Source organism: Spinacia oleracea, chromosome 5 (genome assembly GCF_020520425.1).
Source record: "Spinacia oleracea cultivar Varoflay chromosome 5, BTI_SOV_V1, whole genome shotgun sequence".
NCBI lineage: Eukaryota > Viridiplantae > Streptophyta > Magnoliopsida > Caryophyllales > Amaranthaceae > Spinacia > Spinacia oleracea.
The window spans coordinates 20,169,991-20,242,079 of record NC_079491.1 but is presented as its reverse complement, the minus strand read 5'-3'; the positions used below and the strand labels follow the sequence as shown (position 1 = coordinate 20,242,079).

At 35.5% G+C, this 72,089-nt stretch overlaps 4 protein-coding genes and 2 long non-coding RNA genes across 8 annotated transcripts; 3 read left to right on the top strand and 3 right to left on the bottom strand.

Moving 5' to 3' along the window:
• Nucleotides 1–27,064: 27,064 nt before the first annotated feature.
• LOC110804506 (uncharacterized) lies at nucleotides 27,065–31,459 on the bottom strand. The gene is made up of 5 exons (XR_002537745.2): nucleotides 31,100–31,459; nucleotides 30,582–30,619; nucleotides 29,619–29,696; nucleotides 29,163–29,406; nucleotides 27,065–27,300 (listed from the first exon to the last, which is right to left on the bottom strand). It is a non-coding gene; the product is annotated as an uncharacterized lncRNA (long non-coding RNA).
• A 1,717-nt stretch (nucleotides 31,460–33,176) lies between these two features.
• Nucleotides 33,177–38,741, top strand: LOC110804508 (cysteine-rich receptor-like protein kinase 43). Of its 2 annotated transcripts, none has more exons than XM_022010102.2 (5): nucleotides 33,177–33,586; nucleotides 37,211–37,421; nucleotides 37,524–37,761; nucleotides 37,916–38,066; nucleotides 38,172–38,741. In XM_022010102.2, exons 1-5 carry the CDS (start codon nucleotides 33,401–33,403, stop codon nucleotides 38,535–38,537), a joined length of 1,152 nt encoding a protein of 383 aa, XP_021865794.1. In that variant the 5' UTR covers nucleotides 33,177–33,400; the 3' UTR covers nucleotides 38,538–38,741. The 2 variants fall into 2 exon arrangements, with proteins under 2 accessions (XP_021865794.1, XP_056685104.1); XM_056829126.1 differs by having other exon boundaries at nucleotides 33,469–33,586; nucleotides 37,173–37,421.
• Nucleotides 38,742–39,162: 421 nt separating this feature from the next.
• LOC110804504 (uncharacterized) lies at nucleotides 39,163–42,395 on the top strand. 2 transcript variants are annotated; one of them, XM_056829285.1, is made up of 10 exons: nucleotides 39,163–39,666; nucleotides 40,474–40,569; nucleotides 40,700–40,784; nucleotides 40,955–41,076; nucleotides 41,428–41,452; nucleotides 41,542–41,625; nucleotides 41,724–41,753; nucleotides 41,883–41,988; nucleotides 42,095–42,159; nucleotides 42,258–42,395. In XM_056829285.1, exons 1-10 carry the CDS (start codon nucleotides 39,577–39,579, stop codon nucleotides 42,260–42,262), a joined length of 708 nt encoding a protein of 235 aa, XP_056685263.1. In that variant the 5' UTR covers nucleotides 39,163–39,576; the 3' UTR covers nucleotides 42,263–42,395. The 2 variants fall into 2 exon arrangements, with proteins under 2 accessions (XP_056685263.1, XP_056685264.1); XM_056829286.1 differs by lacking the exon at nucleotides 39,163–39,666 and adding an exon at nucleotides 40,089–40,250.
• On the bottom strand, nucleotides 42,332–44,103 carry LOC110779114 (uncharacterized). The gene is made up of 2 exons (XM_021983645.2): nucleotides 43,945–44,103; nucleotides 42,332–42,885 (listed from the first exon to the last, which is right to left on the bottom strand). The coding sequence occupies exons 1-2, from the start codon at nucleotides 43,997–43,999 to the stop codon at nucleotides 42,560–42,562; spliced, it is 381 nt and encodes a 126-aa protein (XP_021839337.1). The 5' UTR covers nucleotides 44,000–44,103; the 3' UTR covers nucleotides 42,332–42,559.
• Nucleotides 44,104–45,955: 1,852 nt separating this feature from the next.
• LOC130461345 (uncharacterized) lies at nucleotides 45,956–49,398 on the bottom strand. The gene is made up of 2 exons (XM_056829414.1): nucleotides 46,546–49,398; nucleotides 45,956–46,429 (listed from the first exon to the last, which is right to left on the bottom strand). The coding sequence occupies exons 1-2, from the start codon at nucleotides 49,396–49,398 to the stop codon at nucleotides 45,956–45,958; spliced, it is 3,327 nt and encodes a 1,108-aa protein (XP_056685392.1).
• A 14,923-nt stretch (nucleotides 49,399–64,321) lies between these two features.
• LOC130460920 (uncharacterized) lies at nucleotides 64,322–66,813 on the top strand. The gene is made up of 3 exons (XR_008921146.1): nucleotides 64,322–65,019; nucleotides 65,535–65,599; nucleotides 66,555–66,813. It is a non-coding gene; the product is annotated as an uncharacterized lncRNA (long non-coding RNA).
• Nucleotides 66,814–72,089: the final 5,276 nt, after the last annotated feature.

Here is a 72,089-nt window from a genome sequence, read left to right as displayed (position 1 = left end):
TAATTAATTAATAGTAGAAAGAACGCCTGTCTCCCTGTGGATTCGATCCTGACTTCCCTTTCTACCTAGCTAGTGGACCTTAGGTTATTTTTTATTAGGTGATACGACTTTAGCCTATCAGCCGTCAACCACGGCTCTGCTCCTCCTCGATCCGACGGTCGGTACTTCCCCTTCGTTCTCCTTCTCTTGTTATTTCGTTCTCTTTTTGTTTTATGCCTCCTCACTCGTGGTTTTGTTTTCTGCGACAACCACCACCACCACCTGGTCGCCGCTACTGCGCCACCACCTTGCCGCGCCGCTGAGACGCCTCCATGCTTGCTGCGCCGGTAATCTCTTATTCCTCCTCCCTCTCTTGCTTCATTCTTTCTCTTGTTCGTTTTCTACAACCGTACTCGGTTGTTTATGTGTTCGCAGCCACCAGCGCACCTCCGTGTGCAACCCTGCCGCCCAGCCGCGCCTCCAGCCGTGCCTTCGTCCTTCCTCTCTCCTCACTTTTGGTTATTTCCTTAAACCCTAAACTAATTAATGAATTTAATTACGTTTTAATAATTTAATTATGTTTCTTGAATTTAAATTATAACTTTTATGATTTGATTATGAATTTCAAGAATTATATGTTTGCATAATTAAATTATTAATTTTTAGATTATATAAATGCATTGAAATATTGATTTTTAATTATTTAAAGTATGAATTTTAAGGTTCTTAATGATTTTAAATCATGGTAGGATGTTTAGGAATTATTAAAGTTATTGTTTTTATGATTTCAAACATGTTAATTATGTTTTGGAGTAGTTTGAAATTAGTTATATTGCTGGAAATTTAAAGTATGATGCTTTGAAGAGTTTTCAACGAATTTCAATAATTAATATAATAATTATGATGCTAGGAAACCAAATATTCAAGTTTCGATGTTGGGAAATGTTCTAATTATGTTTAGGAGGGGTTTGAAGCTCCCTAATGTTGCTGAAAATTCTATATGAATTGATATGAGTCTATATTGGTTGTTGTTAGGTAGAGAATTCTCCGTAGGGGCGAATTTTGAATTATTAAGTGGTCTCGCATTTTGTTTACACAAGGTACGTACATACCTGTGTGCTTGGAATGTGTGTGTTATTTGTTGAATCCATGTTGAAATTTGTTGATGAACTTGGTTATGTTGGATCTACATGTTTAATATTGTTGGATGGACGTGTTGAACATATATATTTCGTTATGAGAAGTATAACATGTTAGTATGGATGACTGATGCAAGCATGTTGGTGGGGAACACTAGATTATTTATATATATATTGGTTTTGACCGATTGATCGTTGTCCCTTTTAGCTTTTCACTACTTTATGAGGGCCGAGGACCTTGTTTAGTAAGTTGAAACCTTATACCCATATAGAGGGGTTGATCAGTATTAAAGGAAAGGTTGGATTTAATTGGAATGAGTCTTGTTTGATACCTTTGTGATCACTTACTTAATTCCAAGATAAAAACAGTGGAGAATAATTGTTGATTGTATGACTTATGTGATGGTTGAGTCATAACAGAGTTTAATTTGTAAATCATGTAAAGTGAATCTGAGTAGCAATACCTTTAGACTCTGCACGTCTAAAGTGACGGAAAATCAGTAGTTGGGGTCATGGGTCGCCTATGGCTTTCTCTGGGCCGGATTGATCACCGGTTCTATTTTATTCAAAAGTCCCTCGATATCGCAGGTCATTGGGGTTTACGGAGTCGCGCCCGTACCTCGTCTTCCTTAGTGAAGAAGAAGTTTCTAGTAGACAGCTCAGTCCATTGACTATTTCAATTAAAATAATATTAATGTTACAAAAGTCTAGTCCAGTCTAGTTTAGTCTAGTTAAGTGTGGTTTCAAATTATTATGTTTTGGTTGCCCTTATGTACGTTATTATAATCATGTTAGGATTGTACGTTCGTTTAATAGAATCATGTTAGGATTATTATTGATTTAGTATGTAGTACTCAGCTTTGCTGATTACGTGTTTTTGCTTGTGCATGTTGATCATGGCTATGCCTTATTGATCCTATGATGACCCAATCTTCGGTGAGCAGTCTCTAATGATCAATAAGCATTATCCATCTGCAGGTTTGAAGATGTTGCATCATTGGGATCGGGAATAGAGAACTTGTATTTAGTTTTGATTTGCTAAGTTGACTTGGGTTTGTTTAATTGGACTTTAAACTTGTTTAATTGATCTTATTTTCCTTTATTGGTTTTGGGATTAACTATGTAGTTGATTATTTATAAACCTAAAGTTATTTTTAATTTTCCGCTGCAAAATTCTGAATAAGCCGATACGTTTTCACACGGGCGATAATGCTTTGATAATTCTCTACGTTTTATGTTAAAAGAGTATTTTAGAAAAGGGAGAATTGTCGGGGTGTTACATTTAACCCCTCCCTTTTTGCACAACATCTCATCATCACATACCTTCTGATCCATTCCATCAAAGAAAGGATTGATTTAGCCATTGCATCCTTCAAGACATTGTTGAAGCTTTCACAACAGTTATTCAACAACATCCTTGACTTGGCCCTAGGACTTAAACCATGCCTAGACCAACGACTAAAATAAATTGTAGTCAGGTAATTGAAAGCTTCAACACTTAGCTTCTTAATCTCAGCAATACTACCTTGGAATTCATGCTATAAAAATAGGAAACCAATTACATTAGCCAGACCCTTGTTCATTACATTAAGAAAACTCATGTTCAAGTGTAAAAAAACAGTTTACCTTGGTTGATGACCTTGATGTCTTCTAAAGTACTCCCTGTAAATTGATAGGCTAAAGTCGTATCACCTAATCAAAAATAACCTAAGGTCCACAAGCTAGGTAGCAAGGGAAGTCAGGATCGAATCCACAGGGAGACAGGCGTTCTTTCTACTATTAATTAATTAAACTAAACTATTGGGAACAAGATTTGGTTGATTGTTTGTAAACTAATACTACGGACGATAATTAAATAAGTATGAATTAAAATATTAAGGGAATCTAGGGCATAGGTTCACCAACAATTAACAATCCAGGATAATGAACAATCACGATAATCGGCAAGGTAATTAATTAGACTAGCATGCTCTCTCGAATCGATACTAGTCATAGACTTAGAATTAACGGGCTCTCGCTACTTATTAATCCCAATTCTACCTATTGACACAAGCCTAAACATCAAATTGCATCTCTTGAATTTTAACTTGATATTGCATAACTACACAATTAAACCTGCGCAAATCTAATTGAATAGTGGAATAAACCAATCAATAGGAATTAATCACAATGCCAAAAATCACAATTAGTCAATATCCCATCATATTAATTCATGGATCCCCAAACCCTAGAAATTAAACTACTCAAGCATGTTGATATTAAACAAAGCAATTAGCATAATTGAAAACATAATTAAAGCAAAAGAAATGAATGAAATAAGGAATAGTACCTAATTGAAGAACAATGGAATAATAAAGGTTGAACTTTTGATTGGAAATAAAACTAAGTGTTTAGAACAAATTAGAGAGAAAACTAAGCTTCGGAAAATAAACTAAGTGTTTGATACTAGAAAATAATATGTCTCTAAAAATATAAGGGGCTAGTATTTATAGTTTGCCCAAAATACAAGCCAAAAACCGGACAGAAAACACGCGCATAAGTGCAGGGGGTTAGCGTCGCCCGATCGGGCGTCGCTTCGCCCGATCGGGCGATGCACTCGATAGTCGGCCCGATCGGGCCAAAATCCGCCCGATCGGGCGGATTGCGAACTCTTCACAATAGCTTCCGGATGACCGCCCGATTCGGATCGGGCGCGCGTTGATGAGTTTAATTTGCTCCTAAACCGCCCGATGGTTGCATTTCGCCCTCAGCTTCCAGGGCGATTTGCAATCTTCAATATAACTCGCCCATATCACCGAGTCTAACTCCCGGGGATCAACTATAAGCATCCAAGGCTCCCGAAAGTCGACGATGAAGGTCCTGAACTTCCTCGGGTTCATATAGTGGCCTAGATCAACATGAAACGGGTCTAAAAAGACCAATTTCTCATAATAGAACCTGAAACTCAAGGCACACTCAATAACACACATTAGTACTAGGAACGGCTCCTAAGAGAACGTTTGACACATAAAAGTACTAAGGGACGGGGGTAAAAATACTATATAAAACATGCATATCATAAATCTCCCCTGGGAATTTAGTTTGAAGTTGGCCCGTATATGCCTAAAACAGAACCTTGTCTCGGCATTAGGGATAACTACTCTGAAGGCATCAAGCAACCCATACACATTCACATCAATGCATTAGAAGCTTGTTAACTTGTAAAGAATAATGACAAAATTTGACTTTTAGAGAAGATGTCTACCAAAGTTGACTTTTATAGAATATTTAAACCAAAGTTGGCTTTCAAATAATTAAGTAAGTGAAGCAATATATGAAGGAAATAATGCCCTTGGTCCAAGTATGCATTCTATGATAAGTCTAATAAATGCGGTTCAGTATTAATTAACAAGTTAATAATTCAGTGAGATCAAGTGAGCTGAATGCCTAGCTAGAGGCCGCTTCAGTTCAAGTGGAATTAATGATATTAATCCACAGCTTACTCTTGACTGAACCCGTAGGGTCACACAAATAGTACGTAAACGGATCAAGTATCTAATGGCTTTAGATACTCCATCTATGAATATTCGGAATCGACGGATCTTGGTTTCAGTGGGAGCTGAGATCGTCACAGGCAAGAAATGAATACTCCGGAAACGATGATATTACCGGAAACGGAAATATGGATCGTATCGGAAATATAAATATTATCCAAGTCGTAGATGTTGCCGGAAACGGAAACATGGTACGTATCGGAAAATATTATCGGAAATGGAAATATTACCAGAATCGGAAATATTGCCGGAAACGGAAATATTGTCAGAATCGGAAATATTACCGGAATCGGAAAATAATTCCGGAAACGGAAATATTAAATATTTGTTCGAAACGGAAATTAATTCCGGAATCGGAAATGTTAAATATTGTTCGTATCGGAAATGAATTCCGGAATCGGAAATTTAATCGGAAGCGTATCGTACGAATAAGCATCGGACGAGGCCTGCCGGACGAGGGCCCAGCACGAAGCCAGGCCATCGCCCAGCAAGCCAAGCGCGCCACACAAACAGCCACGCCAGGCCCAGCGCAAGGCCAGGCCCAGCAGGCCGTGGCAGCGCGCACAGCGCGCGCAACGCGCGCGGGTGCTTGCGTGGGCTTGTGGCTCGCGCAGGCCTCGCTGCGTGGGCTGCTGCTCGCACGCACGCATGGGCGGCCCATCGAGGCTGCCGTGTGTGTGTGCGTAAGTGTTTGTGTTCGTGCACGTTTCCTAAAACGTGCAGAGTTCGGTTAATGATTAAATTCCTACTTCTATTTGATAAAATTAATTAAATTAGAGTTCTTGTAGGATTCTAGGTTTAATTAATTTGTATCTGAATAGGATTCCAATTCCCTTTCCATACCCCTATAAATATGTGGCCTGGGTTCACAATTTATAACGAGTTTCAAAGTATTCAAAGTGAGTTTTTGAGAGAAAAATTCAGCCACACATCTTGCTCAAAAGTGCCGAAAATTCTAGTACCTTAAGGGCGATTCTAGTTGGTCAATCTTAAGGCGGATCCGGACGTGCTGTGGACTATCTACGGAGGGACGACACTTGGAGTCCTAAAGACTTGTTCTTGTTCGGTTCGGGCGCAGCTAGGGAGAGCACGCAACAAAGAGTATGCATCTAAATTATGCTATATGATTATGTGTAAATAATATGTATTCCTGGGTTAATGGTTGTTTCCGCATTATTTATGTAATATCATATGTATCATAACCTAACAATATATAGTTAGGCTAACTAAGTTATTAGGAACATGTCCAAGTGTAAGACTCGGGAATGTGTCTAAGTATTAGACTAATTAAACTCAAATCAATTCAAACCAATAAAATTCAACCAATTATATTCAAACCAATGAAATTGAAGCAACCTAAACCAATTAACAAAATATATTCAAATCAAACAAGTAGAAAATCTCAAAACAGAAGAGGTGTTTCGCCTTCTGCCTGTCAGGTATGAAGGCTACATTATCATCTACTTCTTCCACAATTGCATCCTCTTTTTTATGCACCCAAGCCACTGCATCTGCCACAGAACCAAGATCCTTCACCAGAAGCTCGAGAAACCAGGTGCATGTATTTAAATTTTTTGTGTCAACCATAGCCCAAGCAACAGGAAAAATGTTGTTGTTCCCATCTTTCCCAAATCCAGTCAGTAGTATTCTTGGCTACGAACCTCTAAGGTGACACCAATCAACCCCCAAAATTGGCCTACAACCATTCCTGTAACAATCTTTGCAAGGTTGTAAGCAAATGTACATCATTTGAAACAAGGGAGGGGGGTTTTCAATGCTTTCAAGTGTAATCCCCCGTAAATTTATAAATTTTATTAATATATTTTAACGTATATTATTTATATTTAAATAGAATTTATGAATTTTAGTAATAAATATATAGTTAACGTATATTTATTTTATTTTAAGTACGTTCTAAATATTTAACGATTTTTGAACCTTATTATATTTATATATTTAATGTATATTTAATTTTATTTAAATATATTCTAAATATTTTAACGTTGGTGCAATCAAGAATAATTTTAGAATTTTATGTTGAAAAGTATTTGAATTAGGAAAACTCGTTGAATTCGGAAAAACAATCCTATTCGGTTTGACTCAAACACTAAAACCCAAATCCTAATTCTAGGCCCAATTGGGTAAAGCCCAAATCAATAAACCCAAAATAATCCTCCTTCCTCTTTTCTTTGTCACGTGAAACCAAGAAACCCTCCTTCTTGCTTTAGACTTCACGTGAAAACACAACTCAAAACCTTGCAATCTCCTTGCTTCAGGCCGCCGTCAACCACCTTGCCTGACCGCCGCCTGCTTCTCCGTCGTCCCTCTCCTCGCTCTCCTCGCCGCCGGTAAATCATCCTCTCTCTCGTCTCTAATTTCTTTCTTTCTCCCTTCTTTTTCTTCCCTTAATTAATCATGAGTTCTGTTTTTCTCAACCACCACCAGCGCACGCACCACCAGCCGCGGAAACCACCACATCGCCCTGACCGTCGCTGGACCGCCGACCGCACGGTAGTCCTCCTCTCCTCCTTCCTCTTCTTTTCGTTCCTTTTTTTGTTCGGTTTCGGTTCCCTCCTCATTCTCTTGCTTTGATTGTCGCACAACAACCACTGCACAACCGCCTCCCTCGCCGCCCCGTCGCGTCGCCACCAGCCGCGCCTCCCTCGTCGCTGTGCCTGCACCAGCCGCCGGCAGTCTCTCTCTCTCCTCCCTATTTGGTTGACTTTCTTAAACCCCGAGTTATTGAAATGTTTTAATTAAGTTTATTGTTTTGAAATTATGTTTATTGAAATTAAATTATTAATCTTTATAGTTAAATTATAATTTTCAGATTTGGTGTTGATGTTATTAATTAATTATTTTCAGTTTTGGTTGATTAATATATAAGTTAGGGTTTTAATTAGTTTAGTGATTTAATTCATGTTTATTGAATGTAAATTATGAGTTATTATGATTAAATTATATTTTCAGATTATACATTATGTTTAAATAATAAATTTAATTTTCAGATTATCTAATTGAATTGAAATAAGGAATTTAATTATTAAAGCATGGATTTTTAAGGTTTTAATATTCTAAAATCATAATAGAATGATTATATTTTATTAAAGCTATTATTTTTATGATTTTAAGAACGTTGATTATGTTTTGTGGACGTTTAAAATTATTTTATATTGCTGGAAATTTTAAAAGGGATGTTTTATTGGAGTTTAGAAAGTTTTGGGATCATTAGTTTAATAGTTATTATGATGGGAGGTTATTTAGTTAAGTTTCGATATTTGGGATGGTTTAAAATATGTTTAGGGTGTATTTAGAGTACTTTAGTATTGCTGTAAATTGTTGGATATTGATTGGGGAATTTTATTGGTTGTTTTAGGCGGAGAATTCTTTTTAGGCGACTTTTGAAAGTGTTAAAGTGGCCTATCAGTTTGTTTACACAAGGTACGTACATACCTGTGTGCTTGGAATGTATGTGATTTGTTGAAACTATGTTGAAATTGTTGATGAACTTGGTTATGTTGAATTGTTGATGAATTTGGTTATGTTGAAAGTGCATGTTTAATATTGTTGGATGGACATGTTAAGCATATATATTTCGTTATGAGAATTATAACATGTTAGTATGGATGATTGATGCAAACATGTTGGTTGGGAACACTAGATTATTTTGTATATATTGATTCAGGTCGATTGATCGTTGTTCCCTTTTAGCTTTTCACTACTTTATGAGGGCCGTGGACCTTGTTTAGTAAGTTGAAACCTTATACCCTTATAGAGGGGTGGATCAGTATTAAAGGAAATGTTGGATTTAATTGGAATGAGTCATGTTTGATGCCTTTGTGATCACATACTTAATTCCAAGATAAAAACAATGGAGAATAATTGTTGATTGTAAGACTTATGTGATTGATGAGTCATAACAGAGTTTAATTTGTAAATCATGTAAAGTGAAACTGAATAGCAATAGCTTTAGACTGTGCACGTCTGAAGTGACGGACAAACAGGAGTTGGGGTTCATGGTGGTAGCCCATGGCCTTTTCTGGGACCGGATTGATCACCGTGTTCTATTTCTATTTAAAAGTCCCTCGATATCGCAGGTCATTGGGGTTTACGGAGTCGCGCCCGTACCTCGTCTTCCTTAGTGAAGAAGTTTCTGGTTGGACAACTCGGTCCATTGTCTATTTCAATTAAAATAATGTTAATGTTATAAAAGTCTAGTCCAGTCTAGCCTAGTCTAGTCAAGTGTGGTTGTCAAATTAACATGTTTTGTCTACCCTTACTCGTGTTTTATTAGTATCATGTTAGGGTTGTTCGTTCAATAGTATCATGTTAGGATTATTATTGTTTTAGTATGTAGTACTCAGCTTTGCTGATTACGTGCTTTGTTTGTGTGTGTTGATCATGGCTATGCCTTATTGATCCTGTGATGACCCATCTTTGGTGAGCAGTCTCTAAGGATCAATAAGCGTTGCCCATCTACAGGTTTAAAGATGATGCATCATTGGGATCGGGATTAGGGAGCTTGTATTTAGTTTTGTCTTGCTAAGTGACTTGGTTTGTTAATTTGGATTTTAATCTTGTCGTACTATTTATATTTCCTTATTTTTGTTGGTTGGTTTTTGGGATTAAACCTGTAATCGATTATTTATAAACCTAAAGTTGGTTTTATGTTTTCCGCTGCAAAATTTTGAATAAGCCGTTACGTTTTCACACGGGCTACCCAAAATTCTCTTTCGACGAATTCTATCCTCAAAATTCCTATTTCATTAAAACTACTAACTTTAGACTTTTCACAACAGATGGCGAAACAAAAGAACAAGTCACCACGAATTAAATAATGCTTAACTTGCGCGGAGTTAATAAAAAAGTACCAGAATCTTTATCGGCAGATCGTTCATCCTCATTTTGATTCATCATGTACAACTTTCATGGAGCCTTATTCGGGTTGTTGTTATCATTTGCAGGCTTATTATAGTTCTCTTGATTGTTTTGTGCCCCTCCAGGCTTTGAATTTTGACCTCCAGACTGGTTAAACCTCACTTGGTTTCCACCTCCATTACTATTTTGTTCCTTTCTGTGCTTAGTGAAGCACTCATACTCCCTATGCCCCCTTTTCTGACAATAGTTGTAGGTCACTAATTATCCTTTGCAGTTCTTACCAGGGTGATTGCTACTGCACATCTTGCAATGATGCACTCTCTTAGATTGGTTCGAGTTGTTGTGGTGCCCCTGATTGTTTCCTCCTTGGAAATTTCCATCTCCATTTCCGTTCCTATTCCTTTTAAAGTTCTCTTGGTTTCCCCCAGTATTAAAATATTTCCTCTTTTCCCCAATTACCACAGTTTTCTTGTCCCTTCTAGACTGTAGCCCATAAATATGAGCAGCTCGCCCATACACTATGTCTAAGGATGTAAAATTTTCTCCACCTAATCCCAGTTGAATTTCATCAGTCAGCCCTTGCTCAAACCTTTGAGCCTTTAGCTCCTCAGTAGCTACCACCTCAGGTGCAAACCTCGACAAAGCTATAAACTTGCTATAAGCGATAGTCATATTCCCCATCCTAAGGTTGATAAACTCCTGCGCTTTATGCTTTCTCATAAAAGGAGGATAAAACTTCCCCCTCAAGGCAACAATAAATGAATCCCAATTGAATCCCTCAGCAGCACTTAGTATATTTCCATTTTCTTTCCACCACAGATCGGCTTCATCTTTTAGATATAGGACAACTTGACTTACTCTCATACTCCCAGGGCAACTCACAGCCTCAAATAGTTTCTCAAATTCCCTAATCCAGTTTTCCAGGGAGGTTGGGTCTGCTTGCCCCTTGAAGTACGGTGGCTTAACCTTAGAAAGTCTTTCAAACATTTCCCCTGCAGAATCGGGGCGCTCAGTTCTCTCCTGGGTTAGCTTTTCCGCCAAGAGGCGAATCGCAGCAGCTAGATCATTGTTGTTGGCCATTCTAGAACGCGACCTGCAATTAGTATACTCTACTTTAGGTTTGAAACATCACCTATACGTACTCCCATACAATTTAATATTTGAAGTGACCATAAAGATCGCCTCAACCAACAATGTTCACATTAATACACATTATTTACGAAGGCACCACCATCGTTTACGAAGGTGCAACGATCGTTTACAAGATGCAATAATCATTGAAAAGTAATCATCCTCAATAATTCACGAAAGACATTCACACGCTGCACATAAGGCATAACATTTTGAATCATATTGGTCATGAGGATCTAGATTGGCCCTCACTTCCTTTATGTACTCAAATCATTTAATATTATTGTGGCAATTAAATTGACCCGCAATTCACATTGAGTATGCAAACAAATAATCCATGACGTACTACCTAGAGGTTGGGGTATTATGGAATCCTCAAAATAGAATAAAGAACAATTCCTTGAAAACTTTAACTTTTATTGCTAACTCCATAAAGGTTTATTACATCCTTGAAAATAATAAAGAACACTTCAAACTTCAATAAAATTTTAACCTTAAACTTTTGTAGCTTTGCTACTTATTCTTTAAAACATAAAAGAGCTAATTAACTATTTATGACTTCAAAATATTTGTGGCCTCTTGCCTATCCATTGCTCCTGAAACTTGCGGAGTGAAATTTAGATCTCAAGATCATCAAACTCTTCCTCAGGGTCTTCATCTTCTTCCATATCTTCATCTTGATTAGGCTCATTTGCCACCTCCTGTTCACTTTCGAGCTCTGCATCTGAATCACTAGAAATTTCAATGGTTGGCTCATGGCCCACTAGGTTAGGATTCTCTTCCTCAACACCTACATTCTCATTCTCCACAGCTACATAATTTTCCTCTAGGTCATTATTTACACTTATTCCCATAGGTTCTTCTGTAACTGCATCCCCAACATGACTCCCTACGATTTTATCGTCTCTAAACCCACTTTCTGCAGCCTCAATAATGGTGGTCAGAATTTCTGAGTCATATTTCCATCTACCATCCCAAGTCCCATACTTAGCCAAGTTTGGAGTTCCATTATCAGAATGCATGTCTTTAAACTTTTCCTTGAGTTCTAGGTATGGAAATTTGTTAGGTAAGCAATTAATAATAATGGCTGCTATCGTATCCTTTCTCATTAAGATAGGTTGCCCTTGAACTTTAGCATGATATTCACATCCAAACACGATTTTCTTCACGTAAATATCAGGGGTTTCTATATCAAGTTTCTCGAAGGATCTTATATTGGTGTACTTGTAAAGAAACATTCTATTCCTGAAATAAACAATCCCGGGTCTCACTGACGATTTTCCAACCAAATCATAAACAAAGTTCAATAATGCAATAAGTTTGGTGGAAGCAAACAATTCTTTATGCACATTTAAATGTAACACTTAAACAATTAGCATACGCACGTACATAACAATCAATTTCTTATGCTAGCATTGACTAGCTACTAATGCACATATAATTCTATCTTATATGCCCTTCTTATACTACCCATCTCTCATAAACTAAAGCATTGGAATAATTTAAATAACAGAGTAAAAGGACGATAATATAATAAAATTATAACATAGAAAAATAAATAAAGTAAAATATAAAATAAATAAAGTAAAATAAATTAAGGAAATGCGTAGCGAATAAATTCGAAAATAAAGTTATTAATTCGAAAAAAATGTATATTTTCTAATAACGAATTCTAACTCTTGAATCAACTAAAAAAAAAAAATTTGAACTTCTTTAAACAAAATGTACTCATTTTTTTTTGAATAATAAATAATAAGAAAAATAAAAATGTCGAAAATATCACTTTAACTTGAAAAAAAAAAATTTGATTTCGGACTTAAATAAGAAATATCATATACTTTCAAACAAGATAAAAGGAAATCGGCCCCCCAAAAAAAAGTACCAATTTTTGAACACTAGAAGCTCGATTTTTAAGGAATTTATTTTAAATAACTAGATAGTTAGGCGCCTAAAAATTTATTAAAATAGAACCTTAGCTTCATAACTACTGCGCTACTTGGATATTCTAATGGCCTGAACATAACTATAGACCCTCTTATACTCATCTGCAACATCACCATAAATCACCTGCATTGCATAGTAACACTTATAATATCCAACTTCTGACATGACTTCTCTTCTCACTCTTTTCATAAAGTACTCTATGTTCATTGTAGGTTCATCCATAAATTCTTCTAAGTATCTCTATGCCAAAATACCAAAAGAGACCTTATCATTGTCATGTTGATTCCCACACACATGCTCTAGGTTACAACTTTTGATTTGAAAAGTTTCCGCACCCTTCAATTTCCTATAATGAACCTTAAAATGACATTTTCCCTCTTCTATTTGCAAGTGCATTTTAGTATCCTACCAGTCTTGCTAGGATAACCACACCTATATATATAATATTGATGTTGAGTAATGAGAAACAACGAGGGAGAGAGAAAATGAGATTTTTTTTATCTTTTCGAAGGGGGAAAAGTTGGAGGAAAAGAATTAAAAAAAAGGAATTATTCGTTTTATTAGGTAACATGTAGTGCATGTGGTGGTCAACGCCGAAGAAATGGATTGACTACTGAAAAAGGGGTATTTATCTCTATTCACAACGAAAAAACCTGATTTGGGTCCTATCTCACAACCTTTTTTTAAAGGTTTTCTATCACAATTATTTAACTATAAAATATCCTTTTTGACAAAAATCCTTTGATTAACACAGAGTTTATCCGAATATTCATTCAAATGGAGTCTATTGACATCCTATTAAGTACTTCCTCCGTTTCAAAAAAATTGCAACACTTTGTTAGGTTATGATACATATGAATAAACATAAATCATGCGGAAAAACCATAAAGCCAGGAAACATATTATTAACACATAATCATTTAGCATAATTCAGATGCATACACTTTGTAGCGTGCCCTCCCTAGCTGCGCCCGAACCGAACAAGAACAAGTCTTTAGGACTCCAAGTGTCATCCCTCCGTAGATAGTCCACTGCACGTTCGGATCCGCCTTAAGCTTGACCAACTAGAATCGCCCTTAAGGTAGTATGAATTTCGGCTATTATGGGGCAAGAGAGTGAGTGATTTTTCTTGAAAATCTTACCTTTGAATACTTCAAATTGTCTCTCTAAATATGTGACCCTAGTCCCTTATTTATAGAGTTTATGGAAAGGAATTATAATCCTATTAGGATACTAATTAATTAACTTTAGAATCCTAATAGAACTCTAAATCAATTAATCTATCTTTTAGGATTAGGATTTAATCATATCTAGAATCCCGATAGCTTTAGGATTCGTACAGGAACACAAACACTCACACACGCACGAGCCGCACGCCCATGCGCAAGCCTCGCGGCCCACGCACGGCGCACAACCCCTTTGCCCGCAGCCCATGATCCGCGCGCGCGCCAAGGCTTGGCTGGGCCTAGCCTTGCGCTGGGCCTGGTCGAGCTTGGCGTGTGGTTTGTTGCGTGTTGGCTTGCTGGGCGATGGTCGGGCTTCGTGCTGGGCCTTCGTCTGGCAGGCCTCGTCCGATGCTAATTCGTACGATACGCTTCCGATTAAATTCTCGATTCCGGAATTCATTTGCGATACGAACAATATTTAATATTTCCGATTCCGGAATTAATTTTCGTTTCGAACGAATATTTAATATTTCCGTTTCCGGAATTATTTTCCGATTTCGATAATATTTCCGATTCTGACGATATTTCCGTTTCCGGCAATATTTCCGATTCCGGCAATATTTCCATTTCCGATAATATTTTCCGATACGTACCATGTTTCCGTTTTCGGCAACATCTACGACTTTGGATAATATTTCTATTTCCGATACGATCCATATTTCCGTTTCCGGTAATATCATCGTTTCCGGAGTATTCATTTCTTGCTTGTGACAATCTCAGCTCCCACTGAAACCAAGATCCGTCAATTTCGAATATCCATAGATGGAGTATTTAATGCCATTAAATACTTGATCCGTTTACGTACTATTTGTGTGACCCTACGGGTTCAGTCAAGAGTAAGCTGTGGATTAATATCATTAATTCCACTTGAACTGAAGCAGCCTCTAGCTAGGGATTCAGCTCACTTGATCTCACTGAATTATTAACTTGTTAATTAATACTGAACCGCATTTATTAGACTTAACATTAAATGCATACTTGGACCAAGGGCATTATTTCCTTCAGTCTCCCACTTGTCCTTAGGGACAAGTGTGCATTTCCTAATTCCTTTGTCGCTCGATGCTTGCTCTTGAACATAAGGTAAGAGTTGTCATCCTTATTATGTCCAGAGGTGTTTCTCGGTTTCAGAGTTCAACTGATCAAATAAACAGATAATCATAGCCTATGATTCATCTGAGCACGGCCATGCATTTTACAGTTTCTAGCTCTCCGAGTGGCCTTGTACAACTTTTACCATCTCATCCCGATTTATGGGAGGACAATCCCAATCTTGCGATCTTGAGATTAGACTTCGTTTGATAGGTGATTACCTGAGAGTTGCCTTTATAGCCTCCTTTTACGGTGCGACAGTTGGTTAACGTCAAAGTAACCAGTTCTTAAACAAGTAATCTCAAATCACTCATGTATTGAGGATTTAGTGTCTAATAATTTTAATGAAATTTACTTATGACAGATTTTCATCTCTTACAGTAAAGGTTCATAGGTCTGTCCGATACTAGTCTTCCGAAAGAAAGTATCTATGCAAATGATTATGACATTGCCATGTCCACATAGTTCAAGAAACAGAATTACTAGTCATCTTGCATTCTAGTCGTCTAACGTTTTCTATGCGTCCATCTTTATAGAAAACTCCGACTAGGGACCATTTTCAACTTTTGACATTCAAGTTCACTTATATAGACATTTCTTAGTCACAGGACTGGTCCTGACAGTCTATCTTGAATATATCGTCAAATTGAAGGGACTCATCATTTAATACTAAACCAAGATTAAATGGAATATGAAAATACATTTCATATATGATAAATGTTCAACCCCAATGTTTTACAATCATGGGCCTCGAACCCATCTTTAAAACAATTCATGGAATTCAAAGCTATGCTTGATTTCCAGTGCTACAATGTGAGTGTTGCTTCTCACTTGTTGCATAGGTTTAGTTATCATGCTTTGCCAATCTTAATATCCTTTTCATCGAATGTTCTTCGAGATAGATGATAAGATCTTTTGAGTGTGTTTATTTTGTGATCTAGTCTTTCTTGCTACAATAGTGGTTCTACGCATTTTGCAATGAAGAACCATCAAGTCGGCAGTCATGTGATCTACCCAAGTTCAATGAAGAACTCTTTAACATAAACAACCCTGTTTAATTGCTTCTTAGGCAATAAGTACTTTAACTTCAACTGTATAGGTTGCTAGTGATGCTTTGTTTGGATTTACTTATCCAACCAGTTCACAGATATGTGGAAGACTTTACAGCTGTATCTTAAAATATAGAAATTAATATTTAATTTCCCACGCAACAACTCATGGTCTCCAATCCATGTTGCCATTTCAAAACACGATGCTCTTTAGCTCGTCCTTGTCAATGGTTAACTCCAAAGGGATCTTGCTTGATCCTTTGCCAGTGTTTATGCGTGTAGCATCAATATTTAGCATATCTTTATTTCCTTGAATCAAGAACTAATCCTATGTACCTTTTCAAGTACCATAAGCTTTTCTTGATCTCAATCTAGTTGATCTTCACTTAGATCAATAGAGATTGGTATATGTTCGTCATGCCTAAAGCCATACGATACATTTTTGGCGATCCTCATATTATATCATGCATGATAAATTCTTTTGCAGAATTAATTCTCAATTGAATTCTATTCATGTAACTTTAGCTCATTCAATTTCAGTAGATACTGAATCCAGCTAAATTCTTTGACATATAATATAGGTGAAGAATCTAATCTAGATCCTTTGATGTTTAACTTAGTAAATTCTTATACATAGTTCAAACATTCTTCACTTAGATTTATTCATATGGGTCGAATATCTCCAATGGAGTCTTTCGTGTCTGATTTAGTAAATGCCATTACTTAATCTAAAACAATATCATAAGATCTTTGTAAATAGATCTTAATACCCAGTATGTACTAAGTTTCGCCATGGTCCATCATTGATGAATAATCTCAAATCTAAGTCATTAGCATTTGAATGTTATTTCACAATAGAGAAATATTTGTGTGATACACATAGGACCAATTAAGTTTTACGTACTCCCACTAAACTTCTTATATATCTATAAGAATCATGTACATTTTATGAAACTAAAATACTTATTAGCTTCACTAAAATACATTTCTAATTCCCAATTGCTTGCTTAAATCTGTACTTAGATTTTATAAACTAGCTTTCTTTTTCAAGCATTTATTTGGATCCACAAATCCTATGACATACCATGTACATAGTTTATTCCAACATTTGATTGAGGAATACGTTTTGTCATCCAATTGCCATATGTACCAATACGCAATCATTGCTTGAATTATAGACTTGAGCATTACGATTATGCATGAGGTTTCAACACAATCCACACCGTGAATTTGCTTGTAACCTTTAGCAACTAATCTAGCTTTGTGTGTGAACACAATTCCATGTTTGATGGTTTTTATCCTTAAAACCAATTTGCAGTCAATAGGTGTTTAATCTATTCTTGCAAATCAACAAAATTTCAATTTTGTCATCAAAACATTAAGTATGTTTTATGGCCTTTAACCGTCTAAAACATTGAGTCTATATATGGCCTCTAACCATTTTAGGGAATCTATATTTCGTCATAGCTTTCTTACAAGTCACAAACTCATTAATCTACATGATAATAGTTTGACTGTAAGTTGTAGGTTTCTTCACTATCTAATAGAAGAATTGCATAGTGACCTGAACTCCATGTTTCTTCACTATCTAATAGAAGAATCTCATAGTTTCAGTGACTTGAACTCTATGCCTACTAGGGTATAGAACATCAAAAGATAGAATATCAACAGACACTTAAAAGTTCTTTGAATATTCTGTTCTCCTTGAAGCACTTGTAAAGTCTTCTAAGAGATGTCTATTCTTTAAAGCCACTTCTAAAGTCCTTAAAGAATACATGTTCGGATTTTCTAAAGAACTTCGAAAAGCCTCCGGAATGTCCGTTTATGTTTGTTGTTCGCCTCGAAGACTTTCGAGGTCTATTTTCTCCCACTTGTCATTTTGGAAACGAATCTCCAAAAGGACATTATTTCGAGCAAACAAACATTATGTTCTCAAAATTCGTGGTAGAAACAACACCCTTGTGTCTCATTTGAACAAATCACAATGAAACATATATCTAGACATGGGCCTTAGTTTGTTGAATAACAAACACTAAGCTCCCACTGAGTTTAGCAACTCTTTAGATATATATTATGAAAAGATATTCTGAAACTACTTTTCAATAGCTTTGACGAATTTGGGTTAGTTTGGTGGTAGTTGAGCATTTTGTTTAGAAATTATAGGAAAATTCTTATGAATCATCATTGACCGAATCAAGTACTAATTGACTTCGATCATTCCAACTTAGATATGCCATATCTTATGGAGTTAGATCGTGAATTTTACTACACACAATCATTGATGATCGTGTTTGACTTAAGTAATCATCAACATGATCTAACCTAGATCTTTATGATTTCTTGCCAAGTGGGATTTATACTTCTGAATCTTTGAACTAGCCAAACAGATTCAAACTTATATCACATTGAGTAAATAAACCTATATTCACTCAAATCTGTGTGAAATAATAAAGTCATAAAACCTTTCTTTAGCTTTGAATTCTATTGTCTAGGCGTTCTAACAATAGTTCATATCTTTTGTTACTTTCAACAAGTTAGACTAGCTTGTCTTGAATTGATCTAGAAATCAATCAACTTTCAAAAGTCCATCAAAATAGAGCTTTTGAATGTTAACTTGTTGATATGGTTTAAGCAACAATGCCAAAGATTAGTGGAACTCAAATCAAGGGGTTGATTTGAACCTAGTAAAGTCCTATTGTTAAAGAGTTGTTTGTTTTAATCAAGCATATTGACTCAACCCGTAAATGACCATTTCATTCAAATAAACAAACAAACATTGTTTTTGTTTTTGTTGAACGTGAGTCTTTCTGTGTTTGAAGCAGAAATTTAGGTATGTTGATTATGGAAAAAAATAGCCATTAAGTTCCAGACTTGAAAGGACTTAAAACAAACCAGATGACCCTACAATTAATGTAGCATTGCCATGCTTCATTTCCCACTTGTATGTCATTAGTGTAGCCTAGCTTCCATTATTTGAGTTATTACCGAAGTAAGAACCTCAAGCTGTATATGATACCAAGGAAATTTGATTGCTAGGTCACTTCTCTTTAAACATAAACTTATAGGTAGAAACGGAACTGTAAGTTCCTTTCACTTGTTCCTTGTTTTCCTATTTCTTGTACCCTTTCTTTAAGAATTGAATTCTCTAGTGTTGACTTTTATACTTTGTTTAGACATGTCCAATGTCACTTCAACAAAGTTCTTACCATTTTAATTTATGTTGAATGTTTTGTTTCAACTAGATGATCTTACCAGAAGCTTCTAAAGTTCTCTAAGCATCGATCTATTAATGTCTAGTGACTAGACTCATTCGAGAATTAAATGGACAAAGATTTTAGGTTGTTAACCATTGGTAAAGCTGAGTGTTTAAACTCAATGCTTTATGATCTCAAAACTACAATGTATTTTGAATTCACAAGCACCAATCGGTTTGCCATTCGACTTTGATACTCGAAAACAACCATAAAAGTCGCTATAAGAAACGTATATTTAAATTTCTCATTTTCTCTCATTTTCGTGAATCGTTCTTGGATTCACTACCAATCGAGGAAAGTTATTGTTACCTTTCTAAAAGGATTTACTGCAGTGCAAGATATTTAATTATAAACAATAATTAAAATATACATTGAAGCATGCAAAGTCTAAACATTTATCATGAGTAATAACTTGAAATTTAAAGCAATCATGCAATTTAAACAAGTTATTGGAATTTTATTCAAGTTATGTGTTCCGGCAGGTGTGAATAAAATGATTCCAAGATCCTAAAAATCATTGAAGAATTAAGCACATTATTTATTTAGACTCAATTCTAAAATCTTTTAGGTAAGCAAAAGCCTTTTGTTAATAGTCTAGAAACTACTCTTGGTTGATAGGTACGTCTAAGAACTTATTAGATAAACCTATCGATTTTTCCACGACATAAAAGGACTCCTTACTTACATCGTTGAGTTTCACCAAAACTAACATGTACTCACAATTATTTGTGTACCTTACCCCTTTAGTATCGATAAGTAACACCTCGCTATGGCGGAAACCTATTACTAAGATCGATGTAAAGGATATCCAAGTAAGTGTTATTTTGGCATGGCACCTTTTAACTCAATTTTTAAGTTTGGAACTTAAGGCTCTTACTATGTTGGTTAGATTTTAAGTGAACTAAAATCCTTAATCATGCAACATAATCAAGCCACAATCTCATGCATATTTAAGACATATTTAAAAGCAATAAATAACTTAAAGCATGCATAAGATAATTGTGATCTAGTATGGCCCGACTTCATCTTGAAGCTTCAACTTCAAAGTCCGTCTTGAAAATGGATTGGAAACTCCGTCTTGAATTTCACCATGGGAGGCGCCATTTTCTTCAAATAGGATAAGCTATAATTAAACTAATTACAACTATTTGATGGTACGCAGACCATATTTGAATTGAAAAACAAACTTTGGTGCATTAGACCAATTACATTCAAATTAATGGTACGCAGACCATATTTTCTATCCTATTTGGGCCATACTAGTCACTTCATAACCTGCAAAACAGTACATATACAATATATACCATTCACCCATTCATTATCATGAATGGCCCACATAGCTGGTTAGTAAAAACACGTTATATGCATCACATAAATATTTGCAGCAATTAATCAAGGGCACCAATAATCTACCAATTATTCAGTCCTTATTAATTCTAATCAAGTTTAACCTTAAAGTATTTGTAGACCTAATCAAGATTTTATGACTAAAATTGCTCCCACTTAAACCAATAACTTTATATGCTTTACTAATTTTAAACATAAAAATGTATTTCTAGTCTAACCGAAAACATACAAATTTAATTAAATTTTAAAGCTCATATAAAATTATAATTGAATCCACTTATTTAATTTATTTTCAGTAGAATTAAATAAATTAATTCAAGGTTTAATTTTAGTAAAATAATTAGTATAAATAAAATTTATAATAATTATAATATTCAAAATTAAATCTGAGAAAACAATTTAAATAATTAATTTTAAATTTAATTAAAATTATTTCCGAACTGAAAATTTAAAATTAAAACGAAACGCATCAATACTTTGCAAGACGAGGCACTTGGGCTTGCGCCCATGCCCCATCGAGCTACGAGGCCTATGCCCCGTGACAATTGATCGTCGCACATCCTTAGCACAGCCACACACTCCCACGCACAAACCACGCACACACGCACTCCTTGCGGGCTACGCTGCGCGCAGCACTGCTGCGTCGTGGCTGCTGCTTGTCTTGACGCGCATGGTGCGTTGTGGCGCAACGTGCTGCTGCCCACACGCATCGTGCAGTGCCTTGTGTGCCTCGCCCTCGCCCATTGTCCTGTGTGCATGCCTAGGCGTTGAGCCTAGCGTGCCGCACACATCGTTGCTCGCTGCATTCGTACCGCACGGGCGACGAGCTCCCTTGCTCGTCGTCGCGTGCCCGCACTATACAACACCCCTTAAGGGTAACACGTAGCTTCCATTGCTTTGTGAGTGCAACATTTATGGGCTTTTCATAAAAATTTAAAATTTTTAATTTAAAATTAATGACAAATTAATAAATCATATTAATTTCATAATTTTAGGGCAAAAAATCGAAAATTTATTAATCAATTAATTTCCGATTAACATGGATTCAAATCTAGGTCATAAAAAATTTAAATTTAACATAAATTAACAATTTTTATGGTAGATTTTAATCATTGGTACCTAATTAAATTATTAATTAATTATGAAAATCAAATCAATTCTAAATTATTCGAATTTCAACAAATTAATCATAATTACAAATTAGGTTGTATAATTAACAAGTCTAGGCATTCATAATTGTTAAACATATACTGTAGGTCAATCAAAAACTCAAGATTTATCAACAAGAATCGCAAATATTCAATTTAACATCTTAAATTTACAAACTTTTGCGTTCGAAAAACTTAAACCTCCGAAAAATCATAGTTAGGCTTCGAATTTGGGAATTCTGCGTTCGGCGAAAAAAATCTTTTTTGTCAAAATTTTAGAATGTCTTTTACATGCGGAATTGACACAAAAATCACTCGATTTGGTTGAGTAACGAATATTCTGCCGAAAAAACTGCGTACATATAATTAAATAACGCAATTTGCAATTAATTACGAAAACTAATCACCCCTTTAATTCCTTGCAAATTTGTAAAATTTAACCATGTTCATGCAATTTAGATTATGAAAATAATAAGAGGCTCGTGATACCACTGTTAGGTTATGATACATATGAATAAACATAAATCATGCGGAAAAACCATAAAGCCAGGAAACATATTAATAACACATAATCATTTAGCATAAGTCAGATGCATACACTTTGTAGCGTGCCCTCCCTAGCTGCGCCCGAACCGAACAAGAACAAATCTTTAGGACTCCAAGTGTCGTCCCTCCGTAGATAGTCCACTGCACGTTCGGATCCGCCTTAAGCTTGACCAACTAGAATCGACCTTAAGGTAGTATGAATTTCGGCTATTATGGGGCAAGAGAGTGACTGATTTTTCTTGAAAATCTTACCTTTGAATACTTCAAATTGTCTCTCTAAATATGTGACCCTAGTCCCTTATTTATAGAGTTTATGGAAAGGAATTATAATCCTATTAGGATACTAATTAATTAACTTTAGAATCCTAATAGAACTCTAAATCAATTAATCTATCTTTTAGGATTAGGATTTAATCATATCTAGAATCCCGATAGCTTCAGGATTCGTACAGGAACACAAACACTCACGCACGCACGAGCCGCACGCCCATGCGCAAGCCTCGCGGCCCACGCACGGCGCAGAGCCCCTTTGCCCGCAGCCCATGATCCGCGCGCGCGCCAAGGCTTGGCTGGGCCTGGCCTTGCGCTGGGCCTGGTCGAGCTTGGCGTGTGGTTTTGTTGCGTGTTGGCTTTGCTGGGCGATGGCCCGAATTCGTGTTGGGCCTTCGTCTGGCAGGCCTCGTCCGATGCTAATTTGTACGATATGCTTCCGATTAAATTCTCGATTCCGGAATTCATTACCGATACGAACAATATTTAATATTTCCGATTCCGGAATTAATTTCCGTTTCGAACAAATATTGAATATTTTCGTTTCCGGAATTATTTTCTGATTTCGATAATATTTCCGATTCTGACAATATTTCTGTTTCCGGCAATATTTTCGATTCCGACAATATTTCCATTTCCGATAATATTTTCCGATACGTACCATGTTTCCGTTTCCGGCAACATCTACGACTTTGGATAATATTTCTATTTCCGATACGATCCATATTTCCGTTTCTGACAATATCATCGTTTCCGGAGTATTCATTTCTTGCTTATGACGATCTCAGCTCCCACTGAAACCAAGATCCGTCGATTCCGAATATCCATAGATGGAGTATTTAATGCCATTAAATACTTGATCCGTTTACGTACTATTTGTGTGACCCTACGGGTTCAGTCAAGAGTAAGTTGTGGATTAGTATCATTAATTCCACTTGAACTGAAGCGGCCTCTAGCTAGGCATTCAGCTCACTTGATCTCACTGAATTATTAACTTGTTAATTAATACTGAACCGCATTTATTAGACTTAACATTAAATGCATACTTGGACCAAGGACATTATTTCCTTCACACTTTTCTTAGCATGTTTGCCTATATACAACTTTGACCTTAAATATATCTAATCATATATTTTTAATCTTAAAATTTAATATTATGAAAATATAAAATGACATATGTTGAGTAATGAGGTTTTGATGATTGTAAACTAATGATGATTATCTATTTAACATGTGTGTCAAGATGCGTATAGGAAGAACAAGTTATGATTGAACCAGGAAACAAGGAACATGAGCATTGAGGAGTTATTGTTCTCTAAAGTGAAGATGGCTACGTTATACGTGTTGTTTATATGTAAATTGGCATCTACATTGGTAAACTTCATGTGGTAAGTACAGTGACAAAGGAAGAACGAAATGATACTTTATATGGTCCATCAGGAACAATCAGAAACAGTTTAACATAGTTCCTAGTTGTCTGATTGTTCCTGTTTCTAGTCACATGTACGAGATACACATGTGTGCATTAATAGAGTTTAGGAGTGCATATAATGTTTTCATATTTGCATCCTAATATGTATGTTATATGTGTAATTAAGAGTCCATGTTGGGATAAGTTGTTTATTATGCTTAGGACATTGCATTAGTCTAGGTCTCTTATATTATCCTATCATAAGTACATAGTGTTGTGTGTGCTTATGACTCTGCATATAATTATATATGCATTAGGAGTCTTCAAGGAATGCATATCATAGCTGGTCTCATTTATCATATATTATGGTGCATTGTAGACGGTTTAGGAGTTTAAGAGTTTAAGAGTTTTAGTTTGCATAAAAATTTTAGGAAAGATTAAATGCTAAGAGTTTAAGCTTTTATAATTAGTATTATGCACAACATAGGAATGTCTAGATTCAATGTAATTTAGGTATTTGAGTCACACAATATTTTCCATACATATTAAGTTCATATAAGGGTAGGAATATTATTTATGCATTAGTGTATTATATTCCATATTATCCTATGTGTATTTTAGTTAAGCAAGTATTATAATATACGATTTATGCATATGTATCATGCTTGACTCAGTATCTAACATGGTTTATTATGCATGCAAAGAAATGAAAAATGACGTGTGTAGGTAAGATTTTGAAGAAGATCCAAAGACTTACACGAAGAACAAGGATTCAAGAGTTAGAGAATCCAGGAGAAGAGGAACTTGGACTCGAGGAGAATCAAGAGTACGAGTATAGAGAAAGAGAAGAGAAGAAAATCTAGTAGCATTAGTGTGCTTAATAGATTTTCTTTAGAAACTGAAAGTTCGAAACTGGTGGAACAACGTACGTGGGACAGTGTCAATGACGAGGGTATTGGTCCTAGTCTGCACGGAGTATATAAGATTGCATGAGTATAGTTGTTAGATCACATTACCTTAGAGTTGGCGTCCTAATAGAAGTCTAAACATAATAATACTAAGGCCCTGTTCTTTAGAGCTGAACTGAACTGAACTGAAATGAAATGAACTGAACTGAACTGAATGCTCCTGAACTGAACTTAACTTAACTTAACAGAATATATTACCGAAATAAATAATAAGTAATAAGTAATAAGTAATAAGTAATAAGTAATAAGTAATAAGTAATAAGTAATAAATAATAAGTAATAAATAATAAATAATAAATAATAAATAATAAATAATAAATAATAAATAATAAATAATAAATAATAAATAATAAATAATAATAATAAATAATAAATAATAAATAATAATAATAAATAATAAATAATAAATAATAATAATAAATAATAATAATAAATAATAAATAATAAATAATAAATAATAAATAATAATAATAAATAATAAATAATAAATAATAAATAATAAATAATAAATAATAAATAATAAATAATAAATAATAATAATAAATAATAAATAATAAATAATAAATAATAAATAATAAATAATAAATAATAAATAATAAATAATAAATAATAAATAATAAATAATAAATAATAAATAATAAATAATAAATAATAAATAATAAATAATAAATAATAAATAATAAATAATAAATAATAAATAATAAATAATAAATAATAAATAATAAATAATAAATAATAAATAATAAATAATAAATAATAAATAATAAATAATAAATAATAAATAATAAATAATAAATAATAATAATAAATAATAAATAATAAATAATAAATAATAAATAATAAATAATAAATAATAAATAATAAATAATAAATAATAAATAATAAATAATAAATAATAAATAATAAATAATAAATAATAAATAATAAATAATAAATAATAAATAATAAATAATAAATAATAAATAATAAATAATAAATAATAAATAATAAATAATAAATAATAAATAATAATAATAATAATAATAAATAATAATAATAAATAATAAATAATAAATAAAGAATAATTATTAATTAATAACTGAAGAACTATATAATAAATAATAATAATAATCTGTAATTGATTACCAAATAATTACAATAAATGATAAATATTAATAATAATAATAATTCATAGTTAATAACTAATAACTAAATAATTAATAACTAATAAAAAAATTATATTAATTATTAATAAATAATTAGTTATAAATAATAATAATAAGTAATATAATAATATAAATATAAATAATAAGTAATACAATAATATAAATAATAATATAACTAATATTAATAATAAAAAAAACATTATTATTATTATAATTATAATTATAAATCAAATGCTAACAAAGTCAAATATTTTACAAATAATTGGTGGGAAGCCGAAATACAATCTAGGTCCCCACCCCTCTAGCTGTAGCAAAACCTATCCTGGTGAAAATATGAGCAGCAGCACGAGCTCCAATGTCCTGTGTCCTAGAATAATTATGAATATGCTTCAGCAACAAAACCACATCCTTATCCAGCTCCCCCAAAGAAGAGAAAGAGAACGGAAGAAAGCCATAACCAATGGCCCTACAACGTGTTTCATACTTGACCCGCTTCCGAACAGCCGCATCTGTCACAACCCGGCCCGGAGCAACTTATCATTATTATTATTAAGTTAAATTGAATTGAATTAAACTTAATTAAACTGAACTGAATTTAATGCTCCTGAACTGAACTGAACTGAATGCTCTTGAACTGAACTGAACAGAACTGAACTGAATGCTCCTGAACTGAACTGAACTGAACTGAACTGCCAAATAAGTCATGAAACTGAAATTAAGCCAAAAAGAACAGGGCCTAAGTCATGTACTAAGGAGTTTTAGTATAGTTAGGATTATGTGTTTGATATTAACTAGGATTGCATTAGTTAATGGTTAAATTATGTTTATCTTATTCTAGAGTCATGATAAGATAGGAGTGTTGTTAGGATAGAGTTTCGTTAACATATCAACTGCATAATTGTAACACCCCGACAATTCTCTCTTTTCTAAAATTACTTTTTAACATAAAACGTAGAGAATTATCAAGGCATTATTGCCCGTGTGAAAACGTAACGGCTTATTCAAAATTTTGCAGCGGAAAACATAAAACTAACTTTAGGTTTATAAATAATCGATTACAGGTTTAATCTCAAAAATCAATCAACGAAATTTAGGAAATATAAATAATACGACAAGTTCAAAGTCCAAATTAACAAACCCAAGTTACTTAGAAAAACAAAATAAATACAAGCTCTCTAATCCCGATCCCAATGATGCATCATCTTCAAACCTGTAGATGGCAACGCTTATTGATCCTTAGAAACTGCTCACCAAAAATGGGTCATCACAGGATCAATAAGGCATAGCCATGATCAACACACACAAACAAAGCACGTAATCAGCAAAGCTGAGTACTACATACTAAAACAATAACAATCCTAACACGATACTAATAAAACATAAACAAAGATAACCAAAATATATTGACTTGAAGACTATACTTGACTGAACTAGACCTTTGTATCATTAACATTATTTTAATTGAAATAGTCAATGGACTGAGTTGTCTACTAGAAGCCTTCACTAATGAAGACGAGGTACGGGCGCGACTCCGTAACCCCATTGACCTGCGATATCGAGGAACTTTTGACTAAAATTGAACCGATGATCAATCCGGCCCTGAGAAAGCCATAGGCCATCCATGACCCCAACTCCTGATTGTCCGTCACTTTAGACGTGCACAGTCTAAAGCTATTGCTACTCAGTTTCACTTTACATGATTTACAAATTAAACTCTGTTATGACTCAACAATCACATAAGTCATACAATCAACAAGTATTCTCCACTGTTTTTATCTTGGAATTAAGTAAGTGATCACATAGATGTCAATCAAGACTTTATTCCAATTAATCCAACATTTCCTTTAATACTGATCAACCCCTCTATATGGTTATAAGGTTTCAACTTACTAAACAAGGTCCTCGGCCCTAATAAAGTAGTGAAAAGATAAAAGGGAACACCGAACAATCGATCTGAATCAATATATATAATAATCTAATGTTCCCAACCAACATGTTCGCATCAATCTTCTACTAACATGTTATAATTCTCATAACGAAATATATATGTTCAACACGTCCATCCAACAATCACTACCACATATCAGATCAAAGAGGGCGAAAAATATCGTCCTCCTTGATGTAAATCTCGCCCTTTTAGGCTATTAGGGCGATTTATAAATCGTCCTCTCATCGCCCTGTTAGGCTCGTTGCACTAGCTTAGTAGGGCAAGCAATATTTTTCGCCCTCTTTGATTTCAATCAAAGAGGGCAATATATTTCGCCCTCCTTGATAAAATCAGATAGGGCAACTTTTTTTTCGCCCTCTTTGATTATTTCAAGGAAGGCCGCTTCTGTTTTTCGCCCTGCTTAATTGGAATCAAGAAAGGCAATCTCTGTCGCCCTCTTGATTGAATCAAGGAAGACGATTTATTTTTTGCGCCCTCTTTGTTCTAATTTGCTTTTTTAATTTTTATTTCTCTTTTAAATATTAGCCAATATATAAAATAAATTAACCTACATGGAATTCGAACCCATATCTTTGCGCATTAGCACAATGCTCTCCCATTTGAGCTAATAGGTTAGTGCTAATTATCTACCGAGCAAGAATAATTAGCCAATGCAACCATCCCATTGAAGAAATGAAGAACTGATGGTACTAAGAAATAATGTACAACTTCGTAATACCTTCCAGGAGAAAGTATTACAACCTCCAATAAATTGACTCAGCCGAGAAAACTACCGTTAACTAAATTGACTAAGCTCATTTTCTTGTCATAACCTCAACTGAATCATACCAGCCTGGCCAAACCCACCCATTTTACTATTTCTGCTCTGCCAGTGCTAGGAGGTGGTTTCCAAGGACCTATATAAGTTTTGAAGTTCAGTCGCAATATCCACCATTGGAAGATGAGCTTAGTCAATTTAGTTAATGGTATTCTAGGCGATATTCTGGTGCAAGAAAAGAGAAGCAGCCTATTAGTTTATCAGGTAGCACATATTCCTCACCCTCAGGAATAGATTCAGAAAGACTAAAATCAGAAACATCAATTCTACATCCCATAATTTTATTTTCATATTAAGTTGGTCGTACTTGGTTCATGACAAAGTATAGAAGCAAACTTACATCAGTAAAACCCGAATTTGGTACTGATACTGTTGTAGAGGTTATAGTCTGAAACTTAACAAACAAGTGTCAGTCAATACAAAAAACTCTAACATCAGGAAAAATATCATCATATATATTTAGGACTTTGCAAATTCTTGATAAAAGGGGATGCTTTCTTGAAATCCGCCAATATGACGGAACTTGAGCATACGATGTTGAAGCAATTCCTCTGTACTCATCTTGTACTCATCTTACCCAGTTCCTAAGATGAAAAATTGAGGAAATGTTTCATGATAAAAATACCTTCTCATATTTGGAACTTATATTCCTCATTTATTTGTCATCAAATAATATAAGCATTGAACCATTGTACTTCTAAGAGTTTTTTGTTGATCATGCACTTGGTACTGAGCTAGAAGTGTTTAATATGGGACAATAGATACATAAAAGACACGACTATTGGAAGATGCTAACCTCCATAGCTTGTAAAATGGCGGTCTTTATGTGCTGAGATGTCCAAATAGGATCAGAATGTGCTCCTCCAAGCGGCTCCTGTAAACCAGCAATAAACCTTCCATCATGGGAAAAAATCAACTAAAGAAAGACTATGTACCAAACTGAAAAATCTAGACCAGATTTCCATAGGAGACGGAGAACAGGAAGTCAGTAATGTAACCACATCATAAAAAGAAATCTAATAAAAATAGAGTTCCGCAAGGCTCATATTCTACAAGAACAATGAGGATGACAAAAGAATAGGGATAAAGCTTAATGATACTTTTAAAATCCTTCTCTAATTCAGATTTCATTATAAAAATGTCTACTCTAATTGTTCAGATTCTAAGAAATTGAGAAAACATGTATGAAATTAAGAACCAGAAAACATTACAGAGAAAAAGACTAGGAATCAGAGAAATAACTAAACTATAACCCCAATTGACTAAACCACAATATGTCTGATACTTTCGGTTACACACTTACACAAGTCTATCAGCTTAAGTCTATCCAACATAAATCGAAATATTATACATAACCACCAAAAATGAATTAAAATTCCAAGTTAATTGTCAAACATTCCCCCCACTAGACCCAAAATTAAGAGTTAACAAGTGAATTGATAGCCAAAGAGTTCCTAACTATCCTTAGTATTGATAGAATACAAGTTATATGCTTCGGATTAGTCACCAATGAACGCAATGTAACATCAAAATCATATAGAAATACACCAAAAAACTCAATCCAGATAGAAATTACAACAAAAATGTAATAAGATATTAACTCACATTCAATTATAGATCCAACACTTTAAAAATTCAAAATTCAGATAAGCACAATCTATACGCTCTTGTATTCAGACAATAAGGCACAATTAAAAGCCTATATTCACAAAAAAAATCCGATTAATAAAACTTTAGTAAAAAAGAGAGAAACTATTACTTAGAGTTGCAATTATGCATTATCAAACCTGAAATCACCTGCAAACACAAAACCATAAAATCAAGTTCAATAATCTATCGCCAATTGCAAATTGCGAAGACAACAACCAGAAGAAGAAAAAAAGCAGCAGAAACCACAATTTGTTGAAACAAACCATTAAAAATACATAATATTCAATAAAACCTTCCATAGACGTTTATGAAAAAAGTATAAGATGTATAAGATGTCTGCCAACAAAAACGAAATTCTGCCAGCAAAAAACATAAAATTTATGAAAAAAGTAATCAAACAAAATAGAATATAGCTATAAGTCGAAATTTGACCTAATTTATCGAGCAATTTTCGAATAAATCTTTAAGCTTACAAACTGACCAGCGAAAGAGTTGAGTAATCCGACCAATTTTCGGTTGAATTAGTGTTTACTGGATAATTGAATTTGAAATTGAAATTGCAGAAAATGCCATACATCTCAAAAATTGCAGAAAACTGAAATTGAAATCGGAGAAAGTAGATGATACCAGTAAGCAGAAATCGGTCTCCTCTCAAACAAATCTCAGCAAAAATTGTTCTTCTCTCAAACAAATCTCAGCAGAAGTCGGGCTTTTTTCTAACAAAACCCTAGAGGTTACGAACTAAGCATAAACAAGTTGAGAAACTCAATCATTTTCGACTAAATTTGGATAATCTACGAAGAAATTAGGGAGAGAATCAGGAGCAACGAAATATCTGAGATCTATTGATTTATTTTTTAGGGAAAACGAATTTGGGATTTTAGGGAAAACGAAAAACACTGGCTCTTGTAAAACGCATTTGGGGATTTAGGGGTTTATGTTTTCAAGGCTCTTCTTTTTATGTTTTATTATTTTCGTATATTTATTTGATCAACCAGGGCGATTTTTAAAACGCGTCCCTGTATTATTACCAAAAAGGGCAAACTGAAACAAGTCGCCCTATTTGTTTATTTAAAGGCGACTATACATTCGCCCTCTTTGCTCAAATAATCCTGGTTGATCTTTATTTTTGTAGTGAATATTAAACATGTAATTCCAACATAACCAAGTTCATCAACAAATTTCAACATGGATTCAACAAATAACACACATTTTAAGCACACAGGTATGTACGTACCTTGTATAAACAACTAATAGGCCACTTTAACACTTTCAAATATCGCCTAAAGAGAATTCTCCGCCAAAAGAGAGAAGGAAGGAAGGCTGGTTGGCCGGAGGTGGTGCTGCGGCGCGGCGGCATGGCAACGACAATGCGATAGATGGTTGACGGTGGCGGCGGCCGGCTGGCTTGCGCAAGAAACAAGCAGGGAAGGAGATGGTTTCTACGTGAAGGAGGAGAGAGATCGAAGAGGGTGTCGGTTGAGCAGGGCAGCGGCGACGTTGCAGGTGGTGGTTGGCCTGGTGGTCGCGGCTGTGCACGCGACGGCTGGCGTATAGAGGGAGTCGGTGGCGCGTGCCGCGGCGGTTCGACGGCGTGAGCAACGACAGCAAGGAGAAGCAGGTGTGAGGGTTTTCCTGGTTCACGTGAAGGAATAGGAGGGAATGAGGGTTTTGATTTTTTTTCTTGTTTATGCTTTTTATGTGAATTGAAATAGAAGGGAGTAGAGTTTTGGGTCTTATTATTTGGGCTTCATCCAATTGGGCTAGCATTAGGATTGAGGTTGTTTGAATCCAAAAATAGTTAGGATTGTTTATCCAAATTCAATCGAACGTGTTTTCGTAATTCGAATTCTTTTCAACGTAAAATTCTAAGATTATTTTAGATTTCATAAATTCTTAAAATATTTAGAAGGCATTTGAATAAATAAATATACATTAAAACTAAAATTCACCAATATAATTTAAGTATAATTAATTATACGTAAAACTATATTAATAAACTTTATAAATATATGGGGGATTACAATAATAGTTATTCTATCCTATGTTTGTTAGAGTCTCAGAATAAGAATTTATCATGATAGAGTTTTATTAGGTCTAAAAGTCCTAAATAAAAGATAAACATAAAATAAAAGTAGGTATCATGCATCACTATATATACTGCATTCATAAGTCTAGGAAAATTGTCTAACTTAGTGGTGTTTCGTGCTTAAGTTGAATCTACATTATAACCCACGTCAGTACCGAGATCAGTGAGAAGGAACAGTTAGGGATTGTTCCTAAGGAACTTTGTTTAGGAAATTGTGTTTTGTCTAACTAGTAAAAGGGTTTAAGTCGCCGTAGTTTTTCCTCTCTATTAGGGTAGAGAGGTTTCCACTCTAAAATCTCTCATGCAATCTCTTCATGTTTTTAATTCAGCGAAAAAGTAAATCCAACGCCTACAAACACTGATTCACCCCGCCCCTTGTGTTGTTCATCTAAACTAACAACACCAATCCACCGATGTTTTACTTAAAACATTTGCTTTTAATAAATTAGTAAAAACTTATGATCAAAGTTGACAAAAGAATAGTATTGCAATTTTTTTTTTGAAACGGAGGAAGTATTTTTTTTAATTTGTTTTAAAGTAAAGTCGGGAAAGACTTGAAAAGGAGTCAACATCATTGATCACCAAACGTATTTAAAATTCAAAGGGAGTAATTTGGAAGTTTCCTAATTGAAAATAAAAAATTTGTTATCCTGACCAAGACAAATAGAATCAATCAACGCGCGGTTTAAGTGTTCAACACCAACCTAGTTGCTGAGTTGCTGGTCTCATTATTAATTCCCCAGTTCCTCACTTAACCATGTTCATGTTCGAGGAAACACAACTGAAACTCCAAAATATAATTCAGATCAGAAAGCAGCTCAATTGTTGATCAATTGAAGATGGGAGTACTACTTTCAAGATTTTCTGATTGTCTTAAGAAGTTGAGATTCTGCCATAAATCTGCTGCCGCTGACGTTGATCAAACTTCTGAACTGTTTTTCGAGCTCCGTATACTTCAACTTGCTACCAATTTCTTCTCCGACATGAACTTGTTAGGTCTTGGCGGCTTCGGCCCGGTTTACCAGGTATTTTCATCCATCTTTATTTCAAAGTATTCCCTCCGTATTTATTTACACATGGCCGGACACGGGAATTAAGAAGAAGAATTGAATGAAATAAAGTAATAAAACAAGTGGGGTTGGATATATATTTTAATAAGTAAAAAAGTGGGGACCCTGTTATTTTAGGGGGTGTGGGATCTGATAAGGTGTAGATAGATTATTTAATTAGATAGTGGAGTTGATAAGTTATTAAAAATGATAAGTGTATCTGTAATACTCGCATTGCTTTGACTTTTTTCACTATTTACATAAATTACTTCGAACTTATTTTATTTCTATTATATGAAAACAAATGTTAATATAAACATGTTGTTTGCTTCATCTTAATATATATTTTTAAAATATTAATATTTTTATAAATTTTTATAATACGTATTTAAAGATATTGGTGGTCAAAATTGTGCATCGTCATTTGGCAAGCGTGTCCAGTCAAAACGGTGCGAGTATTAAGGGACGGATGGAGTACTTCGTATATTGCTATTGTTGGATTAATAATAGTGCAATTTGGTCGAAAATATAAGCCGTTATTTTCGTTTTAAAGTACAAATGCAATGTTAAATGACTTACACGTGAATTTAAATGTAGTTTTTTACGGATTGGGTCAATAAATCATCCCATCTATCTCTATCAAAATCAAAGATTCACAATGGTAAAAATATGGTAAGAAAAAAGAGTTTACAAGATTGAAGCCTCTAATATTTCGTAATAGGTACTCCCTTTGTCCTTAAAAGATTGTCTCATTATAAATTTTTGGGTCAAACTTTAAAGTCTTTGACCATGAATTCTCATATGCGTGTACAAAAGGTCTTGCGCGCACAAGGTGTACAATAAATTTATTGTGCACCAAGATAACTTTTACTCATTTTTCTGTAACTTTAACTTAGTTTTGATTAACTTTTATATTGGTAAAAAGAAAGTTGATAGATAAATATTTTAAAGAGTTAAATGATTAATTTTATACATTATTAGTGATTTTGAAGAAATTAGTTTTATTAAAATGAAAATAAAATTTACTAAAAATAAGATAACTTTTACATATATAAGCTTAACTTTTAAGCATTTTGAGTTAACTTTTACTTTGGTGTACAATATTTATTGTACAACCCTTGTAAATAAGAATTTGTGATGCGTGTAAGAATAAGATTCGTTTCAATATATTTCCTCCATTTCTATATAGTTGCAACACTTCCCTAAAATAGAAATGTCACAGTAGTTGCAACACACCTAAAATTAAAACATTTTTTTACCAAAGTTACAATTTTACATCTAAGATGAAGTAAGTAACGTGACTAAAGTGGTTGTGGTCAAGTACCACTTTCTTAAATATCGTGTAGAAGGGTATGTTGCAACAATAAAGAATCGGAGGAAGTACATATTTGAAATATTAATTTTTTATACAAACTTTTACCGTGTAGAATTAGAAATATTTACGTTAAGTTTTAGGTCGTGTCTTGGAGACCGTATAAAGTCAAATAGGACCATATTTTAGGGACTGAGCCAGTAACAAATTAACCATATATGCAAATCAGGGCTTTTTCGAATGGGGAAGAAGGACTGTTTATACAAAAATGTAAACAAACAATGACACCTTATCGCGATAAGATAAAAAAGGTGCCTTACAGCCGTTAAGGGTATGCCCTTGGAGGTGACCACCATTAGGGTCCGTCACCAAAAGCAATAACGACCCGTTTGGTAGCCGGTCATAAATGGTGTCCATGGGAATGAATTTGTATGTAAATTTGTAAAGAAAATTAACTTGCATTTCCATGGTAATGCTAGTTCACTCAAAATAATCTCTTTTTCTTTATAAATTTCCATTACCATCCATTACCATTTGAGAAGTGGTATTAGATGGGAATGCAAATTTATGAAGAAAAACTCCAAGTTTGAGACAAAATTTCATTACCATGGACATCATCATGTTCTTTTCTTGTCGAATAACACTTAAATTTATTCCCATTCCCACCATTTAATACCGGCTACCAAACGGCCCGTAAGAGGAAATTGAAACAACAATGAACAACTGATAAATAGAGCAATTTCACAGATTCATTAATACAAGCTGGACAAGTATAATTTAAGAAAGCACCTCATTACAATTACTAGTTTGAAGTCTAAAACCTAAGTCTAAGCACTGAGATTATGCTAGCTCTTGGAAGCTAAAAGAAACTAGAGTGTTGTTTAGTTGATCGTAGGAAGTAAAATTTCATGTGTATAAGTTTTTTCCATGTATAAACATTCCCTTAGGAAAATAGGAAGTAGAAAATGTTGTTTGGTTGAACATGAAAAATACTTTCCTTGGAAAGTTCCACTTACCTAGGGGGACCAGGTAAACAACTTCATTCGGGTAAGTAAGGAAGAGTGACTTCCCATGATTTTGGAAACCAAACAACACACAAACTTCCATTTCCTAGGAAGTTACTATGATTTTTCATGTCAAACAAAAAACACCTTAGGATAATAAGTCTGTGTTTGTTGATGCCGATAAAAGTGGACTCCTACTAAACACCTTAGGATATAGAGGGTGATATTCCCCTCATAAATTGCCTTAAATTTCTTCTCGGAAAGAACTGCTTGCTTGCTGCAATAATCTCCTGGCCTGATGCTTGGCTTGAACTCTGTCCTAAATGTTTCCTTTGGCTCTGGCACTTGAGACTTTTGTTCTCAACATTTCCGGCTTCTGTTCTCAACCATTTCCGGCTTCTGTTCTCAACCATTTCCGACTTTTGGGATTCATTTCGTTTGATGTTGCTGAATAAGGGTATTACTTAGGCTTCAGTGTTAAAGACATGGGCCTTTGTGGTGCCCTTAAGGCTTGTACTTCGAATTCTGATGGGACATTGTTCAGTAAGCCTGTTTGTCATAAGAATTCTGTTTCCCTAGGAAGTACATTTTGGATCATTTTTGGGGAGTTTCTGGGCTGGTATATATAGGAGAGAAAATATTTTGAAGGAAATACACATTACTTAATAATCATCTCAAGTTATAATATAATTACCTTACTTTTTGCAAAATAACATAAATTTGGCGAGTGAAGTAATAAAAAACAACAGTGATATCTTCTGTAGCAAGTTTTTGTTTTCTTTTTGATAAATTAAGAGCAATTATTTTGGGAGCATTTCAAAGATATTGAAGACAAAAGACATCAACTGAACATTGGATGAATAACTTCGGCCTTTTGATGTCCATGGATTAGAACTTAATTATCTCTCGACCAGCACAAGCACGCCACTAGTTTTCCAGCCTGATCTTCATTACTTCAGATTGATATGGCTAAACTTTTAGTCTATCGATAATCCACAATGCAATTTTTTGATTTCAGGCCTCTTCCAAACAATGCCATATGTCAGTCTACTTCAGATTATAAGACTCTTATTCAGAGCACTCCATTATATCAAGGCAAGAAGACGTACCTTAAAAAGTTTTCTATAGTCCTTCTTAAGCATCAAACACAATGATTGAATTCTGTGCATTGAAATTATTTCTGCTAATATTATTCTGAACCAATATCTTATTCTCGAGTCTGAAAAAGAGAGTTCTCTTCATTCAGAAGCAGAAATTTTAAACTCATCCGGCTATAAACTTCAGGGTTTGATGCCAAGTGGACAAGAAGTAGCAGTTAAAAAACTGTCAGTATACTCTAGACAAGGTGTTACGGAATTCACCAATGAAGTGAAGCTGCTGTTGAAAATTCAGCATAAAAACTTGGTGAGATTGTTTGGCTGCTGTATAGAGGGAGATGAGAAAATGCTCATTTACGAGTATCTTCCAAATAAGAGCCTTGATTATTTTCTCTTCAGTAAGATGTCTTTCCTACTTGAAATTTCTGCTACAAGTCTCATCTGTGATGTCAGAAGCAATTGAACTAGATTTGTAGCTAATGTAGTACGTTTTTTCCCAGATGAAGAGAAGTCAACAGTCCTTAATTGGGCTACAAGGTACCGAATCATTACTGGGATTGCTAGAGGACTTGTGTACCTCCATGAAGAGGCTCCAGAAAGGATTATTCATAGAGATATTAAGGCCAGCAATATATTGCTTGATGATCAGTTAAATCCTAAGATATCCGATTTTGGTTTGGCCAGATTATTTCCTGGTGATGGCACCCACTTGGAAACACTCAAGATTTCTGGTACTTAGTGAGTAATTACAATTTACAAGCAACCTCTCTTCACTTTAAACTACTATTCCTTAATTTCTACAGTTCCTGTTTTCCATGCTTTTGTTCTGCAGTCGACTCATTCTTTTAGTTGCATAAATGCTGATCAAGAAAGTGTTAATTTGTGATTGCAGTGGCTATATGGCACCCGAGTATGCAATGCATGGATATTTGTCAGTGAAGTCAGATGTTTTCAGTTTTGGGGTGCTAGTGTTGGAGATTGTAAGTGGAAGAAAGAACTTTGTTGACAAACTTGGTCCAGAGAAGGCAGACCTCTTGAGCTATGTGAGTTCTTATTTCAGTTATGATATATCTTGAAAGAGTTGCATAACCTTGCAGTGTATTTTCTGAATAGATGTTAAATCTATTGTGCATGAATTTTATGTTCAGACATGGAAGCTCTTCCAGGAAGGGAAGGCGCTGGAGATAGTTGATGGTAGCCTAGCTAAGTGCAACCCGGATGAGGCGGCAATGTGCATTCAGCTTGGGCTGCTGTGCTGCCAGGCAACAGTTGCTGATAGACCAACCATGAGTTCTGTTCATCTACTTCTATGTAGTGAATCATTCACTTTGCCTCGGCCAGGTAAACCCGGCATTCATGGCCGCAGATGGAGTGGGCCAAACTCTTCTGCTTCTACTAAAACTAATACTAGTAGTTCCTCCTCTGGTGTCACCAAGACTTTAACAGGGGGCATTCTTGTTCAAGAGCTTTCCAGAAATTCCATCTCTCTTTCTTCTATTGATCAAGGTAGATAATTTATGTAATGGACTATCATTGTTTATATTTTTTACTCTTGTAGAATAGTTTTGGAGGTTATAGTTATAGGCTTGTGAAGCTTATTTGGATTACTTGCATATTATTCTATGTATAGTGAGTTGCTACATTTTTAAATTACAGGATATAAAATTTGTTCTCATCATTTTTTTCAATAAAGTCCCGTTTCGTTCACCTGATTAAAATTGACTTTTACTGATCACAACTTATTATTATTTTTTTCTTTTTGTTGAAATAGAGGGGCAAGTCCCGTTTCTTGTTCAGCTTATCTACTGATTACTTATTGATATTTACTGATTATAATTTATGTTTTACTTATGAGATTTGATATATACTGATTACTTGCTGAACTTAAATTGTGTAAACCAAGTGGCGTATGAAGAAAATTGTTAATTATTTCGCCACCGCATATGGAAAAAAAAAAATGGCTTTTTCAGGTGCGAATGAGCCACAAAGGCAATATAAATTAATTATTACACTTAACTTATTTTGCTGAACATAAATTATTTTTTGTAATGATTTTTTGATAAGGTGAAGAGAAAAGAGCGGTTGCGAAATATTTCGTTTTATATGAGAATCAGTTCAGATTATTTCGATATCCGCTCGAATTATATTGGGTTTCAGATTGAACTGAAATCATCATTTCCGGAAAAAAAAAAACAAACATCGGATCATATAAATCGATCGGGACAATTAAGCTCGGATCAATTTTACCGTGTCTAATTGCGCACTTGTGCTCATTACAATTTTTCCTCTTCTCCCGCTAAAAGATTGTAAAGAGAAAGAGAAATGTTGCGCAAAACCGGAAACATTTGTCTAAAGAAATCCCAATAACTCAATAAGTCTGCAAATAACAATAAATTAATAAACTAATGTCGTCACATAGTCAGTGAGCTTCTCGAAGTTCCATAATCATAAATTCATAACGCCCCGCACTTTCTTCTCCATCTCGAGGCTCCATCAATCAAAGATTAGTTCATATTGGAAAAGCAAAGAGCCAGAGACAGCTTAATTTAGGAGATGACAAATTGGGAGTTGAAGAAATGTTGCAACCATCAACAACTTATTTTCTTGACTACCACTGCTGTCTGTGCTGTTGTCATTCTTGCTGTAAGTTACTAACCCCAATTATTCATCTTTCAAGCTTGAATTTTAATCGAGAATCTCATTTCTTAATTCATCCATTGAGTTATTTTTTGACTGAACATGTGACATTAGTTATTGATATTTCTGGATTGATTGATGGGTATTAATATATCAGCTATGAAATAATATGTCTTTAATTTCAATTTATTTAAGGTTGAGTTAGATTGAGCTATTTTGTGAATGTAGTCAAACAAAATTTAGTGCTAGTGTATTCAGTACGCTATAGTGTCATCAATGTAATATTTTTAGATGGGTGGTTGAATCTAGTGGTCATAACAAGCAGTAATCAATTTTTAAGTGTTGGAGGGTCAAAGATTGAATCTTTACGTGGGTGTCGGTCGTTTAGATTAGATTAAATTAATTTACTACTTGCATTCTAATGTTATTGGTTTTCTTTAGTAGCCTTATGATCACAACATATAAGATAACAATAAAATCTATAAACATAACAATGCACAAGAAACTTGATGAACGGTTTATTTACCGGTTTTGCAACACAATTAGGATCAAACTGGAATAAGTAAGCAAAAGAAGAAATTTTCTGCAAGGTAGAACAGTTTGTGGTTTACTGTCTTGATTATTAAAATCGAGGTTTTGAGTTTAGTTGAAATTTAAATAAAGCTCAAGGGTTTTCCATGAAGAATTAGTTTAATTACTACAGTCTGCACAAGTATTAATTTCAGTTACGTTATGTGAAAAAGTTTAGTTCTGTCAAGGCATTACAGTGGGGTTTATAGTGTGTGTGTGCCTCTTGTTATGTTGATTTTTCAGCTATGGAGAACGATACTGCTGATGCCTTTTAAGCTTGTCACTGTTTTTCTTCATGAAGCAAGCCATGCAATTGCTTGCAAACTTACTTGTGGCCATGTAAGTGTAAAGCACATCACTCTAATTGGTTAAAGTTTGTCCAGTTCTTTTCTCCCTGCAAGATCAGACAACTTAAGTTTTTCTGCAGTAACTTAAGTTTTGGTTAAATTTTAATTGGTTTCTTGAACAGGTGGAGGAGATGCAAGTACATGCAAATGAAGGTGGGATGACGACTACACGTGGTGGCGTTTATTGGTTTATCTTGCCTGCTGGATGTAATTACACTATTATCTCCTGAAAACTGCTTCATTAACCAAATAAACTCGTCATATTTCTTCCATATTGGGTTGTGTATTGCTTCAGACATTTGTTTTATTATTTGGGCAGTTTTATTATTCTTAAATGATGTTCTGTTTGAAGTATTTTTCCTGTTGTTTTAATTTAGACCTCGGCTCATCATTCTGGGGAATGGCTTTAATACTTGCATCAACAAATCTTTTGACTGCGAGAATAGCTGCAGGATGTTTAGCCCTTGCTCTATTTATCGTTCTTTTCGTTGCCAAAAATGTAAGCGTCTCCCAACTTGATTACTATTAAGCTAGTTTCCAGATATGTTATTTAGATTCTTGTTTCAGTTGCTGTCTCTAAACTCATTGTGCTGCAGTGTCTGATGGAATCATGAAAGTGAACGAAATGTGAGTTAATTCATTACAACTTTATGTAGAAGTTGTGAAAAAATCTATGCTAGCTAGACTTCCTACTGAAGCTTATTTCTTGTCCGAAGCTCACTGTCACATGTTAGGAAAAGGAAAATTCAGTCCCGAATATGTTGATTACTACTGAAGAATAGTTCAGTTTATATATAAGGTGTTAACTATCGCTAATATGCATGGTTACTGATTACATCTTCTTCTGCAGTGGACACTACGTATATTATGTATTGGTACGTTCCAAATATTCGAGCTTCCTAGTTTTATGACAATATACTGTTTCGAATGTAGATGCCTAATAAGCTAAGGTACTGAATTGCAGGGTTCATTATTTCTCTTGCTGTAATCTGGGTACTGCAAGAAACAACAAAAATCCACATTCTCCGTTATATGATTATGTTCATTGGTAACTTGATTCATTTTCAGTTCATTGTTATTCCATTCTTTACTGGATTTAATAGTCCTGTCAATATTCCGTTTCATACTTTTGTCTCGTGTTGGCAGGTATAATGAACAGTCTGTTCTCAGTATTTGGTAGGTACAGGCGACAAATTATTCCTTTAATCCTAATGCTATTGCAGATGAACTGGTTTGATCCTTTCCAATTTCACGTAAAGCTGACGTGAAGCATCTGATCTGATGTGATGGGTTTATAAACTACAGATATATACGGTGATTTAATCTCCCGAAGGGAACACACTAGTGATGCAGAGAAGTTTGCAGAAGAATGTCCTTGCTTCTGCAATGGTGTGGGATGGGGTATCGTTTGGTAATTAATTATACTTGTTTCTTTTTAGTCCATTTCTCGATTAACATATATATATAACAATCTGTATGGAGTTTAATTAGTTTAACTATGTATTTGCGTATTGCAGGGGAATAATATCATTTATGTTTCTATGTATATCCATGTATTTAGGCCTCGTAATCCTATCTTCAGGTGTTCTTCCATACCTTTCGTTTGAGTTGAGTGTACGTTCCAATTAGATTAAATTAAGTTCTGCAACATAACCTTAATTCTTTTCCTGATTTTTGCAGCTTAAGAAGAACTAGACTGCTTGAATGCTGCAGCTCGCTTACAGATTAATATATGTTATTACTTTTTTATGATGTGTATCAGTCCAAGGATAATCCATTCATATAAGTGAATAGAGTTGCATACATCACATGCATTTATTCATATAGCTTACAAGAACGGTACAACACATACGTAATTGATTAAACACACAGATACACATGCATAGTTCTGCAACACGTACTAGTCCTGTTTATAGTCTCGATGACACAGAAGAACAAGGACTATATATGATGTGATGATATGATAAATCCAGCTGAATTAATTAAGCGCAAACGCCGTAGAAGCTGAGAACAATAGGAACGCAGAGCCCTGAGCAACAAACATTCTTGGCTTGGAAAGCAGGGCTACATGAAGCTCCTGCTGCATCACATTTTAGAGCGCCACCACGAACGCCATCATTAGATGTCGTCCTCGGTTGTCTTAACTCCACCATCTTTTGGAGAAACTCAAACTCAGCCATTTTAGCTTTTTCATATGAAGCCGCCACTGATTTCAGTTGTGCCTCTATTAGCTCCTGTGTTAGTGTTGCCGCCTCTTTCTCTGTGCTGCTACTTCCTGCTAACTGGATCATCTTTGCATTCGTAGGACCTGCAAATAAATCACGTACATTTCTTAATTACAATTTTTTTCATGAACGAGGAGAAAGAAAAGAAAAAATAATCATTGCCATGTACATTGTAACGTTGAGACGAATCTGATAAAAACTTACGTCTTTATGTTTTTACTGAACTATGAATCACCAACAATAAATTTTCTTTTATGAAAGTAGTAAAAATATATAAGTGTTACATCTTAAAAAAAAACAAAGAGGGGAATTAAGCAAGTATAACCCCCTTTGATAACTAAAACCAAATAAATTAAGGAAAATGAAAATATTATGCTAAAACATACATTGATTAAATTATATTGGTCGACATGTGAATTTATCATGCATTCCGATCCAAAATCAATTCGAACTTTAAAAATGAATTAATTGCTTACCTACAGTAGTAAGGGTGGCATATATAAGTATATTTTTTTGAGGTAAAAGGACGAAGCTATATTATTAAGATAAATCAAGTTCCGTCAAGGTTGTTAAACTTTGGGGGAACAAATCAAGACAAACATACTCATTACAATTTACAACCCAATTTTTGTGTGAAAACATTACAACCCAATTTTTGTGTGAAAACATTACAATCCAATTGAGTTTCCATCTTGCCACTAGATACGTCAAAATATTACATGCCCTTTTAACCTGTAAAATTGAAAAAACACTAGAAAGAACATCCATAAAAGACAAATACATCATAGATAAAGCCAATAGCCTTAATTATTTTTAATTGCCACCACCAAGTTAATTACTAGTATATCATAAGCATTTATTTAGTTTTCGTGTATTACTGTTTTAAATTAATCGATCTAAGAAAATAACAATTCCTATATGTAAAATTGGGACAAATGTTACGTCTATCCAATAGGTAAATAACCTCATACCTTACTACTAATAGACCATTAATTAAAAAACATAATTATTAAAGTTGATTTGGATTCCATTGCCACTTTTCTAATTAGATATGGGTTATTTACCCGATGGATAGACAATATTTTACGTTAGGTCGTAACAAATTAATGAGAATAATTTGAAGTCATTAATTAAGAAGAAACCTGAAGAAGCAAGCATGAAAGCTAGGAGAAGAACAAGCTTGAAGTAATTGAACATGTTGGACAGTTTTTTATTAGAATTACAATGAAGAGAAAGGTTTAGATTTTAGATTTTGGTAAGAAAATTCGTATGATATTGTCTCTATTTATAGCATACTACGTACATTATATTCCTCCATCCTTCCTTCACAAATACGAAGTAAATCATAATGCATTATTGAGCTATCATATCATATGTACAGAGCAAATAAATAAATAATCTCCATTGCTCATATACCTTGTGGTTTCACGTGTAGATCTAATCAATTATTGGAGTAATTACATAATTATCTCATTTGATGATTGATGATACATGCACCTACTCTTAATAGTAACTATAATTATATATTGTTTATTTATTTATATACTCTATCCGTTTGTATTAAAGGTGAGTTTTATTCAACCCATTTTTACTTTTTTTTTTTAACTTATTAAAACAACTTATTACCCATTTTCACTTTTCTTGACTTATTAAAACAATTTAATTAGAATTTATTCCGCTCCTCCTTCCTCCTTTTCTCTCTCAAACCCTAACTTCTTATAGCGGTTTATAGCTGTTTATGAAGGGGCTTTTATCGGTTTTTATTGTTGAAAAGCTCCAAACTTTGTTATTTTGTTGGTTTATATATTCCTTTAATTTGTTTGTTTTTAGGTTATAATAACACTTCCTCCTTGTGTGAGGAACTTTTCTCTCTTGAAAGACAGGGTTTTTATTTTCCTTCGAGGAATTTTTTTTCTTAGTTATTTCGTAGAACTATGTGTATAAGGAAAGGAAATAATTGGTTGAAAATAAAAAACGTCAAGATGGATATCATATTTCAATTTGCTAACATCAAACATTAAAGATGTTGAGTCGTCAAAAGTCGATCATGGTTGAAGCACGGCCATATCAAAGAAGCGGATACATGGGGTTCATACTATAGTAAATTAGATGAAGAATTTCATATTGATGTTTTAGATTATATGTTTTTTAGTGCCAGTGGCGTATGCAGGATTGACAAACATGGTATGCACAAATTAAAAATTAACATAAATCTACTTATTGAGTCCATATTCTTCTTTGTACCTAAATTCTTTTCGTACATGGTGGTTTAGATTTTAGATGGAAACTGTCCTAATCTATCTATCTATTATTACTATATTACTATATGCTAAAAGACACACCAAGAATGACACGTGTCACGTCCTAGTGAGGTCCTTGATAATTTTTTTTAATTTTTTTTTTAATTTAAGAATCTTTTAAAATATCTAATTTAAAGATTTTTTTTTCTTATTCTTTCCTTCTATTTAATATAATAGAAATATATATGAAGAAAAAAAATATGATTTCATGTATTACGACAAGGATAAAAAAAATATATATTATTACTGATTTGAAGAACATATATGTTAGGAATGAAAAAAAATCACAGTTTTTTTGATATTATTGTTTCTATAATATACGTAGTAAGCTATTAAAACAAAATAGCAATTTTTTTTTTTTTTCATATAAAATTTTCAAAACAAATACATTATACTCTTAACCACAATAGTTAATAAATAAGTTACACTGGAATTTATCTTCTACAAATAATACATCCCTATAGAAAATACACTTTATTCTCTATGTCGTATAACCTCCAACCTTTTTGACCAAACGGATACCCCACAAAAGCACATTTTCGTGATCTTGGACCAAATTTGTCCTTCACCCTAGGTCGATTATTTGCATAATATAAACACCCTAAGACACGCATAAGAGAGTAATTTGGTGAATTTCCAAATAAAATGTCATAGGGAGATTTGTTTTGTAACATAGGTGTAGGAGTTCGATTAATAATGTATGTCGCCGTTATAGCGCATTCACCCCAAAAAGTGATAGGAAGATTGGCTTGAAAACGTAAAGCTCGTGCCACATTTAGGATATGTTTTTTTTTTTGGTTAAAAACGAGTCACTTCATTCAAATATAAACATCAAAAGGTTGTAACGGTTTGTTCATGACGCCCCACTCCTTTCGGAGGCAAAAATACAGCCACTTATGGCATAATTATGAAGCAAGCATGCTCCCAAAAAATAAGTTTCATTGTTACTAGAGATATCATTAGCTAAAATGGGTGGGGGGGAAATTTTAACGCCTTGATCCAACAGACTCAACCGGGCCTTGGCCTTCTTTGCCACGTAGTCCACCTCCAAGAGTTGCTCTCTTCTTTGGAACTTCACACATAGGCTCCCGTGGCTTTTTTGCAATGCCCTGCATTTTCCATACAAGTTAGTGAGGTTTGTAGTTGGTGCTTGGTCATCATTTAACTCTTCTACTGCAGCTTTACAATCTGAGTAGATTGTTGTGTTTTCCCAGTTGTTGTTGACACTCCAGGAGACTGCAAGAAGGATTTCTTGTGCTTCTGCAGTCTTTGCTGAGTTTGTTGTGAAGGTACCAGCTACACCTGCTATAACATGTGGTTTGGGTCCCTGCATACAATAGCATAGGAAGCAAAGAGTGTGGTACTGCAAAAGGTGGCATCACATTTTATAAAAAACTGAGATTGGGGTTTGGGTTCTATATGCATTGGCTTGGGTTGATTAACTTGGGTGTTCTGGGACTGTTCAAACTCATTTGAGAGCCACATGGTTTGCTGACACCAGGGGGTGATGTTTTTATTTTCCTTTTGAAAAGCCCACATGTTTCTCCTGATCCATATCCTCCACAAACAAAAAGCAAACAGAGTTTGGGGGAGGGGTGTGTTAGGATTTGGATCAGTACTGTTGTTTTTTAAGTTTTCAAGAAACCAGTATTCAAAATCAACATTGACATGGTTAATCATTGGTTTAAAAGCAACTTCACTCAAGAATTCCTGAGCTCTAGGGCAATGTAAGAAAATATGTGCCATGTCTTCCTGGGCAGTGGGGCAAAAGATGTAGTGAGGGTTAGGGATGATGTGTCTGCTGGCTAAATGGAAAGCTGTTGGGAGCCTTTTCCATAGGATGAGCCAGAGAAAGAATTGTATCCTGGGTGGGCATCTAGCTTTCCAGATATAACTCCATTTGTCATTTGGTAACAGTTCAGGGAAGAGGTTCCTCCAGATGGTGTTATATGCAGTTTTTGAGTCAAACTTTAAGCCTAAGGTAAGGGAGCAGTAGGGGCCATCTCTTCCAAACTGGGGTAGAGGGATGGCTTGAATCCATAGGACTAGGTCAGCAGGGAGGATGAAGGAAAGATACTTGATGTTCCACTTCCCATTACTTATAATACTACTGAGTTTTTTATGTTCCTCACCTGTATTCATTGGGCCAGCCACTAGAGATCTAAGGGGACCTTTTCCTGTCCAATTATCATGCCAAAGGTTAATATTATCCCCATCCCCAATGTACCAAGCAGAAAACTTTTGGTATAGATCCCACCCATTCCCTACATTCTGCCAGATATGAGAACCCTTGTGGAAGGGAGTGGGGTAGGGTCTATTCTCAATGTACTTATCCTTCACAAGCTTACTGGCCAGGTTTGTGGTTGTGTCAAATTTCCAGCAGAGTTTGGCCATTAAAACTTGGTTCATAATAATTGCTGATCTGATACTTAGCTCCCCTAATTTCATATCCCCACAGGATTTTAGCCAAGCTACTAGGTGAGTTTTCTGTGTTTGAGGTTCATAATCCCACAAGAATTTTGCACATATTTGGTCAATTGTTTTCAGGGTTTTCTTGGGGAGATAAAGGACTTGCATGGAGTAATTGGCTATGGCAGTGAGGGAGGCCTTAATGAGGACTAGTCTTCCAGCTTTGCTCAGGCACTTTGCTTTCCATGAGGCCAACTTACTTTTGATATTTCTACAGACATACTCAGTTTGGTTCTTTGTTGGCCTCTTATCAGTCAAAGGGAATCCAAGGTAAGTACCTAGGTCTGGGCTAGGCTGGACTTCTAGGGCTGAACAGAACAGATCCTTTTGTTCTTGAGGTGTATGCTTTGAGAAATACATTTTACTCTTTGCATTGTTCATCTTTTGGCCAGAAACCTCCCAAAAATTCCCAAGTACATTTCTTATGCTTTGAAGAGTTTTGTTAGATGTGTCCCCAAAAAGAATGAGGTCATCAGCAAACATGAGATGAGTTATTGGAATGCCATTCCTCCTAACGCAGAAGGGTTTCCAGTCCCCTTTTGTTGCTGATTCTGTGATGAGGTCAGCAAGGTATTCCATGCAAAGGATGAAGATGTATGGGGATAAAGGGTCTCCTTGTCTAATACCTCTGGATGTTTTAAAGCTAGGGGATGGTTGACCATTAACAATGATGGATGTGGATGGGGAGGCTATACAGTTCATGATCAGGTCACAGGAGTTTTTGCTGAACCCTTTTCTTGCTAGACAGAACCTAATGAAATTCCACTCCAATCTATCATAGGCCTTTTCTAGATCAATCTTAAAAACAAACCACCCAAATTTGCCTTTCCTGGTTTTCATGGAGTGTAGAATTTCAGAGGCATCTATGTAGTTTATCTCACAACCTCTCCCTGGGAGGAAACTATTCTGATTGGGAGAGATTAGATCACCAAGGTGAGGTCTGATTCTATTCACTAAGACTTTGGAAACAATCTTGTAGTTGACATTACAAAGGCTGATGGGTCTGAATTGTTTGATTGTTTCTGGATGCTCAGACTTAGGGATAATGGAGATGGTGGTATCATTCACTGAATTGGGGAAGAACCTATTCTGGAGGATGCTATCTACAAAGTTATAGGTGTCTTGCCAAAGATTTCCCCAATGTTGTTGATAAAAGAAGGCATGGAGGCCATCTTTACCTGGTGCTTTCAGGGCTCCTAATTGGAAAACTGCTCTTCTTACTTCCTCAATGGAGGTTGGGTGGTCTATGCTAATTTCATTTGTGTAGTGGTGGTCCTCACATGGGGAAATAGTGCTTTCAGAGGTGAAGAGTTTAGTAAAATAGGAGACAATGTGGGGAACTAAGTCAGGTCCTTCAACACTCATACCAACATCAGAATTAAGTTTAGATATCTTATTCCTTCTCCTCCTTATAATTACTGACTTATGAAAGAATCCAGTGTTAGCATCCCCACTCTTAATCCAATTAGACCTTGCCCTGGCCATCCAGAAGGCTTCTTGCTGTTCATAAATTAGGCTCAACTCCTTGGAGAGTTCCTCATTTAATTCCAGTAGATGCCTACTGGTTGGTCTAGTTTCAAGGGCCTTTTGGATCCCTTTTAACCTAGCAGACAGAGTTCTCCCATTTTTTTGGAAATTCCCTATGTTTTGCTTTGCCCAAGAAGACATCTTTTTAGAAATATTACTTAGTTTAGGAACAAGGCTAGAGCAATCAGTATTCAGGTTTTCATTAACCATGTCAATAAATCCTGGTTCAGCATACCATACTGGTTCCAGTTTAAACAAAGGGTGGGTATAGGTAACCCTTTCATCTTTGTGATCAGTCATGAGTTTAATTGGATTATGGTCTGACGTTCCTCTGGGAGGTTATGAACAGTGGTGTTAGGAAACAGGTTTAGCCAATGCCTATTTAACCAAGCCCTATCTAGTTTTTGATAAATGGGATTGTCTTTTTGGTTGTTGAACCATGTAAATCTACTTCCTACACTACCATCATCTAGCAAGCCACATTCATTCACTGCATCTACAAACCTATCAGCTCTGTACTGTTTTATTCTATTTCCCCCAAGTTTGTCCGATTGGCAAGTGATTTCATTAAAATCTCCCATTACAACCCAAGGCACAGAAACATGTTTGGACATATCTATTAATTCATGCCATGATTCTACTCTACTTTTAAACTTTGTAATAGCATAAATTGCTGAAAGTAAAAACTGAAAAGGGTTAGAAGTGTTTACCTCCACAACGCCATGAATAGCATGGAGATCCTTCCAAATCATATGGAAATTGATGAAATGGGGGTTCCACATAACTATTATTCCGTCAGAGAGCCCATACGGTTCAGCCAGTACATAGTTCTCAAAAGGGGTCTTCTTCATAAGGCGCTTAGTGTGTTTTGGGCTAGTTTTGGTTTCAGTCAGGATGAGGATTTGGGGCAAGTGTTCATCATACAAGTGGCGCAGGTTAGCTTGGAACCCTCTGCGAGCTATCCCTCTACAATTCCAGGCGACAATAATCATCGGGTCAGGGATCTTGTGAGTCCTCGAGAACTCTTTGTATTTCTTCTGAGTGGAGGGGTCTATCTTGTTCATGAATTCTTGACTCCTCTTGCTCCATAGGACTTCCTTCCTGGCTACAAACTCCAACTCCATCTCGCAATCCCCTTCCTCTATCTCCTTTACCGAGATCACCTTGATTTCCACCTGTGGGAGACTCTCTTTTGTGGAGATTACCATTAGGGCGTTGGTCGCTTCGCCGAATGTTCCCTTGAGGGGAGCCCTTTTGGTTAGCTGCCAAGTTTTCCTGACTTGCGGGAAGATCGGTATTGGATCTGAGAGAAACTCCAACTCCGGTGGGAAAATGAGGTGTTCCTCCTTCGCTTCCTTTGTCCTCATCCACCATCTGATGAACTTCTCCAGGCCAGGAGAGAGAGCCTTCACAGTCTTGAGATCCGGTAGGTGCACAGGCATCAGCGAACCTCCTCTTTTTGGCGACATTTCCAAGTCTTGATATGGAAAGTCCACCCAGTGTGGTGCCAAGATGAAGCCCCTTATCGCTTCCGCACTGACGTCCATCCATTCGTTCGCCAGTCTAAGGGTGAATCTCATGTTGTTGAAGTTGAACTCCGGGTAGGTTGGGATTGGAGCTTCTTTGCAGACATAGTGGTTGGGAGGCAGATCTTCTGTGGGTTCGATGATTGGGAATGGAAAGTCCAGTGGGAGAGGTTGGAACGGAAGAGTGAACCTTGGGTTGGGGGTTGATCGCCGTTTGAAGTACCGGCATATGCATGGTAGTGGAATTGAAGCATCGCTGTCCTCCGACTCGTTTCCAAAGTCGAACATGTCCGTGTCCATGTCGCTCGACATTTTTAGGGTTTTTGGAGTTTTCTGGTTTTTGGTTTGGAGAGAGATTGTGGGGAGAGAGAGAAAGAGGGGGGTTTATTTTTTGGTTTCCTTCTGAAAGGTGTTTTTGTATGGAAGTGAAAGTAAACGTTTGGTCTTTCTGGGATGTGATTGGTTGGAATGGCGGTTGTGGTTTCTGTAAAGTAATTGGTTAGGGGTCGGTTGATTTTCAAAATGGTTGGTGGGAGTTAATGCAGTTTGGGAGGGGGGGTTGAATGTGGTTGGTGGGGTGGATGTATCTTCTGGCTTTTGGGCTTCGAGAGTCGACTGATTTCCTTGCCCAATCTTCATTGGACCCGCTTGTTGGTTCTTCTTCCCCCATTGGGCTTTCTGCTGGTCTTTTTTTGCAAGTTGGGCTGAAAGTCTTGTAGTGACTTTGTGGACCGAGATTGGGTATTTACCCACACTTATAGTTGACTTCTTTGGTTGACTTTTGCTATTTTGTTTTTCCCCCCTTTTCCTTCCTGGGTTTCTCCCACCTTTTGCTCTGCACTTTTCTTGCCTTTTGTACTTAGCTTTTTTGTTTCCCTTTTTTGTTTTGTCTCTTTGCTGGGAACATGGATCCAAGGGTTGGTGTTTTCTTCCTCCTCGGTGGTGCCCTGTGATGGTGCCACGTTTTGCCCTACTCCTTCATTTCTTTCCTTCTCAACCTCCTCCGCGCCGTCCTCTGTTTCCCCTTTACCAACCGGATATTGCGGGCATCTTTCACGCCTGTGTCCAATTGCCTGACACTGGTTGCAGAAGTGTGGTATCTCCTCATAGTAGATAGGTTGCTTGAAGGCTCCTAGCCATATTACTTATTTCCTCTGTTTTGCTAGGTCCAACAACACTTGAATCCTTGCGAACCTTACTCTGTTTTGCTCAAGAGCTTTTGTGTCTGTTTTGATGAAGGTCCCAATTTCACTTGCAATTCTTTGGAACATCGGCAGCGAGTGGAACTCAATTGGCAGTTCTGGTAGTGAAACCCAGACTGGGGCTTTCGAAATTATGGCTTGGGATGGTATGAATCCTGGTATCCATGGTTGAACGATTAGCATGTAGCTAGCAATGAACCACGGCCCTTGTGATAGGATATGTTCCCTTACTTCCTCATTCGGGACCGAAATGTTGTAGAAACCTTTGCCCAAGGCAATGAAGCGAATCTGGTGGTTGGTTTTCCAAATTCTTTGGAGGGTTGTTTTGAGGTAATCAACTGAGAATGATTTTCCTATCACTTTGATGATAAGTGAATTTATCCATTGCTCCGAGAGCACCATTGCCTCCTCCTTGTCGAGGCTGATGAAAGCTTCCATGCTTGGGTCATAATTTGGGGGTGGGGTAGTGGAGGTGAGGGCTTGTAGGGAGGCTAGGGGTCGGTAAGCAGGTGGTGGGTTTTGGGTCGCTCCTTGAACCATGGCTGCATAGGACGGTTTTGTCGTGGTTTTGCATCCCTGGTGGGTGTTGCTGGTGTCGTTGGGCTCGTTGGTCCGGTGGGGACTGGGTTGGGGTGGGTTGGTGGCGTTGTGGCTGACTGAGAACTCTACTGGCTGACCAATGGGCTTGCTGCTGGAATCCGGCGGTTGGGGGGGGGGGGGCTCTCTCTCACTTTCTCTCTCTAACATTTTATCCAACTTTATCACCATTTTGTTGAGGTGTATCAACACATGAAGTTTGATGCAAAATTCCATGTTCAGCATAAAATTTACTTAAACAAGTAAACTCCTTACCATTGTCACTACTCAAGATTTTTACCCTTTTATTAAATTGAGTATGCACCATAGAACAAAAATCCTTAGTTATTTGTCCTACTTCACTCTGTGCAGACATTAAATACACCCATACAGCCCGAGAAAAATCATCAACAATTGTGAGGAAGTAATATGCACCACAACTCGAAGAAACCTTATAATCACCCCAAATATCACAATGAATTAAGGAAAATATATCGTCGGCTTTATTATCACTTAAAGGGAAAACACTTCTAGGTTGGTGAGCATGTAAACATACTTCACAAGCACAAAAATCATTAATCAAACTTTGAGCTTTATTCTCACTACTTGCAAAAAAAAGGTAAGAGGGACACAACTTTCCGAGAGGGGTGTCCGAGTCGTTGATGCCATAACTCGTGTTTTCCCAACAATGTCGTATGGTGAGCTTGAATACGTTGCATCGGCTTGAACCAGTAGACCCCGTCACTTTGTTCACCCGCTCCAATCAGGGTCCTCGAATTGCGGTCCTGTATTACACAAAGCTTATCAGTAAATGTGACATCATAAGGTGAACTTACAAGTAATTGAAAGACAGAAATCAAATTGCAGTTTAGTTCGGGAACATATAACACATCATTCAAGATTAATGTGTTGCTCAATACCACACTTCCTTCCTTCGCCGCCATTACTTATTTACCATTTGGTAAACCCACTGATGAAGGAGAAGTATCAGTCAAGAGTTTGAATAAACTCTTATTGTCGCTCATGTGATTCGAGCAACCCGAGTCGATGAGCCATCTAGTGGCAAGGGTCTTACCGTCAAGCTTAGCGGTCAAAGAATTGACGTTGTTGGAATTAAAAGCCGAAATAAATTTGTTCCATTGCTCATCCGAAACTGAAGTTATATGGTCTCCCTCGCTAATAGACTGGTGTGTCGCACTGCCTGAGCCGCGACCAACAGCATTAGCTAATGCATTACCACGCCCACGACTGGTGTTACCCCGACCACCACGACTGATGCGTCCCCTTCCCCGTGATGCTACCCTATTTTCAGAATACCACCAATCTGGGTATCCTAGCAATTCAAAGCAATTCTCCTGATCATGGCCAGGTTTACCACAATGTGAGCAAGTGGTATTGACACGAGGTTTGTCAGACCCCTTTGCAGCCATTGAGGAGCGACCCCGAGCCGTTTCTTGGGATGCAAATCTAACAGCCTCTGGTTTACGATCCGAGGCACGAGTAACCGGCCATGTGGTTTCTCTCTTGTGTTTGTGCTTTTGAGAAAACCACACTCAATGATGGGAGGGGATCCTGCATTAACATATTTGTTTGAACATTACCATAAATGGCTGAATCGAGCCCAATTAAAATTTGATGCACCTGCGCATCTTCTCTTTCTTTAGCCAAAGCAACCTTCGAGCCGCAAGAACAGATACAAGAGCATGGAGGGGTTAAATATGATGCAAGCTCTTGCCATAATAGATGTAGTTTTCCATAGTAGGTGACCACCGAGTCTCCTCCTTGTTCACAAGTGACAATCTGATTCTTTAATTCATTTATTCGAGGTCCGTTTCCAGCCGAGAAACTTTATCGAATATCATCCCACATGTCCTTTACATTATCAGTAAGAGGAATAGAGGAACGAATGGATGTGTCAAGTGTGTTATGTATCCAAGCACCGAGCATGAAATTCACCTGCACCTGTAGAGCCATCTTATCTGGTTCTTCTGTCGTCGGTGGTTCAATCGTGCCATCAAAGAACCCAATTTTGTTGTTTTCTTTAAAAGCATTGACCCATCGATCGAGCTCATTCTTCATAGTTTTCCCCACGCAAGACTACCGGCGAGATGACGATGCTTGTGTTTGATGCGGGGTGGAGATAGTAAGGGGAGGATGCATCAATCACCTTGGTTTCAGTCATTATGGGAAAAAAAATTGATTTGATATGTTGATTAATCAACCTGCTGTGATAGACACTCTGGGCCGCGCCCGTTATCAAGAGAGAGAGTCCATTTAACAAATCCAAAGGAGGTTCCACCTTAAAACCATATGGCAATAAGGGGAATACCCCCTTGGTCTTAGTTCCATTAGAACTAATTTGAATCACTTAGTTCCATTAGAATTGATTTAAATCACTTAGTTCCATTAGAGTTGATTTAAATCACTTAGTTCCATCAGTCTCATTAGTTCCATTAGGATAATTAGTAATTTTTCAATTTGAATCACTTTTCATCTAAACTTCTTCTGTCATACTGTTCAGGGGGTTTAAAATGAGCCTCCGTTTGCACTTTGAAAGACGTGATGGTTTTATTCTTCAATGTTACCATGCCTAGTTTAGTAGCATAGTTATTAGCAGTCCAACTGTGAACAATTTGGCCGTCGGAAGGGAAGGAGATAGGAATAACATTGTAAGCATGTTGTTTGAGGACTCCATGACTACAGATACCCTCTCTGTTGACTTTTTTGGGATCGACGGAATGGGAAAAACAACATTGACTCGGTATGTGTATGAATGTATGATGATGAGACTCATGAGAGGGTGAAGGGCTGTTTTGATGCTCAGTTCTGGGTTTCGGTAACTCTGGATTTTAATGTTACGGAGATTCTGCCATTCTGGAGAAGATGATAATATGTGTTATAGACTTATAGGGGAATCGCTTTACAATTTTGACGCTGTTAAAGCTCTATCATCACTTCATTCAAGCAATAGGTGGGAAGAAGTTCCGGCTAGTTTTGGATAACATCTGGGCATGGTAGAAACAACTCACATATGAGTTGTTGCCCCCACATCATGTTTTCTTCAACTTTTTTTTGTTTCTAGATGGTAAAAATCAATTTTTATTTATTTTTTGAATGGTGATAAACTAAAGGGGATAATATTAATTGATGATAATATAACTTAGCTTAATCATAATTGGTTACATCATTGATTTATATAGGAAATTATAACGTAACTCTATTAGATTTAGGACTCTATTGGATTCCTAAGGATATACCATAACTCTAACAAATGGTAAAATATAAGTTTTTTTTAATTGGTAAAATACAATTTTTTGATTTTTTTTATTTTTTTAGGTGATCAAAATCAAATTTTTCTTTCATTAACTAAGATTATATCAACCCATACTTTTCACTCCATTTTTTTCTAAGAGAAAGCTTAAGATTTTCTAGATTTTATTTGGTGAGAATAGTGTCTCTATTAATGATTCATGCAACTACTCCTAATAGTAATTTTAATTATTGGAGTAATATATAATTATTTATGATCCATGCAACTAGTACTCCTAATAGTAATTTTAATTATTGGATTAATATATACTTATCTTTTACATAATTCATGCAACTACTCCTAATAGTAATCTTAATTATATCACCGACTTTCACTTTCTTGACATATTAAAATAATTCAGAATTTACTTTCACAAATTCTTATTTACATGAGTGTACGATAAATATTGTACACCGAAATTAAAGTTGACGTAAAATGCTTAAAAGTTACTCTTATTTATGTGAAAGTTATCTACTTTTTAGTTATACATAGTAAATTGTACGTGTCTATATTTCCTTAATCGCAACAGTCTCCATGCATGCAAGTTGTTTTAGGTAGGGGTGTGCAAGTTTGACCCACACCAGACCGAATGCAATCGGTCCGGTCTTCCGGTCGAGAAATATCAAATTTCGATCATCGGCCCGGTCCGGTCCAAAACCCGATTTTGGACCAGACCGATATTTCCTTTATAAAATATAATATAAACTACGGTTTTTTCATGAAATGCCCCCGAGGTTTGCAAAAACGCACCAAATACCCTCGCGTATTTTGAATCACATAATATACCCCTATTTTTCCGTACTGTTCATGAGATGCACCTTCAGTTAACAGACGTTAGTCTGCCGTTAGTGGCGTTTTACTATTTTGCCCTTAATACATGTTTTTCGACATAAATTCCAAAAAAAAAAATCTCAAATTCTTTCTCTTTCTCTCTCCTCTCAGATGTTCTTCCTCCTGCTCTCTAGTCGCCGACGGCTTCCGATTTCCACTCTCTGGTCGCCGGCGGAGGCCGATCTCGGCCCAGGGTTCAACATCCTCGGTTGCACCGTCGATTCAGTGACCCAGTCAACTCTCCATCTCCTCCATTTCTGGCGACGCTCATTCCAAACTTTCCAAAGATTGGAAACCACTGTTGCTCAAACCCAGCAGGAAATTCGAAAAATCTGGATTAATTCTTGAATTCTTCGAGAAAAATGGATTCTCAAAAACCCAGTTGGAGACTTGGAGGAATTGGTGATACGTGATCCTCGTGTTCTTGCTTCTGATCTTAACAGAGGTATTAGGGTAAAATTCGAAGGAATTAAGGATTTAGGTTTCTCAAATGATGAACTGGCCAATCCATTGTGTGCCGCTCCGGCCATTTTTACCCTGCCACGGAGCAATACCTCAAGTGCAACGGGCCATCAACCCGGCACCCTTCAGGCACATAAACAACAATCAAATCAGGAGCACCAACCCCATTAAGAGACCAAAACAAATCACCTTCAAAATTTGACACAAATTCAAACACTCTTTTTACAATTCCCTCAGAAGATAGCTTTGCCAAGCTACCAACATACACACCCTCGGCTAAACCCGATAACCCGGATAAAGAATCAATTGAAGATGATTTTGACGAAATTGGGTGTTTTGATTTGCGATTGAATGAAATTCGAGAAGTTGAGGGTGTTGGGAATTGAGAGAGTGAGTAAAATTGAGCGGAGACTGTTTGAAGAAAATTGGGAGTCAATGTAGAAGCAGACATTGATTATGGTGGTGGATTTCCAGAATCGAATTCTAATTCTAGGATTTTCAACTTATTACTAAGATAGTATGAGCACTTAGTTAAGGAATTCCCTGTAAGTGTTGTTGTAAGTGTTGTTGATCTGAATATCTTTGATAAAGTGGCTCAATTTTTGCAGCCTTTGTGTTTTAAGTAGCTCAATTCCGTATGTACTTCTCTGAGTCCGCCCTTATTGTTTCTCCAATCTCAGTCCAATTTGTGGGCGATTATTGTGAATGGAAGTAATTGATTTTTCGAATTTGATTGTTTGCGCATTGATTCTTATTTTGGCGGTTGTAGAACAATGGAGTGCACCGGAGAAAATGGATCAGGAAAACAGAAGGAAGGGATGGAGAGAAAAGAAAAAAAAAAGGCAGTTTTGATATTTAGTGCAACTTAGTTTACAAATAGGTGTATATTATGCATTAAGTTTATAAAAAGGGGTATATTGTGAATTATAAACACGACTTAACGGAGGACTAACGGAAGGTCGGTTTAGGGGTATTTGGTGCAAACTTGGAAAAAAATAGGGGTATATTATGTGAATTGAAACACGCGAGGGTATTTGGTGCGTTTTTTCAAACCTCATGGGCATTTCATGAAAAAACCGTATAAACTATTCAAAAATATAATTTTCTCCTTTACTATGTTGTTAATATTACTATATTGTGATATATTTTATTTTATCTTACAAAAAATGGCTTAAACAATTAATTTTTTTATATATATATTTTCTTTTTTACCATAATTCGTAGAAAAAATAAAAAATATACAACCGGTCCAAACCGGTCAGATCCGGATTTTAGACCGGTTTTTTCTGTCCGGTCCGAGATCCAGTCCAAGCATAATCGTCCGGTCTTTGTGTTTTGAATATCAAAATTTCAGTCGATCCGATCCAGGTTGGTCCGATCCGGTCCGAATTTGAACCTATCTACACCCCTAGTTTTAGGAGATGGATAGAGTGGGATTAGAATATTTCGTCCAACAATGTGTAACATCTGTACGTCATTTTGTTTTATATATTGGTTAGAGTTGATCATCACGGGTCCGGCCCGGCCCGAAAATTTGCGGGTTTGGGCAGAATATTTCGGTCCGCTTTTCGGGCCCGACCCGGCCCAAACTTTTAAAAAAAATTGCGGGCTTTGGACAACGTAAAACAACAATTTTAGTTATAAATTTGGCCAGGTCCGAAAATGGCCCGAATAGCCCGCTAATTTTGGCCCGAAATAGCGGGATTTGTGCACAAAAATTGGCCCGAAACATGACCTGGCCTGGCCCGACATAATGGGCAGATTTTTATTCGCTCGACCCGGTCTGGCCCGCCATTTGATCAGGTCTAATATTGGTTGACAATAATGTAATTTAATGAGAAAAATATTATAAAGTGGATGTCCAAATTCAAATATCAACCACTTTGATGAAAATGACGCACAGATGGGATACAAATTATGGAATAGAAGATTTATACTTGATAGAGCGGGAGTGTCGGTCGTGTTGCTACATGGGCGGTTATACTTCATATTTTTTATTGAAATAGTTGAATGCCTTGTTTTGTTTATTTTATTTGCACTTATTTCAAGAAAAATAATTTTAAATACAATAAATTTAATTTGGAAAAAATGACTATTCAAATATGATACCTATACTAATATATTAAAAGGAACTTAAGAATGTATATGTGCCACGTAGTTTCTTCCTTATTAATTGCGTCATGTCACCACTAATAAGCAATCATGACATATCAATGATATCATTGATTCATTGACAACCAAAACACATGTAGCTAGGATCAGACACAAGACCTCATGTATTAAAAAAAATCATATTACCTTCCCTATAATAATCAACTAATCACGACGAAGAGGATTCAATTTTGTTCTGATTTTCGGATATGGGGCTTTAGATTGGAACGTTGTTGATCGGCCGTTGATATTGCGTCACCACGAAAATTCTTTAACGAAACCACCTATATGGACACTTATTTACAAAAAGTAAACCCCACTAAATGTAAAAGCCGGAGTAACGTCTGGGCCATATACTATTTTATAACTAAAGAAGGTTATGATAAGTTTAGATGAATAATAATCAAGCTAAAGTGAATAAAACTTACCAAAGTGGGACATGCATATGGCTTGGATCTGTATTAAGGGGTGAGCAGAAAGTCAGGGAAGGATACTAAACATGTTGTTAAGGTCTCTGTTCCGGGTAACAAAATTGGAAATTTGTTGCAACAGGTTATGATTCTCAATTTTCAGAATGCGTACTTTGTTGGTTAAATTACTCTATACTTACCAATTCTAATATAGAGTACCCACAGTCATGAGATGGGACCAAATAAAAATGTTTCATATGCCCAACATATAATACAATTCAAGCTTATTTTTCTAATTTTTTTTAAATAATATGGTATTCTGAACAGGAACCTGTTTTCATTTACCATTTTCAAGAACCCGCTGTAATAGGTTTCGGTTCCTAAAATTTTCTTGATTTTTGCAGCTTAAGAAGAACCAGTTTGCTAGAATACTGCAGCTCACTGAGGGTGATCGATCATGGAGTTAAAGCAATATGGAGATATTGTATTGTGAAAGTTGGAGTATAGAAGTTGGATTTCAGTTAGGGAGTATCGAGAGAGATCATCTTATTGAGGTAACTTTTATGTTCAGCGAAAATCATATTTGTGTCCATGTGTGTGAAAATCATTCTTTTTATATGATCATATATCCATGGCCATGAATATCATGAATTTAATTGGTATAGGATTGTTATTTAATTTGATTGATACTGTGATAGTTATTTGCGAAATTGTTCGGAAATATATTTGTGTATTAAAACATAGTTTGAAATGATATTGTAACTTAAAAATGTGCTTCGTATTTGTTTTGTTGGCATTGCATTATGAACTGATATGAAAAAGAGGGCAAGGTACAAGAAGAGGAAATATCCTAAAAAAATTAAAAATTAAGCTAGACCAGAACGATAAAATATGTGTGATAATTTGTGTCATGTGATAAGTGTGTTTTCTGATAAATCACGTTTGTCTCCAATGTAAGGGAATACAGTTAAAAACATATTAACGCAGTGGAATAATCAAAGCCAAGAACCATGTATAAAGTACAAATCGAGCAGACTTACGTTTGTTGCGTATTTTCCCTACTTCAACGAATTACGAACACGAACAAGAACTCCAAATGTCGTTCCTCTACTTGGTTCACCGACACGTTCAGATCCGTCTTGAGATTAATGGCTTAGATGTCACTCAAGATATTTTAGCTTTTAGGGAAGAACAGTTTGAACGGAGGCTCAAAACATATTGGGGTTTCTCTTTTGATTTAGGTTAAACTGAATTACGTAATGTGTAAGTTGGAAAAACATAATTCCCTTAGGTTATAACATGACCGGCCAAAGCACAAGGCCTTAGGCCGGCCAGCTCTCGCACAAGCCCACGAGCATATGCGCGCAGCAACACAGCCATGGGCCTTGGGCCTCGCTGTTGTGTGCCGCCGCTGCTGCTGTCCCGCGCGCGCCCTGCCGCAGACCATGGGCCTTTCTCTCGCGCTGGCGAGCTGCTGCGCTCGTTGGGCCTTGCGCGCTTGGCTCGACGGGCCGACAGCTTTGCCTTGCTCGTATCCGCGACCAATGCCTTACGGCTAATGTTTATCGTATAGTACTTGACGAATCACCGTCGTACGATACGATTATCCATTTCGCCTAGCTAACGAATATTCCCGATACGATATACGATTCCGATCCAACATCATATCGTATATTAATGTTTTTCCGAACTAATTCCCGAAAAGCTATTAAATGAATTTCCGATTCATTTAATCTAATGATCTGTTACATGCCAATGGTGTGACCTTATAGGTTCAGTCAAGAGTAAGCTGTGAGCCTAATATAGATTAGAACTCACTGATCGGAAGCATTGCTCCGGCCAACCAGCTGTTCCGATGACTTGATCTCACTGAATTAATTGCTCGTAATTTATCTGAACCTTGGTATTGGACTAATGTACCTTGGGTGAAGGACATATTTCCTTCACTCTCCCATTTGTCATTTAGACAAATGTGCATTCACATTCCTTTGTCACTTAGTGTTACTTGCTGAACATAAGGTAAGATCCGAGCCATCCTTATTAGGTCCATAAGTGTTTCTCGGATTACTGAGTTCAACTGTTAAACTTTACAGAAGGTTAAGCCTTAACCATACTGTGCACGACCATGCATTTTTCACAGTATCTAACTCTCCGAGAGGCCTTGTTACACAACAAAACCATATCCTATCAAAGATAGGAGGACAATCCAGTTTTGCAATCTATGAACACTCACTTTGATTCATAGTACGCCCAATAACTTCTTTTATAGTCTCCGTTTACGGTGCGACGTTTAGCGAGCATCAAAGCGAACTAATCTTCAAACGAGCAATCATAATTACACATGTTTTGAGGAACAATTCTAATCATCATTAATGAGAACTGCTTATGACATGACTCTAATCTCTTAAAGTGTTCTCATGGTCAATCCGATACAAGATCCAATAAGTATCTATGCAAAAGATTTTTGACATCCAGTCAATCTAGTTCAAGAAACCGAACTACAAATCTACTTACAATCTAATCTTGATTAGTCATTGGTCGTCCACCTTTCAATGACCTGGATTAGGGATCCTTTGTGGCTTCAATATTCAAGTTCACTTATGGGTGTTTCTTTGTCGAAGAATCCATCTTGACATCCCATTTAAATGTTTTGAATCACTTGGACTTTTCATTTAATACTAAACCAAAATTATATGAATATGAAATAAATAATTTCATAAATATGAAATAGTTAAACCAATTGTTTTAAATACAGATCTAACAGATGTTCTAAAACAAAACGTAGAAAATCAAATCCATTCTCCAACATGCTTGATTCCCATGGTTGCTACACGTGTGTTGTGCTTCACTTGTGGCAACGGTTTAGTTAATGGATCCGCGGCGTTGTCGTCAGTTCCAACCTTGCAAATCTCGATTTCTTTCCTTTCAACGATTTCTCGAAGTATGTGAAATCGCTGCAGTACGTGCTTGGACTTCTGTTGGCTCCAAGGCTCCTTTTCCTGGGCAATGGCTCTCTTAGTCCGCATCACAAAGTTTAAGTGGTGAAAATTGAACCACTTTGCAAGTATAATTTCATTGAAGAAATACATGAAATTCTTTTGCGATAATCGCTCAAAGAGAACATAAACTTAGAATTAGAGGTAAAAGAAAGAATTCTAGACTTTATTACTTCAATGGGAAAATAATACATCCTTTGGATCGTACTTTATTCTGAAACCACAAAACTGAACTACTAAAACCGTAAATAATAGTCTACTACTTTATTACTTCACTAAAATTTAAGCGCTAGCTATTACATTAGAAAAGTCTTTAAAATGCTACTCTACTATCCAACCACCTCTACAAACTGGTGAAGAGTGCTCATGGTCTTCAAAGTCATCAAAGTCTTCCTCTGGATCAAACTCATACTCCATATCCTCATTATTCTGTTGTAGCTCACTGTTAACTTCATCAGTGTTAGTCTCTGGCTCAATTTCTGTGTCACTGGAGATCTCAATAGTAGGTTCAGGAATGATAGGATTAGGGTTCTCAATCTCAACAACATCATCATCACTATCCTCATCCATCTGAGTTTCTGTCTCATTATCTAATCATGTAAGGTTGATGTTTTCCACAGTCTTAACATCATCAAAACATTCCTCCGCAAGCTCTATCACTGTGGTCATAATCTCCAAATCATATCTCCATCTACCATCTGGAGTACCATACTTGTACTAATTAGGAATGCCATTTTCCATATGCATATCGCGAAATCGGTTCTTAAGCTCTATGTATAGGTTCCTAGCAGGTAAGCAATGAATAACCATCTCTGCCATAACATCTTTCTTCCTTAATTCGGGTAGGTTCTTCACTGTAGCAAAGTAATTGCAAGCAAACTCGATCTTCTTCACATAAATGTGTGGGGTTTCACAATCTAGCTTCTCTAGGTTTCCTAGATTTGCGTACTTTGAGATCAACATCTTAAATTCTGAAAGTTAACAGCTACAAAGTCTTACTAAAGTGTTCCAAAAACAAAGTAAGTTCGTTGAGCCATACAATTTCAATGCACAAGTACATGCTTAATCATGAATCGTGATGCAATTAATCACATAAAGCAAAACAAGACATGATCAAACTTTAATTACATGATCAAACTTTAATTAAAATATCACATAATCAAGGCATAATCACATAAACACTTGATTAGAAATGCATACTTAAATCAAACGCATACTTAGTCTAATTATACCCTTCTTAATCTACCCTTTCTCACTTGAAGAATAATAATAATTTTCGAAGTTAATTTAATAAATAACTTCAAATACATACGAAATTATTAAAATTAAAATTGAAAATTGAAATAATTAATCGAATAATTTAAATTAATCCGATTATTTTCGAAAATAATTAAAAAGGAATAAATAAGTAAATAATTAAACAAATAATTATTTCGAAAAAAATATATGTATATATAATTATTTTTTTAAAATTCGGAAAATCAAAAAATAAAATGAATTTTTTTTTTTTGAAAAATTCCGAGAATATTTCGGAAGTAAAACAAATAATTCGAATTTTAATAAAAATCGAATAATTAAAATGATTTTCAAATTCTTGAAATAATTGGTATTTGGCTTTTCAAAATTTTAAGTACTCAAAAACAACATTTTGGCTTTAGAAAAATAGTTTTCGAAAAATCCTAAAGTTCTGCAATCGTAGTTTAAGGATTTACCACTTTGCACTATTGATTAATGCAAAGCAGCTCTCAAACCAGATGTAATCCCCCGTATATTTATAAAGTTTATTAATATAGTTTTACGTATAATTAATTATATTTAAATTACATTGGTGAATTTTAGTTTTAATGTATATTTATTTATTCAAATGCATTTTAAATATTTTAAGAATTTATGAAATTAAAATAATTTTAGAATTTTACGTTGAAAAGAAATCGAATTGCGAAACCGATTGAATTTAGAAAACTATCCTTACCGATTTTAGATTGAAATCCTAAAACTAAATCCTAATTCTAAGCCCATTTGGTAAAGCCCAAAATATCAAACCCACAACTCTCCTCCACTCTCCTCTCTTTCAATTTCACGTGAAAAACAAAACACCCAAACCCTCCTTCTTTTTGCAACTTCACGTGAACAGGAACCACAAACCCCTTGCTTCAGCCACCAGCCCTCCTCCACCGTCGCACCACAGTACCTGGTTGCAGCTGTCAACCCGCCGTCGCTGCCCTGCCCAGCCGCCGGCCTTTCTTCGCTGCTCCCTTCTCCTTCGCGAGCACCATTGTTCCCTCTTCTCCCTCGTGCTTGTCTCACTCTCTCACGTCACTGCAGATGCATCGCCAGCCTCCGCGACCGCCGCACAACCACCGTGCGTCCATCTGACGCCGTCCGACGTACTCCTCCTCCTGGTCCCGCTGCCGCGCCGCCCTGCCGCCGGCCATCACTCCTTCTTTTCTTATTTTGGTTAATTCTGAAACCCTTAAACTAATTTATGTTTTAATCATGTTTTATTAATATAATTCATGTTTTCCTTGAATTAAATTATAGTTTGTATGAGTTAATTATGAATTCAGATTACATGTTTTGCATAATTAATAATTTAAATTTGAGATTATGTAATTGAAATGAAATTAGAATTTTAATTATTAAAGCATGAACTTTTAAGGTTTTTAGAGTTTTGAAACCATGGTAGGATGATTACAAGTTATTAAAGTTATTGTTTTTATGATTTCAAACATGTTAATTATGTTTTGGAGTAGTTTGAAATTAGTTATATTGCTGGAAATTTAAAGTATGATGCTTTGAAGAGTTTTCAACGAATCTCAATAATTAATATAACAATTACGATGCTAGGAAATCAAATATTCAAGTTTCGATATTGGGAAATGTTATAATTATGTTTAGGAAGGGTTTGAAGCTCCCTAATGTTGCTGAAAATTCAATATGAATTGATATGAGTCTATATTGGTTGTTGTTAGGTGGAGAATTCTCTTTAGGCGACTTTTAAAAGTGTTAAAGTGACGTATCAGTTTGTTTACACAAGGTACGTACATACCTGTGTGCTTGGAATGTGTGCTAATTGTTGAAACCATGTTGAATTATTGATGAACTTGGTTATGTTGATGTTGTTGATGAACTTAGTCAGGTTGAAATTGCATGTTTGATACTGTTGGATGAACATATTAAACCTTTATTGCATTTTGAGGATTATAACATGTTAGTATGGAAGATTGATGCAAACATGTTTGATTGGGAACACTAGATTATTTAGTATATAATCCAGATCAGTTAATTGTTGTTCCCTTTTTAGCTTTTCACTACTTTATGAGGGCAAAGGACCTTATTTAGTAAGTTGAAACCTTATACCCATATTCAGGGGTTGATCAGTATTAAAGAAAAGATTGGAGTTAAGTGGAATGAGTCTTGTTTGATGCCTTTGTGATCACTTACTCAATTCCAAGATAAAAACAGTTATAAATAAATGTGAGTTGCATGCCTTATGTGATTGTTGAGTCATAACAGGGTGTCAATTTGTAAATCATGTAAAGTGAAACTGAGTAGCAATAGCTTTAGACTGTGCACGTCTAAAGTGACGGACAAACAGGAGTTGGGGTTCCTGGTGGTAGCCCATGGCCTTTCATTCGGACCGGATTGATCACCGCGTCCTATTTTCAGTCAAACGTTCCTCGATATCGCAGGTCACTGAGGTTACGGAGTCGCGCCCGTACCTCGCCTAGCTAGAAAACTCGGTCCATTGCCTATTTCAATTAAAATAATATTATTGTTATAAAAGTCTAGTCCAGTCTAGCCTAGTCTAGTTAAGTATGGTCGTCAGATTATCATGTTTTGTCTGACCTTAATTATGTTTAATAGTATCATGTTAGGATTATTATTGCTTTAGTATGTAGTACTCAGCTTTGCTGATTACGTGCTTTGTTTGTGTGTGTTGATCACGGCTATGCCTATTGATCCTGTGATGACCCATCTTTGGTGAGCAGTCCCTAAGGATCAATAAGCGTTGCCCATCTACAGGTTTGAAGATGATGCATCATTGGGATCGGGATTAGAGAGCTTGTAGTTCATTTGATTTTCTAAGTTGGATTCGGTTTGTTTAAGTGGACTCTAAAACTTATTGAATTAGTAACATTAACTTTGTTTTTCGTTGATTGGTTTTTGGGATTTATTCTGAAAATGATTATTTATAAACTTACAGTTAGTTTTATGTTTTCCGCTGCAAAATTCTGAATAAGCCGTTACGTTTTCACACGGGCGATAATGCCTTGATAATTCTCTACGTTTTATATTTAAAAGTTATTTTAGAAAAGAGAGAATTGTCGGGGTGTTACACCAGAGCTCTGCAAATACTACTTTGTAGTATTACTTACTACAAAGAAGGACTGAAACTAAGCTCTGATACCACTTTGTAACACCCTAATAATTCCTTGCTTTTTATAAAATATTTTCCAACTTAAAACACAGGAATTACCAAGATATTACCGCCATCGTGATAACGGCTAAGGCTATTTACCAGAATTACGCAGCGAAATTAACTAACTTTCAAAACATATTAAATAAATAGTTAATGGTTATTAAAACAAGTTGGAACCACTGAGGCCCAAATCCAAAGTATTAAACCATTTAAAATCCATTAACTGAAAATAGTATTAGTAATAGTAGTAGTCATGACTATAACTAAAAATAGAGTTTATAAAATACGGAAGAATAAACTCTCAACTCGAATCCCATGATAACTTATCCCGCAAGTTATCTCTACAAACCTGCTTATTCAAAATCTACTCCCCAACAACGCAAATGCAATTGATGGATCATCATAGGGTCATTGGCAAAGGCCATGACCAGAAGACATGAAGCACGAAGTCAGCAAAAGCTGAGTACGAACAAGATAGAATAAAATTCTATCCTAACATGCTTCACTCGACAAATTAAATAATCCACATACAAAAGCCATGTAATAAACCAACAATCATGGAGACAAGAATCGACACTTGACACGACTCTTGACTCACATATTAATAAAAAGTAGCTTCGAACGGGTAAAAGAAAATATCCTCAAAAGGAAAGAAAGGGTGATGGGAGCCAACCATACACCAAAATAAGTCGGGCTACTACCGACAGTCGGGCCATACCGACAGGAATTCCAATGCACAACGGCATAAAAGAGAATGAAACAACGTCTTGTATCATTCTAGGAGTATAAGTTTTCCAGCAAGACTCCCCCCATTGTTCATACTCAAGGTATATACGTTCCAAGAGTTTTGAAGCTCTTTGGGTTACACTTTACGTTAATTAATATGTTATGTTCAAGGCGACTCAAGACTCTACTTAAAACACAACATACAAACAATTAAACAATTCAACAATGACTCTTCATTATTTTACTTCTTTAGGACTTGTGATCAAACATAGACTCAAGTGAAATTACTTCCATTGTTCCTTCTCAAAAACACTGTTTGAGATAACCCGACATTGCCTATTAACAAGCGGGGTGTGCCCTTAGCACGAATTGTCCTTAATTCAATTCACATAGGCTCTCTAACATATTCTACCCCTTTGGTAGAATATATATTGCTCACTGGCAATATTCAACTGGCTCAATAATTATGCTAGACATCCTGTACTATAGCATAATAATAATAACAACTTGCATGCGCACTACTCATACATGCAAATCAACTTGAACAACATGCTTGACATAATTCAACGATTATAAAAGTCCATAACATGATAGTTCAATAGAATCTATAAAGTATAATTCAATTCATAACATGCTCGTTCTCATAGATTCAATAACAATAATAACATGCTCGTTCTCAATATCAAACATGAATTCACAATAACATATTCACTCTCAATCATCAAACATGAATTCATAACAACATATAAGTTCACATGATTCGCATTCTGTACACTTCATAAAGTCCTCAAAGGATGGGTGGTCACCCTATTCTTGTACGTACTTGGAATACCTAAGTACGGGGGCCACTGTGCGAATCACGACTCATTAGAAATCAACTCCTATAAACAAAATAAGAGAACTAAATTATTATCCATGTTTACTAAATTTCCAGCAACTATTTAAGAAACTAAAACCTTTAGTTTAATTAGAAATCATTCATTAATCATTAATTAAATAGTCTCAAATAGTCAACTCAAGTCCTAACATAAAAACATTGACTTTTTAGCTTTAAAACCATTAAAACCAACTTTTTAAAGCTTATAGATAATCTGAAAATTTAAGTTGATTCCCATAATTTAAATTGTCATTAAATTATGTGAATCAATCGCTTTAATTAATTGAAATCAAAACCCTAACAATAGTTTATTCCAAAAACATGTTTTGACTTCAAAAATCAACACTTTATAAACTTATTAAATCTGAAAATTATAATTTCAATCATCAAAACCAATCTCTTTAATTAAAACACAACACTAAACCAATACGGTATTCGTAACCGTTTTAATTAATTTAAACAACCCAAATATTTAAATTAATCACAACAATTAAACCAATTTAAAACTGAAAATTAATATTTTTGAAAATAAATTTTGATTAAACAATTGATCAACACACACACACAACGATTAATTGATCGTGTGTGTGTGTGTGCCGACCAACGAACACACGAGCAACAACAATAGCACCGCACAGCCCGCGCAAGGGAAGCGGCGAGGAGAGAGGCACACGAGGTGCGCTGGGCAGGAGAGATGGGCACGCGAGTGCGCACAACAAGCAGCAGCAGCAGCGGCCTCGTGCACGAGTGCTGGGCGCTGCGGGGCTGCGACGCGACGAGAGGGAGAGAGACAGGGGTGCGCGTGAGGCGCGGCTTGTAACACCCCGACAATTCTCTCTTTTCTAAAATAACCTTTTAATATAAAACGTAGAGAATTATCAAGGCATTATTGCCCGTGTGAAAACGTAACGGCTTATTCAAAATTTTGCAGCGGAAAACATAAAACTAACTTTAGGTTTATAAATAATCGATTACAGGTGTAATCCCAAAAACCAACCAACGAAAATAAGGAAATATAAATAGTACGACAAGTTTAAAGTCTAAATTAACAAACCAAGACACTTAGCAAAACAAAACTAAATACAAGCTCTCTAATCCCGATCCCCGTGATGCATCATCTTCAAACCTGTAGATGGGCAATGCTTATTGATCCTTAGAGACTGCTCACCAAAGATGGGTCATCACAGGATCAATAAGGCATAGTCATGATCAACACACACAAACAAAGCACGTAATCAGCAAAGCTGAGTACTACATACTAAAGCAATAATAATCCTAACATGATACTATTAAACATAATTAAGGGCAGACAAAGGATGATAATCTGACGACCATACTTAACTAGACTAGGCTAGACTGGACTAGACCTTTATAACAATAATATTATTTTAATTGAAATAGGCAATGGACCGAGTTTTCTAGCTAGACGAGGTACGGGCGCGACTCCATAACCTCAGTGACCTGCGATATCGAGGAACGTTTGACTATTGTTTGAAGCGATTATTTGTATTATGATTCAATTTCGTTCTTAATTTGTGTTTATATTCAGATTCCATCATGTTTTGTGAAAGTCAATTGTTTGAAATTCATATTTGTGCGATTTCAATTGTCCGACGACGATCGATCATGTTGTTCTTTGATAGATTCAATTGTCCGATGACGATCGATCATGTTGTTATGTAACACCCCGACAATTCCCATTTTCTAAAATAACCCTTTTTAAATATAACTGTAGGGAATTATCAAAGTATTATCGCCCGTGTGAAAACGTAACGGCTTATTCAGAATTTTGCAGCGGAAAATATAAAACTAACTTTTAGTTTCATAAATAATCTTATTACATATTAGGTCCAAAACCAATTAACTGAAATAAGGAAATACGAATAATACGACAAATTTCAAATTAAGTTAACAAACCAAATCATTTAATAAAGCAAATATAACTACAAGCTCTCTAATCCCGATCCCAATGATGCATCATCTTCAAACTTGTAGATGGGCAACGCTTATTGATCCTTAGAGACTGCTCACCAAAGATGGGTCATCACAGGATCAATAAGGCATAGCCATGATCAACACACACAAACAAAGCACGTAATCAGCAAAGCTGAGTACTACATACTAAAACAATAATAATCCTAACATGATACTATTGAACGAACAAACCTAACATGATACTAATAAAACACGAGTAAGGGCAGACAAAACATGTTAATTTGACGACCACACTTGACTAGACTAGGCTAGACTAGACTGGACTAGACTAGACTTTTATAACGATAAAAGTTATTTTAATTGAAATAGTCAATGGACCGAGTTGCTACTAGAAACTTCTTCTTCTTCACTAAGGAAGACGAGGTACGGGCGCGACTCCGTAAACCCCAATGACCTGCGATATCGAGGGACTTTTAAATAAAAATAGAACCGGTGATCAATCCGGCCCCAGAAAAAGCCATAGGCTACCCATGACCCCAACTCCTGATTGTCCGTCACTTTAGACGTGCACAGTCTAAAGCTATTGCTACTCATTTTCACTTTACATGACTTGACTTTTAATACTTGGTTATGACTCATCAAACATAAATATTATATTCAACAAATAAACACAACTTCTTTTATCTTTGAATTAAACAAGTGATCACAACGTTCAACCAAGAGCCAATCCCAACTATTTTAATCCTTCCTTTATCCATATTTAAAAACCTTTATTAGGTATAAGGTTCAACTACCAAACAAGTTCCTCGGCCCTTATAAAGTAGTGAAAATCTAAAGAGGAACAACGATCAATAAAGATTCAAACCAATATTAAATAGTATAAAGTTCCCCAAAACCAACATGCTTGCATCAATATTCCATGCTAACATGATTCAATTCTTGTAAATAAAGTTCTATGCTCAACGCATTAATTCAACGACATTGAACATGAAATTCCAACATAAACAAGTTCATAAATATATTCATCATATTCTCAATACAACACACATCCAAGCACACAGGTATGTACGTACCTTGTGTAAACAAACTGATAGGCCACTTTAACGAATTCAAAAGTCGCCTACAAAGAATTCTCCGCCTAAAATAATCAAGAAACGTACCCAAATCAATTCCTAATAATTTACAGCAACACTAACGTACTCTAAACACATCCTAAACATATTTAGAACATTCCCCAATATCGAAACTTAATTAATTAACTTCCTAGAATAGTGATTAATTCCCTAACGATCCCTAATTATCATAAACTCCAACAAACGTTCTTTTTTTAAATTTCCAGCAATATAAAATAATTCAACATCCTTAAGATCATAAAAATAATAACTTTAATAGGTATAATCATTCTATTATGATTTTAAACATAATAAAACCTTAAAAATTCATGCTTTAATAGTTTAAAATACTTATATAACCAAATTAATAAATCTGGAAATTAAATTTGTTACTTAAACATAATATAAAATCTGAAAATATATTTTAATCATAATAACTTGTAATTTATATTCA

Excerpts from the sequence above, each read along its gene's own strand:
- LOC110804508 (XM_022010102.2), top strand. The coding sequence starts at position 33,401 with ATGGGAGTACTACTTTCAAGATTTTCTGATTGTCTTAAGAAGTTGAGA. Across the intron at positions 37,762-37,915 it reads CTCAAGATTTCTGGTACTTA|TGGCTATATGGCACCCGAGT; the intron begins GTGAGTAATTAC and ends TTGTGATTGCAG. Across the intron at positions 38,067-38,171 it reads AGGCAGACCTCTTGAGCTAT|ACATGGAAGCTCTTCCAGGA; the intron begins GTGAGTTCTTAT and ends TTTTATGTTCAG.
- LOC110779114 (XM_021983645.2), bottom strand. The coding sequence starts at position 43,999 with ATGTTCAATTACTTCAAGCTTGTTCTTCTCCTAGCTTTCATGCTTGCT. Across the intron at positions 42,886-43,944 it reads TTTCATGCTTGCTTCTTCAG|GTCCTACGAATGCAAAGATG; the intron begins GTTTCTTCTTAA and ends ATTTATTTGCAG.
- LOC110804504 (XM_056829285.1), top strand. The coding sequence starts at position 39,577 with ATGACAAATTGGGAGTTGAAGAAATGTTGCAACCATCAACAACTTATT. Across the intron at positions 41,754-41,882 it reads CAGTCTGTTCTCAGTATTTG|ATATATACGGTGATTTAATC; the intron begins GTAGGTACAGGC and ends TATAAACTACAG. Across the intron at positions 41,989-42,094 it reads GTGGGATGGGGTATCGTTTG|GGGAATAATATCATTTATGT; the intron begins GTAATTAATTAT and ends TGCGTATTGCAG.
- LOC130461345 (XM_056829414.1), bottom strand. The coding sequence starts at position 49,398 with ATGACTGATCACAAAGATGAAAGGGTTACCTATACCCACCCTTTGTTT. Across the intron at positions 46,430-46,545 it reads AACAGTCCCAGAACACCCAA|GGACCCAAACCACATGTTAT; the intron begins GTTAATCAACCC and ends TATTGTATGCAG.